The sequence below is a fragment of the Microchirus variegatus genome (genome assembly GCF_963457635.1).
Source record: "Microchirus variegatus genome assembly, chromosome: 22".
NCBI lineage: Eukaryota > Metazoa > Chordata > Actinopteri > Pleuronectiformes > Soleidae > Microchirus > Microchirus variegatus.
In genome coordinates this window covers 9,273,027-9,345,115 of record NC_139823.1, presented here as the reverse complement: position 1 = coordinate 9,345,115, position 72,089 = coordinate 9,273,027, and the positions used below count along the sequence as shown (strand labels likewise).

The 72,089-nt window shown below is 40.5% G+C and overlaps 2 protein-coding genes across 4 annotated transcripts in view; both read right to left on the bottom strand.

Annotated features, from left to right (window-relative positions):
- erbb4b (erb-b2 receptor tyrosine kinase 4b) overlaps positions 1 to 23,403 on the bottom strand; it is a gene marked incomplete at both ends in the record, with an annotated part of 268,165 nt that extends 244,762 nt beyond the window's left edge. For all 3 annotated transcript variants that reach the window (XM_083908815.1, XM_083908817.1, XM_083908816.1), the window contains one exon: positions 23,325 to 23,403. In XM_083908815.1, coding sequence (XP_083764941.1) covers positions 23,325 to 23,403 — 79 coding nt within the window. The remainder of the gene's footprint in view (positions 1 to 23,324) is intronic.
- An 18,605-nt stretch (positions 23,404 to 42,008) lies between these two features.
- On the bottom strand, positions 42,009 to 59,417 carry ikzf2 (IKAROS family zinc finger 2; the record flags this gene model as incomplete). Its single annotated transcript, XM_083908850.1, has 7 exons — positions 42,009 to 42,820; positions 43,670 to 43,801; positions 44,736 to 44,873; positions 48,526 to 48,693; positions 49,249 to 49,440; positions 54,120 to 54,221; positions 59,390 to 59,417. 7 exons carry the CDS (start codon positions 59,415 to 59,417, stop codon positions 42,009 to 42,011), a joined length of 1,572 nt encoding a protein of 523 aa, XP_083764976.1.
- Between the last annotated feature and the right edge of the window lie 12,672 nt (positions 59,418 to 72,089).

Below are 72,089 nucleotides of genomic sequence, written 5' to 3'. Positions count from 1 at the left end.
GAGACGACTGACTAAAAGTCTCGCCAGCCCTCAGTAACCGTCCGCTCCTGCCATCCTTCCCTCTCTCCTTCCTATGATTTCCACTACCTCCTTCCATCCTTCCAGCTCCTCGCACACTGCGAACTGCATCGGCAGAGCGGAGGATGTTGGCAGTGGCAGCAGCAGTGGTATTTAGGAAACAGCTGCTTACCTCCTACTTTCCTCACCCTGCACTTATTACAGTGATTATCAGCACTGTCAGTCAGAGCACCCTCTGCATCCCATAATCCCGCTGTCCCACCCTTCTGTGGCCTGGAGGACTGTGCCGATAAATGGATTCAGCATTCCCACGAGATGGATGGAAATGAAGGAGATGGTGGCTGGAAGAGGAAGCTTTTCAAAAACAGGGAAAGGGGGAAAAAAAAAAAAAAAGCAGCAGGGGAGAAGGCGAGTGGTCGTGTTCTCGATGAGCTGCTGTCTGCTGGTGTTCTTCTACATATGATATGGAGGAAATCACCTGAGAGTGGAAGTGGAGATATCGAGTGTAACCAGCTATAGCAAAAAGTGTATGAAGCCATCAACTAGTCAGACACTGTGAACTAAAAGTTGACATTATTATACATATCAGTGGTCCTTCTCTTGGTGTTTATATGTTTCTTTTGCATGTGGAATTTTGTTTTAAACATTCAGTGTCTCTCAGGAACTATCATTCCACTGCTCTTTAACACTTAGTGCTCACGCGGCACGCATCTGTGCACCCAAAATTGCAATAATAACAACAATGGACATCCTGGGGGGGGATTTTATATCACATTTTCAGGGTTTTGAGACAAAGTTATTTTATATCACATTTTTATTAGTGATAGAACGTAGTAATAATTGTACAGAAGTCACAAATTGGAGTTTTTCTTTTCTTTTTGTTCATAAAAACAAAGCCAAGTGAAAATTCACAAATTCAATCCAATTTTAAACTGTTTGAGTACCTTTTTGCTTATATAGTTGGTGAACATGACATATTCTAGGTTGCCTAGGTTGTGCCGAAAAAAAGGATAGAAGACGCTCTATATTGCACATTCTTATACCCCCTGTATATACTGAACGTTTAAAGGGGAAATAAGTAGTTTATAGTGCCATCTAGAGGAGAGGCTGAAATTTACAACAAAGACCTGTTGCTCTGCTCACCCCCTCCCTTCCCTGAGCGCTACGGTATCCGCAGCTGGTCAAATGTCGTCCTCATCGTCTTTCTCCGTGTCAGCAGATGAGGTTCTTGAGGTGAGAGAGAGGGCGAGCTACCGCGGCCGTAGCAGACGAAGCGGAGAGAGAGGAGGCGGGACTTCCGCTACAAGTAAAGAGACGATTGTTTTGTTCTCTCGCGTTTGTCCTTGCAGGCTCCGGTAGAAACATGGCGTCTCGCTGCTAACAGTGGCTATGCAACCGCGGTCCGCGGTCATGTTATTTAACATGACTTTTTGAAACACTACGAAAATGAAACAAAAACTATTATACAGCGACTAGACAATGCAGGAGCACATAATATGTATAAAAAAGTGGATTTTGGGTTATATAAACCCATAAATACTACATATTGTACCTTTAAACATAGTAATGGAAAAAAGCACACGAAATGCTCAGTGTGCTAAGGGTTAATATGCATATCCCAAATATCCTACATTTTAAATTCTGCTGTTCACACGGGTGTGGATTTTATGAACCAGTTTGAGTTTTCTTGCATCAGAAATGAAGAGGTCAACAGTTGTGCAGAAGTGAAATTAACTCCTTTTTTTGACTGCACAGTGAGAACACTGGCAATAACCAGATAAATACTAATAGGCATAATGTTCGCAAACAAGAAACAATTTAAGAGTTGTTTTGTTTTTCTATGTGGGAAAGACGAGAGTTTTTATTCCCTCTCTAAATTACGGACTAAACATACTATTAGGCCCAATTTGTTGCATGTAATGTCGACAAGATCCCTGCATACGCTACCTTTCAGATTCGAAACTCAAACAGCACAAAAGGACGGGGAAAGTGCTGTCCTTAAAGAGCATGTGCTTGGATACATCATTAACCCATGTCACTGGCCAAAAGAAACAGTCACTGTGGCAGCTGAAATAAGGGCCATGCCAAATCCTTTGATCTGTCCTTCCTGCTTTAGCCAATAATATGGACGTCCTCACGCGGTGGCGGCTTTTTGCCAGGAGTTTGTTGGATGACGCTAATGAGAAAGGTAGTCCTAACAAAATATTTCCAACTCTAATCTATATTGAACTCAAACAGTGTAGAATGAATGGAAAAAAACAATCTGCGGCTGCCTTTGAGGGTGAAGTTGAAGAATACTTATGGGTTTGTGCTTTTCTACAAGCTGGGCTAGCACGCTCCTACTACACTGCAGCAGATCAAAGTTAATTCCCCTTTTAATTAAGCTGAGATTGGATGAGAGCAGGCAGGGACTGGCTTTTGTTTTCCTTTGTGCCTGCAAACATTAAGAGCTGTATATCTGTGTGTGTGTGTGTGTGCGTGTGCACGCTCGCGTGTGTGTTTATACTAGTTTTCTTTCCCTCTTAAGAACCTTTTCTGGTAAAAACACTGACTTTGAAAGGACTAGTAGTCCTCATGGATACCAAAGCTTGGTCCTAATGAGTAACTTCTGAGGAAGTGTTAAATATTACAATTAAGATGTGAAATATGTTGGTTTTAATAGGTTTTGTTTATGCAATGACTTTCATACGTCCAAATGCATGAAAGTCAGTGCATAGTCCTGACAAGAATAGCTGTGCAAACTTGCATCTCCCTCTTTCTCTCCTGACATCCAATCTGCCTGCATGTGGCCCAGCATAAGCACAGCAGCGCTCCGTAATGAGACTCCTTCTGCAGCTCTGTTTTTTTTTTTTTTTTTTTTCACGGACATGTCCATGTGTTGTGATGCTAATGAGCCCTCACTACCACAAACACCCCCCGCCCCCCCCTTTAATTGTCCACTTTGATCTACCCGCTAATTCCGCTAATTAGGAGCCCAACTTTAAAAGTTAAACGTTTCGCTCTCACCTCAGAGTGTGCCCCCCCTGCATGTGTACGTGTACTCGTCCATGCACAAACACAAGGGAAGATTAAAATTTTAAAAATGAAAACAGTTCTTTTACTACGTCCGGCTCTGAAATTAACAGAGGTTAGGTCAACACACAGTACGGTAAATGTCCAAACAGGTGTTTGTATCATGCTCCGAACAGATGTAATAACTGCACAGATTACCAACCCCGGTTTGCGTCACTCTGCGTAAATGCATGTGTACATGCACACACAGATTAACATAATATTACGAACAACTTCAGCACAAAAAAAATGTGCAAACACTCACAAACAAAATCAGAGGGACACGTGTGGCAACGCGTCAATGTGTTTGCGCTGCAAATCAGCATTTACACCACAAGAAATATTAGATAAGTGTGTTGATTCACTAAGCAGCAGAATTTTTTCGGCTTATATTTCCCTCATTTTACTGCAGTAACAGGAGTTGATTTTTGTATCATTAAAGAATTAAGACACCTTGTTCATACCTGCATTCATAAGCAGTATCAGGATATGACGCATAGAATTCATCTCCTCATTGGACCTCATTCATTATGTCTCAAGTTACCACTTCCCTTCATTAAATTGCATGTATAAATGCACATCAGTTGCCTATGCATGGCCCAAATGTTTGTCCAATTATGACAGATGGGTCCAGTGTAAGTCAGGGAAGGAGAGGAGTGTGTACGAATATGTTCAAATGTATGCTCTGTGTTCCATGAAGAACCTCTGTTTGACATTTGTCCATCAAAATCAGCCACCAATGTCTAGTATTCTATTAGATCAAGAGAGCTGGCACTGCTCTAAACATGGCAATACAACACAATGGCTGTTGTGATCATAAAAATGCAACATGTCAAAACGGTGTCAAAATGTCAACATGTGCCTGACCATTCTGCAAAACTGGCAAAACCAACTACAGCAGCAGCCCAAACAGACACACACACACAGTAAGTAGATGTGTGTGTGTGTGTGTGTGTGAATCTTTCCTCTGTGGCCTGTGCCAGTTCTGGTCAGCAGTGTTGCCCCTACTCCCTATGTATGAGAGAAAAGGCACAACTGAGTACAGTTAGTAGGCATGGCAACAGAGCAATCTGCCTCAAAAACAACCAACACGTCGGTATCATGCAATTCCATCAGAAATCCCATCTCGCGCTTTTCATTAGCTCTTATTTTAATGTATGCCGTACTAAAAAATGTGCTGTTATTTACTTGAACAAAAAAAAAGCCACAAAGAGAAAAGTCATTTAGATAAAATGCTTGACTGAGGAAACTGCAGTGGTATTTAAACAACATTTAGCACTGGTCAAATGAAGAGGTTCAGACTTAATTAAGAAAAAAAAAGAGTGAATCTTGAAGAAAACAACTGGCTCTAAAGTGCATTCACAGTCACAAAGAGACTTGGCTTTATCGGCTTCTGTGAGTAATCAATATTAATTGCTGGCAAAAAAAAAAGAAAAGAAAAGCACAACCTTCAGGCCTCTCATCACCGAGCATAAACAACACATGGTCACTTCTCATTATTATCAAACTAAATTGTGATTAGCTATAGGCACCAGTTGTTGTCATTCCACTGAGAGAAATTTGGCTGCACTTCATCAACACATCGATTGCTAGTATCACAAGAGGGAGCGAGGAACGGGAATCAATCTGTCGGTAAGTAAATGAAAGGAAACAAGTCGTGTTTTCTTTGGAGTAGTTACACTTTACAGCATTCAGACCAAACTTGATTTCATTTATTTGCTAAGCTCCTGAATTACCACACACCAAACACATACATGGGGGGTAAAAAAAAAAAAAGCGGTAGTGGTGATGTCGGAGAGGGGAGAAGAGAGCAGAGAAGTCTACAACCCGACACAGCACAGCTCGGGGATCCCATGCCAAACGGAGCATGGCCTTTTTAGCTGAACCTTCTGTCAGATATGCCAGTTTGATGGACGATTCTGGCCCAAGTGACATTTCTCCAGGGTGGGAAAGAGGGGACAAAAGTGAGAGACATTGCAGGATGCTAAAGAAGAGGAGGACTAAAAAAAAAAGAAGCACAAAATAGCACCCATAAGCATAAAGGGTAAGGTGCTATTTCCGAGTCAATTTTGTGTTACTCCGCAAGGTGTGAAGTGCACTGCAAATGTCTTACTCGTGTGAAAGGAGAGCACAATTCACATCGGTGTCTGAAGCGGTTCATTTGCAAATTTTGATTAAGTTGAGATTAGATTTACTTTTAGTCTAGTTTTAGTCGTGTTTTTATTTCAAATCCAATATTGGCAGCTTTCGTTGCTTTGTTTCAGTTTGATCTACATTTTTAATTTATTGACAGCGCTACGTTGTTAGTGAAATTCAAACATAATATGGTTGAATTTCACTAACCACATATTAATATTGATTACTCACCACATATTATGTGGTCTCTTTACTTTCTTCCTAACGCAGAAACTTCTGCCGCTGTCCTCTCGTGTCCTCCTCCCTGTAGAAATCTAGGTAGATCAACCTAACCTCCATACTTGGTCTGATTGGATCTCGTCTTATTAATCTAGTTTTTATTCATTAATAGAAGTGTAGATATTTGTCATATAGACTTGTTTACCCAAGTTAACCTAGTTCCCTAGTGTCCTAATGTCTGTCACATGCCTTGGTCATAAGGATGAAGCATCACAGCAGTTCAATCACCCTGCCAAAACAGCCCTGTTCAGAACGCGCTGTTTGGTAGTATCTTTAAATAAATAAAAAAAAGTAAAATGAAACATGACATGAGCCACAGAGGCTACTGGGAGCTAACAGCAATTAGCATTTGGACAAGTGATCATTTGCAGGCTCTAGCAGGCACATTGCTGTCATGTATAACATGTTTCCACTGGACAGATAAATCCTCTGAGGCTGGAAGTTTGTGGAGAACTCTGTGCTGCACTGTGGAGCCAATAGAACTTTTACATGTTTTCCAGTTTTCAGATTCCGTTGCCCTTGCCTGCACCTTCGTGTGTTTTACGGACAAAGCAGAGTCTTGTGACGTCCCAAGGAGCGTGGAAGTCAACATTGCGTGTTTTATCTCCTGTACTTAGACTGAGGAGGACCACAAAAACATAAGTGAGTCTTCATTTTTCACACTTTGGCGACTGGTAGGGCCCTCCAGAGTCCCAAATATAAGTATTAAAACGATTATATAGTTGATTTTGCATAATATGGTAACTTAAACGTCTCATTTTCGTCAATGAAATGAACACTGGTCTGATCATGTGTAGGAGAAGCACAATGCACAGGTTACATTTACAATGCTGATTGTAGTTTGAGCTGAGGTGTGCTGCCATTAACGTACTTCAGTCAAAACACAATTCACTACGCAGACTACAGACCAATAAAGTCTGCGTCTGTAGTTTTCTGACAATGTGGTGGAATTGACCACGTCTCACGTGCAAAGGGTGTTAAACAAACAAGAGATCAGGGGTGAACGGACAGGAAGGGAGAGCTCGTTTATTGGCTCGGAGCTCATTAGCGCCACAACCCGTTGCTGACCTGCCAACTCTGCTGCCCCTCTCCATCATGCAGTCCTCTGAGACGGTCTGTCCGTCAGCGCAGAGAGGCGGCCAACATGCCCCACAGAACAAACACACCCACTGCCAATTTCTGCTCAGTCTGTATTTATCCATTTGCTGCCTGTCTGTGTCTCAAGTATGAAAAGGACAGGTAAACAAGTGTAAGAGACCTTGCGAGATGTAAAACATAATTCTGGACTGCGGCGTTACAAATAATTTTATAGTCTAACCAACCTGTTCAATTCGTAAAAACTCAATACTGTATTTAAAATGCTGTCGTCTGAATAAATGTTTACTTCTCCATGCACCCTGAGTTTGTACATTCATGTCAATATATATATATATATATATAAAAAAAAACATTTACTGTTAGCTACTGCTTTGTGATTACTTGTATTGACTGGGGTTTCAGTCATGGCCATGTTGTTCAATTTTGGATTTGAAGCAATAATGGTGCTTTTCCATGATTACTACTATACAATTCTAGCACAACTCGCCACAGCACGGCTCAATCCTACTCCGCTGTTTTGCTTTTCCATTAGGGAAGGTACCTGGTACTTTTTTAGTACCTGCTCTAGTGGCGAGGTTCCGAGTGAGCTGAGCCGATACTAAAGTGAGATGGACAGACTTTGAATGTAGTAACGAAAAACCTAAAAGACCTCAGTCTTTTGAATTTGAATGTAGTAACCGTTTTTGGCCACATTCTTACATATGGCGCCTTTAAGGAGTTAAGAAGAAGAAAAAAACATATACCGTTATTGTAAACATACAATTCAAATGAGTTAATTCATAATTTGGTGTTGAAAATGAATGCATAAAGTACAACTACAACTGATTAAAAGTATGGTTGACATTGTGAGGTTTAGGTTTTTGTCCTTTATGTTCTTAACGATGACCCAGCAGCAGGAAATCACTCACGATTAATTTAGCTTTTTATTGTGGACGGCAAACTAGGGCTTCTCACTTCAGCGCCCTTCTCATCTCATTTTTATTCATCAGATCCCCTAAATAAAAGTGCTTGTCAGTTGGACCCTGGCATAACGGCGGTTCCTCTCTTACTCCCTTCAATACATGCGTTGTCCCTCTCTGGAACAGCCCACGTTATGTAAAGCTCATTGTCAATAACGGCCATCTTCAGGGTAAATTTGTTTTCTGCTTTTTTCCCCGCCTTACCGCTCTCGCTCCGATATTTGACCTGTGAACTTTTCACCAATGCCTCGCTTGGCTCTCTTCCACTGATGGCGTGTTTGAATTGGCGTTAACAAGTGTTTTGTCTGGACGCTTGTTTCAATTACAGGCGAGGTACTTAGGGAAATGCTGGGGGCAGATGGTGGATGTGAAGAGGATGGGAAGAGGATGGGAACTGATGTTATTACGTTGTGTGGACCTTCCCCTTCTGGCAACCAACCTGCGGCCGGGAGCCATATTACAGTATGTAAAATGTGTGTGGCTTACATGTAGATGGTATGAAAAGGTGTATGCATAACTCTTATGTGCGATTAACTCCAAACAATGGAACAATAGATAAATAAATATTTCCCACCACGGAGGTTAGATGGAGTGATCGACACACGCACTAATATTCTCCAATATACATTTTGTTAGTTACGCCGGTTGACTTTAATATAAAATGGACATTGTGCACTGCGGTAAACTGTTAACCCTCTGTCATCTCACCTGCTTGACCCACAAGTCACTGTCTAATGTCCATTTCAGCTATAAATGGAGTCATACCCTGGAAGAAAAGTCAGAAATCATGGTTTTACCACATTTTTTTTTACTAAACAGAACTTTTGAACACACATGAAGCTTCAAGGGAGAGAATTTTCAGAGACCAGTAACATCTGCCGACCAGCGATGATGAATGGATTGCGAGCCGTTTCTGACTTCCACGCGTTGCCCTGCCCTGGATCTCTGTGCCACACTGGATCCAGTGTCAGCAGCGCGCAGAAAACAGACTTCTACTGTAGCTCCGGTGATTACCGCGCGTACAAATCCAATCTGACAAACAACCCTCTAACAATGTCTAACCCCCTCGAGCCATTCACTAACGTTGCAGGCGACAGTACCTTCATGAGCTCACCCCCCCCCACCCCTTAAGTTGTGGAGCAGCACCATTGGCCTTCTACATTTACAGCATCTGCCACATTCACACAGTCACTCTGACGCCTTTTTTGACATTAGTCATGAGTCATGACCTCTTCTTCTCTCGTCTCTCTGCATTTGCCATGACTTCGCGGTCACTCCTGACCAATGAATACTAATCCGGGGTGTTTTTCTGACTAGTTATGATCAAGCATGGGGGTTTTACTTGAAGATTGCAATAGCTGCTCTGAATTGCAATGACGTATAAAGGGAATCAGAAATCAGAATATTTATGTGCGTCAGCACCGTCTGTAACTTTTCAAGCCTATATGCACGTTCTCTTTCATCCACATTTTGTCATGTTTGCATCACTAATTTTGGTTCGACTTTCACCAAAACAAGTTAGCCATGTATTGCACCCGTTTTCACCCTCCATGTCAGAGGTTTGGACTTTAGTTGTAGCAGGTGATTTGGTGTCAGGGGCTCCGAGTCATTTTGTCCAATTTAATTATTAATATGGCTCCAACACACACACACAGCAGTAGACTAACAATTCTGATAGAAAACAGCACAATTGTGGTTTCCACAGCAGAAGGTGATGGCAGAGAAATAAAGGAACAAAAGGCACTGCCATGGAAGAGTGAGATCCGTGCTTGGGTTACAAGATAGCAGACATCCTACCTGAATAAGGTGAGAGATATGTTGCATCAATCCAAGCTGGAGAGCAGACATTGACCATGGAGTAGTTTAGAGACTTCAAATCAACTTTTTAGAAGTGTGAGGTCTGTTCACTGTCTGCTGAAACAGGTCAGGCAAATATGAACCACTTGTTTTGCCAAGTACTTGAAAAGTACTAGAAACAAAACACAGAAAAAGACAAATAGTTAACTATTCAGGTGCTTCACAATGGGCATGAACATTAATTTTGGGTGATACTGATGTGGACAGCTCTGTGTGAATGCATCCAAGACATACTGAAATTAACATGTGAGTTACTGCCATTTAGACCATATTTGGAGGACAGGATTCCCCTCCTCCCCTGGTCCAATACAGTTTCATAATTAATTGAAAATATCTTGTATTTCATTTTTTTTTTTGTGTAGATTCTCATTCATCCAAGTTTAAGTTCAAGTAGCTTCTTCAGTTCTGAACTTCAAGAAATCTACAAGTCCAGCTGCTCGTGATTCAATGACATAAGGAGCATTCATTCATTTACTTGTGGCCACAGGCAAAAATACCAGCCGTGGTCAAAACGTACCAATTTTTCATCTTGCCAATGACTCGCACACATACCACGAGGCTAAAAAACAATGTAATGTAAACATAAATGATGTATTTGTATATATATATATATAAGTGTGAAAACATGATGTGGAGACTTCTAATGCCATTCTGCTGGCCAAAGTTAAAGCGTTTTTAAGCCGTCACGACCTTGAGAAAGCCATACATGCGCTAATCAGTTCCAGATTAGACTACTGCAATGCACTGTATATTGGCATTTCCCAGACTTCTCTCAGTCGCCTTCAACTTGTTCAAAACGCTGCTGCCCGTCTTTTAACCAACACTAATAGAAGAGAGCACATCACCCCTGTTCTACACTCTCTCCATTGGCTTCCAGTCTCTTTTAGAAACGATTTTAAACTTTTAATGTTTGCCTTTAAAGCTCTTCATGATCTTGCCCCATCTTATTTATCTGAGCTTTTAACTGTTCATGATCCGGGTAGAGCTCTGAGGTCAAACAACCAAATGTTGCTGGAAGTGCCCAGGTCAAAATATAAACACTGGGGTGATCGAGCCTTTGCTGTTGCTGCTCCCAGGCTCTGGAATAAACTCCCTGTTGAGATGCGTCTTATCTCTGACCTGGGCCTCTTCAAATCAAGGCTAAAAACCTATTTATTTAGGATGGCTTTTAATACCGAGTAGTATGGTGACACTTTTTATCTTTTGTCTTCTTATCTTTTATCTGATTCTATCTTATTTTATTTTGCACTATTTTATTGTTTTTATTGTTTTTAATTACTTTTATGTGTTTCCTCTTTATTTATTTATTTCTTGTAAAGCACTTTGGATCACCGAAAGGATTGTTGTAAAGGGCTGTATAAATAAAGTACATTTACATTTACATTTACATTCTAATGCCAGGGGTGAACTGGTGTACTTTGCACTGTAAATGTAATCACATGATTCATGTCAAATCTTAATGCCAGTTATGAACAGCACCCTCACTTTTACCTGAGCAGTTATTTAAATCGTGCAATTAAAAAGTTTAACTCCTGTGTCGCGCACACTTTGTGCACACCCTGCTTTTAACTTTTGTGTCTCTATTATCAGACTTGTCTTTCGGTAGGAGTGTGTGAGTGTTTTTGTATGTGTGTGTGTGTGTGTGTGTGTGTGTGTGTGTGTGTGTGTGTGTGTGTGTGTGTGTGTGTGTGTGTGTGTGTGTGTGTGTGAGGCAGAAAGTCAGGCTAGCCCCCGAGGGCCCTCTACATTTGAGTCTCCATTAGGCTGATGAGCTTTGGCAGCTGAAGTTGCTGGAGTTAGTGTGGAGCTTCAACCCTCCTCGTGGCTAGGCCTAATTAAACCTGGACCTCAGCCCTAATTTAAAGATAATTAGCTGTAAGGGGTTAGCTACCACTGGCTGATGTGTGTGTGTGTGTGTGTGTGTTGTGTTATGTGTGCTAAATGTTTGTTATTCAGTCACAGATCAGGTGAATGAAATGCACACATCGTACGCTACTGAGAGAATTTCATTACCCGAAGCAGTTTGCAGAAGCACGGGTGCACGGAAGTTTGCTCATGGAAAAGTCCTAATGGAAACTGAATCAAATTAAGCACACTTTAAAATCCTGCTGAGCTACAACACTAAACAAACGTGCAAATCGTACTAATGGAGAATCAATCAATCACGAATATCTGGATACAAATGGGTAAGTCAACAAGTGACCACCAGGTGCAGCAAACGTACTGGAAGATTGTGTTGTTGTTTTTTTTTGTGTGAGACACAAAAGAGTCAAACTGGTGCTCTGCGATAAACTGCCCGACTGCTGGGACCAGCCTCATGTTTGCCCATTAAGCTATACTGACAGTTTGACATTTCCCAGGGTAGAGGGCTCTGATTCAAGGAATGTTTTATTCATCCTATTGACTTCACATCGCAGCCAAGTCGGACAGAGAGCAAAAGCCTCGAGTGTGGTAGTCGGTGGGCGAGCAGGAGGAGAGCGGAAGGTACCTGTTTTTGTTGTTGTTTTTTTTTTTTTTTTTTTTTTTCAGATCGCCCCCCGACACAACTCTGAGACAGTTGGGTGACACGTATACAATATACTCATCACCGTGTAGACGGAGTGATTGGGACATAAAGCCAACACAGAGAGAAGGAGTCAGGCTATTTACTGGGAAGCATCGAGGTGGGCAGATAAGGTACAGGGGGTGGCATTACCTTCCTCATCGACTTTTGCACTTTCTTCAATTCTACCTCAAGAAAGTGAGAGGACATTCGCACTACTTACATTTTTAGAAAGGGATGCGTTAAGCTTTGTGTTTGGTCATCCAAGGTTGGGTGAAATTCAAAGGGCCTGTGAACAACTGTGGGTAAAAGGATAGTCATTCTTGACCGGACCTTGACTGGTCATTCCTTTATCAAACTTTTTTTATTATATTTTATTATTTTTTATTATTATAGCATTTTAAAGTAGGAGTTAAAAAAATACACATGCAATTATAAATAAAAAGGTATTAAAGTCAGCACTGGCGGCACAAGGACATGCACAGATCTGGTTTTGGTTCAACACTAATAAGAAATGCACAATTTTTAATCATTTTTGGGGTTGTTCTTTTTAAAATACTGATGATCTTTGTGTGCGTGTGTGTTTTCACTCTTAATTAACAGGTCAGAGAGTGTAAACATTTGGAACCGCTTCCAAATCGACTTCACCTCGGTCCGACTTGACAAGGCCCCCCGTGCATGTTCAGACCATGTTCAAGAGACAAGCGCTCCCCTCATTTCCAGGCGAGTCACGTGGAGCTTGGGAGCCAGGAGCCACAGCGGGAGCCTCCTCCAGGACAAAGCACTTGGAGCAGAGGCACACAGAAGGCCTTGTTCATCCTTTGCCTGGCTCAATGTCAAGTGAGTGTTTGCTTACTGGGAGGACCAGGACCCCCTGGAGGGGATGCAGCACACAGTCAGTTCTCTACTGAGCTCGGAGACGCGTATTCACTGGACTCACTAAAGGTGCATTTATGATCACACCTCTGTGTATCAAACACTGGTGCAGGGTATATGCAGGAATCATGAAGTTAATTCCAATATGTTTTTAAGACTTTTTTCAGGACCTTCTCAAAATATTTTAAGGGATTTCGGATATTATTTTGCGCCAAGATGCACAACGTCACATGTACACACACGGCCGCGAGACGATCGTTGTTTTAACAAACACGGGGAGGAAAATAAATACATTCATGCATACTATTTGTAGTCATACTCTATGGATAAATGTAATACCTCATGACTTTTTAAATACTTTTTAAGGGCCTTCATTTTCCAAAACTGATACATCCACTTTGAATACTTTTTAAGTTACTTTTTTTTTTGACATTTTAAAGCGGAGTCGTGAAGAAGCTATTTTTAAACATTGTTAAAACAATGTTTTGATAATGAGTAGCAGTGCTTCCACCACTCCAGAGGGGGGAGCTGAGCTTCTGAGAGCTGGTGTGCTGAATATGTCACTTCCGGGCACTGACCAATCACAAGACAGTTGGAAAGCCCTTACGCTGGCTGGCCAATCACAACACAGTCTGTCTTCTGGGTGTGAGAGTTGAGTCTGAAATATCGTGGCTGGGGAACAGCGTCAGCAAAGAAGATTTCTATCGGCTCGTTTACAGCAACTAGGAGGTTTTTGAGCATAAAAACAAGTTAATGTATGTAAGTAAACCTCCATAACTCCTGCGCAACAGGACCACTCTATGTGAGCTTTAAATGGAGAGAAGCAGAAACTGAATGATCAACTTCATGGAAACTAAGAAAACTTCTTCTGTACGTGTGCTAAACCTGTCATCAGAGGAAAATGCACCTGTGTGTGAATGTGCTCTACAAGAAACATGTCTGGCCATAGTGGAATTAGCCGCGGGGTGATGCAAAGGAAAACTACAAACAGGTGCACCGTTTCAGGAGGAGCTTACTCATCCCAGCAAAACCGAGCAAGGTGTGATGGTGAGCAGTATTGATTGGGCACAGCTCTCTTGTCTTTGCCTCTTACTTTGCCCGTCTGCCTCTCCCCAGCATCTGGCTAAATCTCACCAGTGTCCTTGCTATCGCCCTCGGGTGAAGTGGGCCATGTCAAATCTGAATCCATCAATCACTCAGTTGCCAGTCATGTTGAGAGAGTGGAGGGGATAGAAAGGCAGAGGGGAAGAGATGAACGTAGGGAAAGATGGGTGGGACAGCGAGGGTGAAGGATCGCCACCAGGTCCTTCCTATCTCGCCTTATTTACTTTCTCTCGCGGAAATTTAGAGTCAGACGTCAGATCAAAATAGGAACTCTTCACTTGTTAATGATAATACAGAGGTTCACGGAGGAGAGGAGAGGAGAGGGAAAAGACAGTGGCAGCAGAGAAGATGGGGAAAACGGATAAAAAGAAGAGCATGAAACAATACAATGTGTGATCACAGAAGCTAAAAAGAAGAAGCAATGGGTGAGCCTGACAGCAGATCTGAGCGTCCCTGTGTGTGTGTGTGAGAGAGAGAGAGTGTGTGTAGAATGAAGTATCCCTGTCAGAGTCCCAGCTCCCCCTCTGGGCTGCTGCTGATTAATTGTCCGTCCAGCTCCTGTGATAGCAACCACTTTAACCAAGACTCCCAAGACACTCACCCATGTCCTCTCCCCGACGAAAGACACCTCTCCCCCCTGTGCACCAGGCTGCCAGGCTGCCCCTCTCTGGCTAAAATTAGAGATTTTTTTTCTCTTTTTTTTACTCCCCTCCCCATCCTTTTATTTCTTACTCTGGCTGCTGCAAATAATCTTATATCAGCACTCTATTCACCTTGCCATCGGGGATGATGTCTCTCTGTGGGAGGGAGGTTTTCTAACAAAGGCAGGGGGGACTGAAAACAATATGATATGCAGTGTACCCCCAGCCCCCCCCTATGTGTTTACACATGCACTGGTGGCATGCTGAGAAAAAACACTCCTCAGGTCTCAGGTAAACAGTCCAGCACAGCAGGGTGAGAAGGCAGGATTGGCTTTGGACCCTGGTTGCACAGAGTCAGCTTCTTTCACCTTTGATATACACCTTTTTTTGCCCACCCATTCCATCACAAACTCTGTGCCCCTTGTCACTAGTGCCTGCAAAAAACGGGGAAAAAAATCATTTTCCATTCTGATCAGCAGCTTTGGAAATAAGACAGGAAAAAGAGGAATGTCCAGGGCATTTTTTTTTTTTTTTTTAGTACAGTTCAATCTTAACTTTTATGCATAAATTTAAAAAAAAACTGCTTTTCGACACTGAACAGTAACTGCCACACTCAGCACTGCCCCCCTTCTTCCCCTCCCCTCCCCTCCCCTCCTTGCCACGCTGCAGAACCGTAGCATCCATCCGGATGGCTATATAGCCAGCCCCCCCCCAAAAGCAGCCAAGGTCAATTGCCTTTCCTGCTCTTCTCATCTCGTGCTTTATGTACCTTCACATTCGGGGAACGAGAGCTGCGCTATTTCTGCTCTGCTGCAAGGTGACTGCTGCCTCACACCAGCGACAGCCACACTAATGCAGGATAGGAAAGCAAATTATTCCGAAAGGAAAAAAAAACATGCTGAAATGTAGTTAATTGAAATTTACTATATCATCTGTCATAACTACCATCTACTACTAATCCTGTAGAGTTTTATTGAACCACAGAAAAAAATGATGAAATCTGTAGCTGAAGTTTGAATATACCTTTGGCTTGTGTTGAAGGAGTATAAATGACCATAATGTGGGCTTTGAAAGAGCTGTTGATCAATACTAATGACTCAATTACTCCACCAGGCTCTGAGATCCCTATATTTCAGAGGCTTTCTCTCTCTCTTTCTCCATCTCTCTGAACAAATACCGACCAAAAAGGGATCTTTCAGTGTAAACACCATGACCACTGCCATCGTTTTTGGAAAGGACAGGATGTCAAACTATTTAAACCAAAACAAGAGGACTGCCATCATCAATAAACACATAAAAGATCTCATTATAATTGCGAGAATAATTGTTGTGTTTGTTCTTCATGTTTGTCTCGGAATCGATGTCAGTCTAATCTAATGAAAAGTAGGAAATCAAAAGTGATCGCTCATTTTTTCTCTCTCTCTCTCTCGCTCTCTTTTTCCATTGTTTCAGCACCGAGTTGCATTGATAAATGGACGTCTGGTTCTTTCATCAATGCAGCCACTGTTTATCTGCGCCCATGATGAATAACAACTATTTGACGAATATTCAGACGGAGACTTACTCGTGCACCTCAGCCATAGTTTATACTGTGCTTGTTGTGCAATATATTTCACATTCCTCTCTCATGGTGTCCAGTGGTTAGATCATAGTGATTTGATATTAATATTGATGGTATTGCAGTAAGATTTTTTACGGTATAACTTTCATTTTTTTTCCACAGAAGTGATAGCAAGCTCGCCGCAGCCATTTTTCAACCGCGCATAGATAAACTGTTTCAGTAAAGCCTGAATATCTCCCCCTCTCTCTCTCTCTCTCTCTCTCTCTTACTCCCAGATGTCTCCTTACAGCTGCCATGACTGACTGCAAACTCATTTATTACAGGTCACAAACGCCAAGTGCTTCATTTAAAAGGACGCCATCCTCCCCACCCCACCCTCTCCTCTAACACAAGTGAAAAATCGACCTGCAAGAATAGCAATACAGGGCAATGCTGCTCCATTACCGCTAAACAGAGGCCAACTGCACCCAAAAGACGGGAATGCGGTGTGAGCAGCGAGGGCAAAAACAGAAAAGAGAGAGAGAGGGGATGTTTCGTGGCATCTTTCATTCATACGGTGCAACGAGAGAGCGAGAGCTCATCACAGTCAGAGCGAGGGCGGCAATAAGGCCTCTTTCATTCTTCGAAACGACAAGACCGAACTCTTGACCGGCTGATCAAGTCCTTTTCTGTTCTTTCACTTACTCTCACCTTTACGCCACGTATCGCGCGCCCTGAGGCCGTTTCATATTTATTCAGGCATTTATTCTGCCGGCCATATCCGATACCACTCAAAGCCTGTCTGTAATTACATTGTAAATGCAGATTAGCTATGAATATTTTAGAAGGGGATTACTAAAAGAGGAAAGAGACAGAGCGGGAGGGAGTCGGGAGAAATCAGCCCTTTAACACACACACACACACACACACACACACACACACACACACCCCCACATGCAGAACTGCATGAAAAGCTCATTTGAAGGTAGAGCTAGTCTTTCATGCGCAAGTTGTCAGGCTATTATCATCCTTTCATATATTCACCACCATTATTAACTGTGAACGGGGAATAGAAAAATATCACAAAAAAAAAACCGGGGGGGGGGGAGGGGGGGATAAAACACATCACTCCAATATGTCAGGCTGTCACGTCAGGGAGGAAAAAAAGGCAGGCCAAACCAACTCTTATCATTGGACTCTTATTCTTGAACTAGGCAGTAATGAGTGTGTCTTAACAAAGAATAGCCATAATTTCCATTGTCATTTGAATGCTCCCACATTATGTGGAGGCTTACAAAGCCACAGATGAAGACAGAGGGTGGGCGGAGGAAGAGGAACAAGCAGACACTGAAGCAGAAAGAGTCTCCCGAAACATGGTTAGTCTGTCAGTCACCCTCTATCCCCCCCCCCCCACCACACGCACAGATATACACATACACTGTGTATGCACGTGTTTGCCAGACTCTTTGTCACCACATTTTAAAAAACCTTAAAATGCGGTTGTCAGAAGGGTTTGAGTCTGACAGCTTCCTGCATCCCTGCAAGAGGATGCGGAGGACAGACGGGCTTATTGTGAAAAGAGCAGCGGCGGCGGCGGCGGCAACAAAAGGGATCAGAACTCTTCCAAACTGACAGACAGACAGACATGATGCCTTCAGACCGCCGACTTCCACGTTGTTTAGTGAGCAAAGAAAAGCCGAGGCTTACAAGAGAGTCTGGATCTCATACATTTGCTTTTTTTACTCGGAGTGATGGCCCAGGGTGAAGGCAGTAGGAGAGCGTGGGCGTGTGTGTAAAGCGTGTGGGAGTGAGTCTCGGAGTATGTGTGAGGCTCGCTCGCACCGCTCTGCAGTGGTGGAGAACAGTATGTGAATCCCATTGGGGACAAAAAAAACAAAGTGAAACTTTTTTTTTTGCAGAATATTGCGCACAGACGTCACACGGAAATTGTGTACAGTGGAAAAAAAAAAAATGTTAATGCAACCGTTTTCAATTTTCTGTGACATGTTATTATGATTTCTGTTGACACACTGTGATTTAAAAATATATATAAACTATATTGTAAAGGGAGAAAGGAGGTAGGAGTCAGCTATTTTCTTTCTCAAATTACATTAATAGCAGGGAAGAGGGCTTTACTTTTTTGAACAGCTAAAGCCCAATTTTTACTCCTGCGTAGTGTGCTCTACGTAGGTTACACAGAGCCCTCTGTGTCGTCTCCGACTGCACAAAATATTTTTTATGTGTCCGTGACTCCGTCAAGGGACAACGGAGACGGCAAGGGCTGCGATTGGTCCTCGGGACAGGCCGAGGTAACGCTGCTCTGTGCCGGCCACTGTGCACACAGGGGGTCCACAGAGGACGGAGCTGATCACCGCCGATCAACGTTGCTGCCAAACTATAAATACGTCATATCTTAATACACAAACCACTCTAAATGGCCAATTTCTCGCCTCAAATTATCTTAAAACTGCGTTCCGTGCAACAACAACAACAACAACAACAGTCTTTCTCTCTCGGACGCCATTGCTCACTGTAGCCAAAAGCACAACAACCAACGACGTTAACCGACCAACTCGTTCACCATTAGTGGACTTAAACCTTTAAATAGGCACTGTGTAAATAGGCATTTCATTGACAGTTGCCCGCTGTGCATTTCACTTCATCTTAAGTGTTGTTTGTGTCAATTCTATTACAGCGCACAGATTGCTTCTCTAAAATGCTATGTTTTTATTGTTGTTTGTGGTGCAAGTTCCCCTCTGTGGCCCCCAAACTGCAAGTGGACTCATTTCTGTTGAAATCTTAATCTCCAATCTGTCTAAACTTGTCAAGGATATCAAGGAAGGACCTCGCTTCTTGTTAATGAAGGACTTAGGTTGCTGCGCATTCAGCGCCCAGGGCCTGCGTTGCACAGAGGCTATCAGCATTTCTATTTCCATGTCTCTCTCCCTTGCTCCCTCCTTCTCTTTTATTCCCATTCACAAAGCTCGCTCAATTCTCCAAAAGCAAAAAGGAGAAAACATAAAAGCATAGAAGAACAGCAAACAAGTATTCCACTTTGAAGAAACCTAATCAACACCACCAGTAATCCAATAAGCCTCGCTTCAAACATGTTTGCATTTTGAATACATGTGTAATAAACAGCTGGCCACATTAGGCACGAGCAAACACCGGTGGTGGCACTCCAATCCAATTATGACATCCTTCACAAAAAGGACACAGAGCGGCCCCGAGTTGACGATGATGCACGGTAAAATGCAAGTGCATGTGTGGTGCATTTATAAATGCAGGTGATAAATGGGGTTGAGGCGACTTGTAAAGGTCGCGTAGGATATGATCCAATCATTTCTGCAGGCTGCAGACAGTCCGACAATAGTTATGAGCCCATCAACACGTCAAAAGTGGAAAACAGTGTCTGCAGTTGTGTCCTCAGAACATAACGGTTGTTTTAATGTCGTCATGTCACCCATGACAAAGAAATCTGTAGTAATCGAATACATTTTTTTTTTTTTTAAATATGAGGGTGGTTTAAAAGGTCCCTATGGTAGTAATTAAGTGATATTAAAGTAATATTACAGCGGATTAAAAACAAAAAAACACCATTAGGGACAAGAAGGTCATAGACTGCTGCTCATACACCTTCAGTCCCTGCTGGAATATTAGAGTGATTTTTCAACAGGGAATCGTGGGTAGCATTATGGGTGCTACCACATGCATTATTGATGCCAACGGTCCAAAAGCAGTTTGTTGAGAAGAGGGGAGATTTATAAGAAAGTTAATGGTTTTCACTTGTCTGCAATAAAACCAGAGAGTGGATTACACAAACAGAAGGTGTGTTATTTTTTTTTTTATCTGACTGCAGGCTGAAATCCAGAGAAAACAATTGAAATGGTTAGAATTCCTTTTTCTGCAGTTAATGTCTCTTGGCTTTTTTTTTCTCTCTCTCGCTCTCTCTCTCTGTTTTTGGATATCAGCATAGAATGGAGAGCATTATTATGTGTTTATCACAGTGGGGAGGAAGGAAGATCAATAATCTAAAGTTAAAAATACAAATGTGCTCATTTGTTTTTATATAATTTCAGCTGAATGGGGGATTTTGGTGTAATACATTTTGCCATATGGGTGTGTGGCCTTTCACAGATGGAGACGGAGTAACCGAAAACAAAGACATTCCTTTTTCTGACAAATGGAAGTGGATCACCTCCTAATCAAAGACGGCCATTCTTCCAATAAAACGCCCGGTGACAGTGGAGGAGCAAAAGCTCCTTTAACCGGGCGACAGAAGGCAGAGATAGGACTATAAGAAGGCTTTGTGGTGAAGCGGAGCTGTGTGGGCCGCCAAATGAGACACCATTCTTCCCCATTGCTACAGAAATGAAGAGGAAAAAAGTACAACGATGAATAGTGTACATGAAATGTCAGTCGTGAGACTGCAAAAGAGAGAGGACAAGGAAAGAAATAATACATCCCACTGGTTCCTTTTTCGGAGCCAAGTCTCTCCGTGTGCCTCATTTGACCCCTTGTAAATATTTGGATGTACTGTGAACTCACATATCAGCCACACACTATAGTGCACTGTCACCTCAAAAGAGAAAAAAAAAAAGATGAGCTATCATAGGGAATAAAACCACCAACCTTCCTTCCATTATCATTTTAATTTCTCCACAGTTCAACCCTTGGGGTCAGAATGAATCGCTTAAAGCTGTAAAAACGGGGCCGTTTAAGGACCATAAGCTCTATTGCAGCGTTAATCTTATACTAATTGAAAAAACACACACACACACACACACACACATCTGCATTCAGAGGAGGTGATATGAAATTACCCCCGTGTACAAAACAAATGAATATTCATAAATATCGCTGGAGTTTTTCGGAATGCGGCCATATGGTTCAGACCTGGCAGCTGTACGCGTTTATCACTTCTGTCCTCCAGATCCAGCAGAAAGCTGCAGTCACACCAAGAGCAGCGTGCGTGGGGGACACTGTGGCACACTCAGCGTGGGAGAATGTTGCACACAACATGCTTGAAGGTAGAGGTTCTCTCTCTTTCACACACACACACACACACACACTTATAAAGCAAGTGCCTGACCAGAACCCTTAAGGTAATTCAAACCCTACCCCTGAAACACAATCTTCATTTTGGAAAAAGCCTTTTTTTTTTTAAGGTCTGACAACATGAGTGAGGCAAAATGTCCTTGTGTGTGCATCCTCAAAAAAGATGCATGGGACAAACACACACACACACACCATCAGTTTGCCTTTCTATGCCAGTCTCCTCTCAGTGGCAGAGCTTAATCCACACACACACAGATTCACACACTGATATTCATAAGCTGCTCGTCTTCTTCGCGTGAGACTTTGTTTTTTTCCGCCAAACTTCCAAAGACATTTTATTAGACGTGGAGCTTTACTTTGTGTGAGAGAGAATTATCTCTGTCATTCACGCTGCATTCCCTCATCAGATTTTGAAAGGTTATTGAAACACACACAGTCCCATATAAGGAGAACGGTGCCTTTTCCATTAGATTTATTCTGTCACAATTAAGTGTTATTCCAACTGAAGAAAACACAGCTTGCTTTAGCTCCAAAAAACTGAATCTAAAAGTAAAAGTTAAGTCAATACCTGCTGAACTGTGTGCCATGTGTTTTTCTCAATTGTCTAAATGACCCTGCCATCCAAAACCAAAATGTTCTCTAATATGCCATAAATGAGGGTCATACTGAGATGAACCAATGTGATTCCAACTGTCCTTTAAAAGGTGAAACGACCGTTGGGAATAATTAATTTGACTGCGTCCTGTTATAGGGCATTGCAATAAGCTTTAAACGACTGAAGGACATCCTCCTCTACTCTCCATCTCTTAAATGATATCACCCTGCTGTTCTTTGTGAGGCTGCACTCCTGTTAAACACAGGTTACAGACGTCGACCTGTGTTATCCTGCATGGGCGCAAAAGACATGCAGTGCAAACATGTCAAGTGTTTATTTTCCTCCAAACAATCTGTCTTGAGAAAGCAGGAGACACCAACAAAGCACAGTTAAGATGCTGCGAGACAACAAAAAAACACATAACTGGACCGATATTTTCAACACTGGTCGTTGTTATGTTGGTTCTCTATGTTTGGTTAAATATTCCCAAATCACAAACATTAATATTTACTCTAAATCTGTAGTAAAAGCAGTTTCACAGTGCCATCGTTGAAAACACTCTCCCTCTCTCTCTCACACACACACACACGATCACTTGCTGAGCGCAGCTGTAAGTTCCTGCGTGTGCGTAAAAGGAGCGCCGCTGCGCTCTGCAAACGGCACTGTGCGCACCACCAGCGCTGCTTGTCAAAACTGTGGACCACATGATCCCCCTTCCCTCAAGGGGGAGCCTCACTATATAATGAGGAATAATGTAATTTCACGGTAATCCGCTTTGCCTTTATCCCGAATACTGAACGCATATGGATTAAAGTTCACCAGCGGGTAATCACCCTTTGCACAGGTGGTGCTGCTGCTGCTGCGCTGAGACACAACAATGACACACGGTTTCCAAACGGGTGATTCCGACCTTTAAAGTTATCTGTGCAAATGTGCGTCACTGAAAAGACAACGCGTCCAAACTGTAGTGCAGTTAAATACAATCAGCGATGCGGGGATTTCAGTCTATTTTGGTCATGATGTCTCTTTTTTCCGGAGATAAATTATTCTGCAGGAGGAGGGGGAAAATGTAAGATGGGAACTTTTGAGAAGAGAAAATAAAATGAGGTTGTCACTTGTGTGTTTTATCCACATCGAGGTCTAAAGGGACACGTGTGTTGGACATTAAATCATTTCTCTCCAAATTCAACAGTGCCGCTCTGTGCATGAAAAAGACAGAGCAGCTCGTTCGCTTGGATCCATTCAGTGCAAACACACAGTACGCACAGCTACAACCAGCAGTCAGTCCAGACTGTGTCACCTGTGTGTGTGCGTGTGTGTGTGTTCTCGCTCCATAACGCCATCCTCCCTGTCTGTGCGCACTTGTTCAAGGCGTTTCGTCAACACTGTGATTCATTGTTGACAGTGAAAAATCACGGCAGCCTGTCGCCTTGTCACGCGCTTGAAAAGAACATCCACGGGAAAGTGTGTGCTCAATGGATGGAGGTGCCACTGCGCTCCGTGCGCACTGAGCAGCTCCACACAGAGAGAGAGAGGGGGGGGGAGAAAAAAGCTGACGGCTTTCACTCACCTGACTGAGATGAGCTCGCCCCATACAAGACGGAAGTCAGGAGAAAGCCGAAGCAACACAGGACAGTCGTTGGTTTCATTGTTGTGCTTGGCATTTTTTTTTTTATCTCCTTTAAATTCACATGTCCAGCGGCGTATCCTTCCTTGGAACAGTCACAGCGGGTGAACTGTTTGCGTGTGGCGCCTCCTCACTCTGTGAGTTTGAGGACTTCAGTGGCTAAGTTTTGCAGTTTGTCCGACTCTTCTCCACCTCGCCACTCAAGTGCGCGAGTGACCCTGCAAGCAGAAGCAGTCGAGACACGGGTTTCCAATGCGCGCAACTGTAAACGTTGTCTGAAAACACTGTAAAGCACTACTCATACTATTACTCCCGGAGTTGGATACAATTGTGTGCAGCTGAAGAGTCGCGTTCTGCAGACACACCTCCGATCCCCCTCAACTCCTCCTACAGTCACTGTGATTGGCACAGGTGCCCGACGATCACTCCAAAGCCCACCAGCAAACGCTCCGTGCGCGCCACCGTTGGCTCACAGAAGACGCCAAAAAAAAAAAAAAAAAAAAAAAACTGAATGTGTGTGACGGCTCCGTTGCACCTGCCATGCTCAACACGGTGAAGAAGAGAAGAAGAAAAAAACACTGCGAGGAAAAGATAGAGGTGGAATTGGCGAAAGTGGATGTGGCCTCATTTAACTTGTCTGATGATTTTACCCAGATTTTGGATGTGCGCACTCAACCAAACCTAATCCTGCACATAAATTGCGCACATTGCATTGTATCTAAGTATTAAAGTTATACTTTCTTTTAATGTATCTTATTTATTTTTTTTGTTCATACATCTGAATAAGAAAATTATTTCAAAAATACAACCCAGTTTTTTATGCTCACTCAAAAGAGCACACTATTGTTGCAGGCAACATCCCTCCATATCCAGGGTAATTGTTGCCCCAGGGTTGGTCTGGTGTAAATGACATAAATAAAAGTCAAATAAAAGTATTTATTGAAGTTATTATGCACACTGAGCTTTTAGTAATAGTTTGAAAGCAGTCACCTTCCAGTAACACACACACACACACACACACACACACACACACACACACACACACACACACACACACGAACTATGTTAACGGCAGCATAGGAAACAATGTGACAAAAGGTTATTACTTTATGAAGCAGCTGCTCCCTACTTGGGTAAAACATGGGAGAAGAAGGTTGAAGACCTCCTGGAGTTACAATATGCTCACACATCTGGGCAGAAATCACACACACACACACACATTCTTGTACTTGCTCTATACTGAGGACCAGGTAAAAGTGCTGACAAAGTGAGGACCAGCACTTCCACTTTCTAAATCAACACATTTACAAATATCTACCTCATGAATGACATAAAAAAAAATAACTACTGGGTGAAGTACCATAAATTGTCTGCAGGCGGAGCCCCAGAGCAAAATGTGTATGAAACACCAGGGCTGGAAAACAGTTTTTTTGTACCAAATTGAGAACCTCTCTTAAAAACGGAGTAAAGCATGTTTACAACCTAAGCAAACGAAAACAAAGTGAGGAGCGGCCAAAATGTCCCCACTTTGTAAAAATGACCTCACTTTGTTGGTTAAAACCCCTCACTGGTCCTCAGTAAGCTGCAAGTACAAGAACTCACAACCACACATTGTTGAGCTTGTGATGGACTAAAGGAATGAAGAACACATTCAGAGAACAACTGTATTTACCTGAGTATAAGACAGTTAAATAAAACACATTTTGACCCCTATAATGCACCAGACAGTGCTTTCAGTCACTACCAGGTCGTTTTTAGGGACGATATTTATGCTTTTCTGAAAGCAGGTGTTTATAATGACTGCGCGAGGACATTACATCACAGCGGACACCAAAGCAATCATGTACTCCAGGCCACAAACATCCTTCTTCTTTAAGCTGGTCACTCATCCCCAAAGATCATTCAAGGCTTTTGTATTCTTCTAATAAGGAGGCGTTCCACTCTCTCTCCCACACACACACACACACACACACACACTCAGAGAAGCCTGCTTTCTGTGATCCTGTGGAAGAGTGAGCTGCACTTCCCTGTGCCACGCATACCTAACACTTCCACACACTTTTCACTTTGAAGAAAGTCAGACACATTTTTTTTTTTTTTTTTTTGCTTGGTGGCAGAATGAATAGTGCACTGAACTGTGAGGGACACTTTTTGAACCTCCGCTGCAGTATTGACCCTTCACCAGTGGGGGGCAGTCCATTCCCCCCACCTTATAGGTCACACCAGCACACTGGCACAGTAGGAAAGGGAAAGTTGGGGGGGATGGGGAGGGGTTTGCAAGCCAAGCTGCCACCAGCTAGTTTCCTGACTCTCTGTGTGACATTGGCTTCGAGTCACACAGCAGCACTATTAAATATTTCTCAGCTTAAATGAGCTTTTAATATCACTGACACCAAGAATTTATTAAGAAATATTGAAAAATGAGATCTGGCAGCACGCGACGGCGCGAAGCCTCGCTCTAAATACGCCTCAAATGGTTGCTGTTTATCATTTTTAATACCAAAAAAAAAAAAAAAAGAAATTTAGCAACATTGTGCGTTTTCATTACACATTAGGCTTTAAGAGGCACCTTCTGACAGAAACGTCCTATAACGCAGTCAATTAGGTCATTTATTCCAGGGGATTACGAGAGAGGGACGAGACAAGCTTTCATGTGTTCTCCTCGGCCTTCCCCCGGTGTCTGCCGTGCAGCTAATCTAATACATAACCCCCTGATTTGTTTAATGGATGAGACTTTGCTGCTGCAAGAGGCATGCCAATAAAAACCGGGGGCCCTCCAGAGGCGATTGTGCCTCATAATGATGCCAGACACACAATGTGAGAGTTATGAAGCAATTTTTTATCATGCGGCACATTGTTTTGCTCTGTTGGTGCCGTGCAAGTAAAGGCAATCTCTCCCTGCAGCACAGCACTTCTCCCCCACACTTAGATAAACCTTCAGTATGATAAACTGTCCCGGCCACATGTTGCAAAGATGAAGGAAGTTTAGGATTGAAATATGGGTCCTGAACTCGCTTAGTAAGTCACAGTCAACACATAGTTTTGGTCAAATCTTTCTTTGTTGGCGCTGCTATTAAAGTGGACCTAGACCGGAAGTTCCAATCAACGCTGTTTTTTAGTGTGTATCTGCGTAACTGCCTTGTTTACGAAGCCCTGAAGGTTCAAAACAAACAGTTCAGCCATTGTTGAGAACGCTGTGTTTTATTGTAATTTCGGGCTCAGCAAGATCTCTGAAAAAACCCGGTCCGGTTACGTAAACACCGGTTCTCCTGAACAGCAGATCGTCCTGCTCCGGGCACTAGTCCGGGCACATCCGGTTGCGTACATTGAACCGCAGAAGAAGAATAACGTCCGTTGTGGAGGTGTTTCACGAGCGACAGTGTCTTCTGACTCTGGGTCTGACTCCGGGTCAAAGTCATAAAAGGCACTGCGGCGGAGAGTCGTGAAGAAGCTATTTTTAAACACTGTTAAAACAATGTTTTGGTAATAAGTAGTAGTGCATCCACCGTTCCAGAAGGGGGAGCTGCGCTTCTGAGAGCGGGTGTGCTGAATATGTCACTTCCGGGTACTGGCCAATGACAAGACAGTTGGGAAGCCTCTAAGCTGGCTGGCCAATCACAACACAGTCTGTCTTCTGGAGGTGAGATTTATGTCTGAAATATCGCGGCTGTGGAACAGCGTCAGAAAAGATTGTCTCGTTTACAGCAACTAGGAGGTTTTTGACCATAAAAACAAGTTAATGTATGTAAGTGGACTTCCATAACTAACATATATGTGCAACAGGACCACTCTATGTGAGCTTTAATAGTCTTGATTATGACCAAGAGATAATTGAACCATGTTTGAAACATGCAGTCGTTTCTCAAACACCAGATCCAAAACCAGCAAAAAGGAGACATTCTTTTTGCAAAAGCTAAACACACTTACTTCTGTCTACACTTGCAGGTGATGCCATGACCATCAACCTGTACTGGGAAAAAACTGGGAACTCCAATAGATAAAATGAAGCCTTGACAGGAAAATACTTTACAATCAGCACTTACAACAGTTAAGTCAAAAGTCCTTCTGATTACAAACAGCAGCATACATTGTCCTTCATGCCTCTGTGAGCCCCTATCTTCCCAAACTGAGGAAAAAGTAGATTTTTTTTCCCCCACCCTTTTTTTAAAATTGCATTTCCATTTTTGTTCGATGCTATAGCTGCAAACACTTACAGGCATTTGTTACTGTCAAAACAAAATGGTTTGTTGAATCGATAATACTGAAGTTGTCTGAGGAAAGCAATAAAAGGGCTAAAAGACTATCACAACACCTCAGAGTATTTCAGTCTTTTTTTTTTTTTTTTTTTACAAAGCGACGGGAAAACTAAATCAATATCTGTATGATCACCTGCTCTAATTGCTGTGAACGATGGCAACACGTTCCATATGTACTCGTAACGCACGAAACAGCCTTTATGCTACTCTATTTAAAAATGTGCAAATATTATTCATATGTTTTCATATTTGATCAGATCTGAGGCTGGGACAGATTCTCGTTTTCACGATGACAAGTACAAACATCAGCGGTGACAATTTCCAGCCATTGATTGTATCTGTGTCAGTTGACATCTCAGGCTACAGGCTGTTAATACACAACAGTGGGTAGATAAAAATGAGATGACACGTAATTTGACATGTTGACGGAAGAAAATCCTTTCTAGAAAAAGGAAATAAGGCAAAACTGGCCACAGCTACGAGTACCACCGAGGTAGATTGAGACAAACTGAGTGGAGGAGCCTCAGGTGTGCAGCCAGGCCTCCACGGTCGACCTGTTACTCACACACATGCACACGACAGGGGAGGGGGGGGAAACACAGAAGCCTGAGGAGGAGGTCAGGTCTGATAGTATTGCTTGGTCAAAACCCCGGTTTTCAGATGAAGGACGCGGCACACAAATAATGTCACATGGTTTCTGTTCACAAAGAGCAAACAGAGGCAGAACAACAACAACAACAAGAGGAATCACCAAAGGTTGCACACTGCAGCAATAAATGTCCAAACAAAAATCCTTATGTTTAATGTTGTTTTTGATTTTTGTGCAGATGCTGACAACCATTATGAGAGCGCTATAATCAAGCAAACTTTTTTTTTTTTTACACCCAAAAATATGATTTTGGCCGTACATATAGTGATGGTGTTACAATAATTGTTCCATTTGAGATTAAAATGCTTTGGGGCTGTTTTGTTTTGCTCTCATACTCGTGAGTGTTGTTGTTTTTTCTCCTTTTTTGTTTTTGTTGGCGTTGACTAGTAAATGCATATTCCTCATAGTCCATAATAGTGAGTCACCTATTGTCATTAAAGCAGTACACCTGACATGCATGTTATTATACTTTGAATATTATTGTATTTTATGTAGTCTATAACCAGCAGTGCTGCATGTAATGTATGTACGGACATTTTGCAGGTGTGCAGTACATTAACAAAAACGATAGTGTATTTTAATGCACATGGTAAAATACTAGGATTGATAAAAGTGTATATTATACTATTAAAGCTTGAAGTGTTTTTTTTTTATTTGGGTTCAAGCACGAATGTGCAAGATTGGGGAATGTACGTCGAAAAATTTTTTTTAAAAAATTAGATATGGGAGGGGCAAATAAACGTGCCGCCCCCCCTGTCCAAATTCACCCTGAACGCCGCAATTATCATAGATGCGCGAAAATCGGTACACGTGTAGAAGGTCAGGAAGAAGAAAAAATTACATTATGACCATGATCCAAACGCAACATTTTGGCGAATTTGCACCAATCCTACAAAATCTAGTTATTATTATTATTATTATTATTATTATTATTATCATTATAAGAATATGAATGTGTTGTTTCATCCTTTCTTTTTCAATAAAATACTAAGAAACTATAGTCCATAATGCTTGTATTATACTTGTATTAAAGAAAACCAAGTAATATTTAACAACTTAATCCGGCTGAACATATTTCACCCATAATCAGAGGAACTGACCACTTCTAATTAAGTGACTATTATTAAAAAGTGTATTTTTGGACCTTGCCACTGGCTTGATTCTGAGCTTATACGTCTCTTTAAAAAAATCCCCACAGTTGCTTACTAGTTGCATCACCTTCGAATGCATCACTAACATGATATATGCGAGATCGGTCCTCAGACCACGAAACTTTCTGTTACGGGGAACTAAATGAGAATATTTGTACAACAAACCAGTCTGAAGACACATTTAGATTAAAGAAACAAAAGAAAATCAAAAAAAACAGACGCTTTATCCACTGCAGAATAAATGATCTCAGATTGTAACTGCTGACGACACTGCCACAAGCCACGCTGATGTGATTAACTGCTGTCCTGCAGGATTGCGTTGCATTCGACCTGTTGCATAAGTTCAGACGGGAAAATCTAATGAAGTAACAATAAAACGACTTTATGATTTTCTTTTAAAGGGTTAGGGTTCCGCTCAGAGTATTCCTCCAACTGTCACTGCTATGCTTTATTTCAACACTGATTTTATTCATCAGGGGAAAGAAAAATGCATTTCCAAGCTGTTTGGCAAAAGCTCAAGGATGACACTATTCAATTGTATTAATAAGCGAAATCAAAATGGTGAGACTTGCACTTTGACTTGACAAAAACAATACGCTGAATGACTGAGTTAATGGCTTATTTGAGTGCGATTCCTGCTTAAAAAGACAACCAAACTAGTCTTTGGAAGCAAAGTCTGATTCTGTCACTAAAGTCGCCGAACAACAACCTGCACGGAAGATAAACGTGAAAGGTTTTCATCAGTGCTCTCGTCCAGCTGGGCATGAATCATAAAACGGGCCTATTTCCTTGGACTCATTTATTCAGCCAGTCACCCCTCTGAGAGAGTGGAAGCAACGGGAATCAGTTGGCTTTGTGGGAGACGTGTTTGTGCCGACACATACTTAAAGAAAAACCTAGAAGTGTGCAAGTTGTCCATCTATAGTTCCCCTGACTCACACAGTGGCTGGAGAGTGTAGTGAAACTCTGAACGGCTCTGCACAAGTCTGACTCAGTGAGCAATAAGCAGATTTAGCACATTACACACACATGATTATGTGGCCATTTTCTCAGTGAATGAGTCTCATCAGAAGTCAGTGAAGAAGCCACTGAGTGTGTAATTGTTTCCCATTAGGAGGGTGGTGGTGGTCGGAGAGAGGGGAGGGGAGGGGGGAGCATCGACTGCCATCAAGTTGCATCTCACTGAGTGAGTTGTGCTGACGAATGCTCACTGTCTCACTGAGTGCATCAGGGCGAATGCTGCGGCGGGTTGTGATGGAATTGCTCAAAAGCCCAAAACGGCCCGATCATTTTTAGGGTGAGGTTGATGCATGATCTGTGTTTCTCTCTTCTCCATTTTTTTCCCTCTTTCCTTGCAAGAACGCGATATCGGGGGGGCAAGAGTTCAGACAGCGGTTGATTCACGGTGACACCGAACTGTAAATGTTGTCATCGGTCACATGAATGTCGAGGACGCTAATGTCTGTGATGATCTTTACAAAGCTGTGTGGGGATTTATTAGCCATGCGTTTTATGTTTACGTTATGGTACTGCTGAATAAAAGTTTGTGTATGTTCATTTGTGGGACTTTAATCAATCAAAGATATCTGTGTGTGTCTCTCTTGCAAACACACACACACTGGTTTTCATGACTTCAGAGGACATTGCATTGACTTACATTCATTTCCTAGACTTAGAGACTTTCTCTAACCGTAACCATTATTACTACTGACCTAATCCTAACCCTGACCACCATAACAAACATTTCTTTACCTTAAAATGTAGTCATTTACGTTATTTACAGACCTGATTTTTGTCCCCAAGTCTTCATAATGTGACTGTGGGAACAGATTTAGGTCCCCACAACATAAGGAACACCACACGTACACACACATATATTCTTGTATAACATTCTAAGTGAGGACACGCAACTAAATGCCGAAACCCTAGCCTTTCCTAGGAATCCTGATTTTAACCTTGACACTAAAACCAAGTCTTAACCCTGGAAAAGGCCTTTTAAAGTTGTGAGGAACGATTTCCTCAACTTCACCTCACAACTTTAACTTTGTGCTCAAACTTTTAATCTTAGAACACTGCGTTGAATTCCATGGTTCCATCCAATTGGACAGCCTAAATAAAGCGCAGAGGTGGATAGAGAACTGAAATATTCTACTCAAGTAAAAAAATTCACTACATTTTTACTTAAGTACAAGTAAAAGTACTGGCCTGAAATGTACTCAAGTTAAAGTAACTTAAAATATAACAACGTACAGTACTTCCAAAGAAAACATACTTAAGTAAAGGTAAAATAAAAATTAGTTTTTTCCTAAAAAGTACACAAAAAAACTACAACAATCGCAGTAACACAAGTAAATGTAATGAATTACTTTCCACCACTTTCCATCAGCTTTATCCCAAACCACAATTCAAATCTTAAGTCTTATAACTAGTCCTTTTAATTAGTCTAATTTAACCAGTTCCTCATAAATAAAGTTCTGCCACCTGACAAGGTCAATGTTTATGCCAGAAAAAAAAAGTCCTAAAGAAGTAACAAATACGCTATTACATTAAAGTGCTGAATAATCATCGCCCTTGTGAAGGTGATGTAAATGTAAAAAAAAAAAGCTTACCGTTGCAAATGAAAGTTCAAATGAGTTCAAAGGTGAAGGCACAGAGAGCACACGTTTTCTTTACATCATCCTGCTGCAGAAGCTCAGGCTGATGAGAATAACCCTGAGAGTGAGAACTTACCTCTGTTTTGCTTTACTCTGCTGCCATCTACAGGACAGATGGGAGAATGTCCTCATCACTGACACTGCACATGTGGGAGGGTTTTTTTTGCTGCTGCTGTTTTGGACCCTATAAAAAACAAAATGTAGAATAATGAAAGTAAACTACTACTACTTCTAATATTAATAATAACAATAATAATAATAATAATAATAATAATAATAATACACATATTACAATGAGCATTAGGTAATAAATAACAGGACAAGACATTGCACAAGATGCATAAATGTGCTGCTGTACAGGGAAAAAGTTAATGTATGTTTCACATAAGTACATGTAAATGATTTATAATAGAAACTCTCTCACGCACACACGTACACTAGCTCCTTCAGTTTGCCTCCACTACATTTGATGGCCACATGTCACCACTTGATGGCAGTAAAAGATTATCTGAGGGTTTATAGTGATGCTATAGTTTCTGTAAAAAGAAAAAAAACGGATCTTTTGTGGAAAGGTCTTTCCACAATCTCTCTCTGTCTCTAACCCAAATAATTAATAAATGTGTCTTCGCATTGTACAGCTGAGGATACTCAATGGTACTCTAATGCCATGTGTCTGCATGTTGGTGAAAACACGTCTTTTCCATTGAAGAGGGCTTTAATGTGCTTAAACACTTAATAGGACTTCCTTTTCCTGTCTCTGTGGTTAATAAAAAAATAGCTGCATTGCTGTACATGAACTCACTGATACGCGGTTTGTGAAATAGTTTCAGAAATACATGGACTTTAAAGGCTTCCGAAGTTCTTTTCAAAAACCATTAGGCATGTAAAACAGTAACGCCCCACGCTGTCTTCTGATGAACGATGAATAGAAAGCGTTTTCTGACATCGACAGCGATGTTAAGGAAACAGAAAATCACAACAGATTATCATCACAAATAGAAGGACACATTCCAGTCGACCCCCCACCACCACCACCCCCACAACCCCACCCCCCTCCACGGTGCTTTATACGAGGAGATTCTACACATGACTGTGAGGTGACACATGTCAAGGTGATAACTGTAAATCAAGCTCAGTTCAAACATGAGAACAGGATTCATTCACAGAACTCCAGTGTGTCACAGTGTGGATCAGGGCTGAGTCACACATTAACATATATGCTGAAATGACTACATATATATCCTGATTCAAGGATGACTGTAATATTCTGGATGTGATTCTCACACACATATAATGAGCATATGCAGTAAATGATTTCGTCCTTTTGATTTGTTTTATTTACAGTCGCGTTCGACCCCTGTTAAACAAGGAGACGACGTTTTCCCCATTAACGACGCCAAGAAAATTAATAAAGCAATTAATGAGAGGAAGCTTTCAAAGTGAGTCTCGGGAGATTGTTAAATATTCTTTCTTCTCATACGTCTCGACTCTGTGCCGACTCTCAAAGTTGTTGGAGGAGGCCCAGTCGCAGGCCTCAGCAGGGGTTAGAGTCGTGTTTCCACTCCTCACCTGACCCAAGAGCTCGCAACCACGAGAAAGACGGACGGATGGAGACGGAGTTGCACAGTTGTTTTTTGTTTAATTATTCACTGTCTGTATATCATCGAGCAGTTCACTAAGTGAATGGCAATTCATTAACAGCAAGAACTAATTACTATTATAACTCCTGAGTAATTAAATTAATGAAGCTATTTTTGAGAAGTTTAGACCTTTATCAAGTGGGAAAAAAACACTTTTCTTTTGTCATATCATATTAGCTCTGATTAAAAGTTGTGCGTTGTGTTTTATTTTTTTGTTTTTTTTTTAGACCTAATCTTTAATTTGGCAGCAGCGGCAACTTTTCACTTTGAGTAACACTTTTGTCCCAGCTTCTTCTGAGAAGTACACAAGTGATTGAAGTGACGACTCGTCAGCATCGCGTTGCACAGAAACACGTGTGACTTTGACCCGCCGCAGCTCTTTTCGCACGGTTCAACGACACGTGTGTCAACTCTGATCTGATTCACTGGATGTATGGGGAAAATCTAAGCTTCCTTTCTTAATTTTGATCATGCAAACACACACACAGTCAGTATAATACTATATAATACTTTTAAAATACACATAAACATGTTCATCCTGCTGAAATTGATACTAAATCAAACAGAGTTGAAGAAATGCATCATGGATACTCGAGCTGCACAAGGTGCTCCAGTGTTTGTCACCACCCGGCTTTGACCTGGAAGCAATAGATGAAGCTGTTACACAGACACAAACATGGCAAAATCCAGCGAAGACTCTTAGAAGAAGACAGAATATTTGAGCGTAAAAGAAGAATTAAGGATTTTTAAGTGCACGGATGGTAAAAAAAAAGGCACAAAATGGAGCTGCTGACAACAAGCCAACCGTTTAAAGCTGTTGTCGTAAAAAGGTCAACCCTGAAATGCAGTTGGTATGGAGATAAAAGTCGGCCTCGCTACGCAATACAGGGCGAACCAGTGAGTGAAATGATCTTTCTGTTTTTTAGTGGACAGAGTAATGTAATGCGCTATGAAGACGACTGTTATGAGAGCAGAGAAATACGGGGAGGGGCCGACACGTCGAACAGCAGCGTATTCGATGCAAATGGAATAAGTTGAAGGGCTGACATTTACTTTGACACTTTGGTTTTACAGTATGTGCTGGTGCCCTTTATATCACTTGTGTTCATTTTGAACATGGCTTCTTTGACCTCCCCCCCTCCCCTCCCCCTCAGGTAACACCCCCGAAAAACTCTGTAGTAGACGAATTGAAGCTTTGACGCCTTTTGCTGAAAATGACGATACGTTCAGATCCCTCTCCCTCTATTTGTCAGCGTGAGACACGTTCACGTTTGTTTCCTGTTTTCACTTCTGTTCACTGCAGCTGTGCGTCCATTTCTGTCAAACCACCAGTGTCTGTATCCCTGTGTCCTCCTGCAGTGAACCTTCACGACAGCCACTCAAACTTGGACTCACTTCCTAGTACATTTCCACAGCTCAAGCCGATCAGCAGGTGTGTGTGTGTGTGTGTGTATCTATACAAAACCCCACTCTTCCTTCTCCCTCGCCTTTTTTCTCTCAGATTCTCTTCCCCACTTTCTAACGTTACGTGTTCTGATGTGCATTCTTACTCTCACTGTGTTTGCTCTTCTTCTGACTTTCCCACTGCCTTTTTTTTCTCTTTTGTCTATGGTTTGATGCAGCTGTAAAGCTCTGTTTCAGGGCTCAGGGGCCCCCTTTTTCTCTTTCACCGTTTCTCTCCGTCTCTTCTCTGGCTGTTTGTGTCTGTGCATGTTGTTAAACCCAGCAAGCTCCTCTCCAGCACACATGACTGCAGAAAGAGGGTAATCAAAGGAAGGAAAGTGGAAGTTCCCCCACAGTCCTACTTCCTCCCCACATGAAGATCGCGACCTCGCTCGCGCTCTGACCACAAACCAGCTCATTACCCAGAGGCCTTTGCAATGAGTCTTCCTCGTCAAAAAAAAAAAAAAGCCTGGCCGCAGAAATCTAAACTAGCACCTTCATTTCCAGATAACTGCAAACATACTTCTCATTTGCTCAGCAACTTTGAGGCAGTTCATTTGCATAAGCTTAGACTTAAAAATGTGGAAGTTGCCGATATAAAAGTGGGGCCCCCGTGCACTGCTGAACATGTTGCATCATCCATGGTGTTTTGAAAGAACAGAAAGAGCCACAGATAGCATTAGCCACCAGTGCCATGGCACCAATGTTCCCCCACTGACACACACTTCCACTGCCTCACCTCAGTCAATCCCTGATTGCATTATTTCCCCCAAATTCTAACCTTACAATCGAACACAAGGAGCACAAAATATGAAGGAAAACACCTATGACTGTGCTGCGTGATCTGCCTCATTTCTACGGTACTCCGACTGGCCTCGCTACTTTCAAAGATATGGGTGTGTGTAACAGAAACAATCTTGTGTGAACTTTTAAGGGCCAAGCCAAACATCCACTACTACCTGGCAGGAAAAACAGGAACGGGACGCGTCACCAGGTGATTGCACAACCGCGGTCGAGGATTCACACTCGGCTGAAAAAGATCTGCTGGAAGTTCTCCCCACTCTGTAACCTGAAACCCCTGAGGATGAGCAACTCCACTCAAAAAGCAACGCAGATTCTAACACGTTCATAGATTAAAGTGACAATTGATCTTTTGTCTTTAAAAAAAACACAAAAGAAAACAGTTTTTGCATTTGTGTTACGTGTGTATTCATCAGTATCAGTTTTGTAAGAGAGGAAACATGATATCCACTGCTGTTAAAATTAGATTCATGGGAATAGGACAACAAAACACTCCTGTAAACTGCGCTATTGGACTGACTGCATGTGTTATGCTGGTGTGTTTTGTTGAACAATGTGTAAAAGAGTGTGGACAGTAGGGCAGTAGTTTCCAGTGCTTTTCACACCAACAGGATCTGCCAAAGAAGCGGCACTGGCAGTGGAAGTGAACAGAGGAAGTCTAACGTGGCAAGTTACAAAGCTGCCTCAGACAGAAAAATATTATTATATTTAAAAATTAAAAAAATTAAAAAAGCATTTAGTGCACTTAGGCTGAATTCTGGGTTGCTTGTGCTGAATTCTCAGAAAACTACTCAACAATTTTGTGATGATGTGGAAAATATAAACAGCGTGGTGCATTAATTAGTGAATCCACCAAAAAAAAAAAGCTTAACTGATAACTTTACACCCCCCAGTATTGAGAACTTTGATATATTTAAAAAAATGGTATGTAAAAACATACTTTATTTCACACTAAAAGGTAAATTGCTGTTCATTTCTAAGAGATTTGATAGTGAGGTGTTACATATGCAGAGTGGCTCATTATTTCATAACTTTTATCTTTTGTTTTATTTAGCTCTACTCGACATAGATTGTCTATAGCATTAAATCTTTGAATCTGAACCACAACCAGCAGTTTGCATACATTTGTTCTTAATTAAGCAGCGATAAAGAAGTCAGCAAGTAACCTACAGCCTTCACGGTAAGACAGGTTACAGTGAAGGCTGCATGTACTGTAAACTGTTAGAAATGGCTCAAAATGAATGCAATTCTTTGTTGGCGTTCTTCTTCTGCAACAAAGGTTTTGTACCAGAAGAACACACCACAAAGTAGCAGCAGGTGTATCGCTCCTGCGCTGCGAGTCAAAACGGAGATACGATCTTCGATGGGAACAAACAATCAACTGTCAGCCAGGTAAATAGAAAAGAATCTGAAGATGAAAAGATACGAGGCTGGGGTCTGTGTTCCAGGCTTTACACATCTCAGTTTTGCTTTGCCGCCCTCAGGCAGCTTTGATTTTGTGTGCGTTGTTGTATGATGATGTGCGTGTGCGTCTGTGTGTGTGTGTGTGTGTGCAATACACAGATTAAAGGAGAAAAAGAGGGAGACTGCTCTGACATTCAGAAGCACGTTTCTGCAGCCCACCTGCTCATAGACTGGTGAGGAACAAACTGTAGTAAGAATCAGTCACTCTGACTTAAATTAGCTTTTTTTTAAATTTAATTTGTATTAATTAATTTTCAGCAAGTGAAGTTTTATTGCCTCCTTTAAACGTGTGTACAGTTTGACTGATTTGAACACTAAACCCTTCCTTCCTTTCCTTCTTTACTTAGTTTCTTTTTTTAAGGGTTTTTATATCTATTTTTATTTAATGCGATTTAATTAAACTAAACTCAAGAAGTTCACAGTCACAGACACACAAAGAAACCGTACAGAGGTTCAAATGTTGCTTCTCTTAAAACATACAGCAGAGACACGGGCTGTGATGGAGAAATGATGCTACATAATATAAGACAACTCAAATGTATAATAACCTGCAGTGATAAAGACGCATTTTATGATGGGTTACTGAAAGCGTTTCATTTCAATAAAACACACAAACTCTTCACTTACACCACTTCATCTTTATCGACGATCTCCTGTGCAACCCCAGATAAAGTTTTTAAAAAGAATTAATGATTAAAGAAAGATGGAGAAGTTGCAGGATACACATTATTGGTCAAGTCATTACTTCCAAACAGGGGTCGAACTTTCTTTTTTTTTTACGTTTGCTTTAATAAAAATGTCCTGATGTGCTTTCTATCCCTGCATGTCATTCACAAGATATAAGCACTGCGTTTTTCTTCGTTCAATAAATTCGTTTAATTAAGATACCATTTAAATGAAGGAAACTATATAACAATATACCTCACGTACTGTTCAAATTTCACAAAAGAAGAGGGGAAGTAAAATCATTATCAGTATTTAATTAAGAGAAACCAATGCCTCCAAAATATACACTGTATTCTTCACTGCACTGTGTCTTCATGTATTCACTGATGTCACTGATGTTGGAATAAAACATAAAAGAATAAAACAAACAAACAAAAAAAGGGGCTGAACATTTCCATTTTCCTTCACCTTCATGAAAGAATGAACTAATTTGCCTTTTGAGCTAAATAAATTACACATTGTAGGACGTTAAACATACACAACCTATGTAAATACCTGAGAGCCCTCACATCAGAGAATTGTCATCAACATCAGAGATGATCGATCGGCACGCATTTTCTTTTTTTTCTTTTTTTTAAAAAGTCAATATTCAGTGCCAAAATATACACAATCATATATTATCTCTTAAAAAATACATTGTACCTGAACCCTGTTTTATACATTTTTTGTAAACATTTTTTTTTCCAACTTAATAAAAAACACACACACACACACACAAAAGGTTCACAAAACTAGTTGCATTAACATCTCAGCAGAAAATAGACATTTAGCAATTTACAAAACCGTCCCAATCTGCAACATTACCACTCGTTTTGGTTTTCAAGTAAACTCCTCACTCAAAAGAAAAGCTGACAGGAGAGGGTTTTTTACCACACTTCCTTGTTTGTTCAGGGTGACTACTACTACTATTATTATTATAATGATTATTTTATTATTGAAGGAGCACCAAAATATTATACATTAACACCCAAATAAGGTAAATGAGTATTTAAATTCACTGATTACTTGATGAGAAATTATAAGGCCCGAACAGTGAGATCATAATCTATATTTGAATTGAATGCCATGCTGTCCTGTCCTAGTCTTATTCCCCACATAATAACATTTAGCATCGCATGATTAAAAGGATGTGTTGTCAAATAGACGGGGGGCTTTCACATGATGAATATATACATGGAGTCAATATCGGTGTAAACGATTTTCAGTGCCAATACTTTCCAGACAGTATGTTTCTATGATAGAAGAAGCATTATGTAAACTGATTTTTTTTTTTTTTTAAAAGCTGCCTTTTGATCATAGGTAGGATCATAGAGGATAATCACGTGTGTATTATTATGTGACGAAACCGACCAGTGTGAACGCAGGATGCCAAACTCTGACGGGTTCGAACAAAGGAATGACCTGTTTTCTTGTCAGAGATTGAGTAGTTTTTTTTTTTTTTTTTTTGACTCTACCTACACTTTAATGCAACAGCGAACACATCATAAGCAGGGTATGGACATAAAGTGCATGGCAAACTGTACAAAGCACAGTCCTTTCACTGGTAGATAGTAACTATGGATCAGCTACACCTGGCTTCACCAATCAGAACTTAATCCTTCAACAAAAATGCAGATGATGGGATAATAGATATAAGAGATATGGAAAGTGCCTTCAAAGTAGAGCAATGTTTTAAAACAAGCTTTTCCTCGCTTTCCTCTCCTGTTGACACTGCGACATGACACTGCCCTGCTTCTTGATTTCCTCTCTAAAAGGTCATACATGTACATTGCTAGTGTCGCACTAAAGCAAAGAGCAAGGAGGAAAAAAGTGGCGAGGAGTAAGAGACGTAGAGTGTGTGTGTTTGAGCGGTCGGATTTGTACAAAATCAGGTTATATTACTGCACTAAGGAACTCATAAGACACACATCAAAGTCTTCTCCCCAAATCCCTATAATACATTTTAGGCATTCAAGCTGTGCTTAGCAAAAAAAATGTTAAGGTGCCATGGACAAAGCACCTCTGTGATCTTGCACTGTACTTGTACTTGTAATCATGTACAAAAGGATGGAAATTTGCATTTGAAGCAGACATATTTATGTGGGTATGTGACGTGCCAGAGAATAGCACCAATAACGCAGACCCCGGCTGAACCCTGGGGGAAAAAAAACCCAGGGTCAACACTTTAACACACAAAGCCGTCCAAGCATAAAAACATAAACACACACCGAAAAAAGCTTAATGTGAGGTACATCAGTGGTATCCATACATCCAACCACAAGTTTAACTGCTTGATTTTGAGTTTCTTTACCACCCTGTGACATTTACGGCCGACAGCGTCAAACAAACCGTGATTATAGATTTGTGATAACACTGCAAGCAGCACAACCTACAAGTCGTGATCTAATAATTGAATAGAATTGTTTTGGGCCTGACTAACATCTACACCTTGGGAACTTTTCCTTCTACTGCTATTTTTGCTTCATCGGCATCTTTTAAGTGCAAACTCAAACAAAAGAGGCTGATTGCTATGGAGAGAAATAAGTGGTAATAATAGCACCACATTCTGTTTCGTGATATAAAAATCTAACGATTTACAAATGCATTTATATTTTAAATGTCAGGTATTGTACAATAAAATGCCAAATTCATTATACTTTCAGTAAAAGAAAGCCAATTAAAGGGAATGTAACCTAAAACATTAGTTTGTGTATAAGAATTTCAAAATGTGACCTCGTTTGCATTTATTCAGAAATGTACAGATCTGCACATTGATTTTGATCACATTCTATACAAGATAAAAATCCATATGCATATAAGTGACATTTCTGTGTGTTACAGATCAAATAATTTCAATATAAATAGAAGGTTTGGAGGTTTTCTTTTTCTGTGCTTGTAGTAGACATGAATACTTACTACGGCAGACAAGCATTTGTGGTAAAAGTAGCAGGAAATCAAAACTATCATAATAGAAAAATATGTCAGTTAATGTGTGAGCGAAGCCTTTCACATTATCTGTTGCTAGGAGGTAGTCGTGGCTCTGTTGACTCTCACTAAAATGTCACAATTTTCATAGGAAAAAATATTCACTAATAATGATTCTTTTTTTCTTTTTTTTTAAATCACAAAAAAATCTGATTACCATAATTATATATACTGCATATCTGTAGAAACTAGATTGTTGTCTGCTTTTACTGACACGTCTCTTCATAGATTAAAAGTATCAAAAAGTCATTCAATTGCACAGCGCCACAAATCCATACCATTAGACTGATTTTGTAAGAAATTAAATCGTTGCTGATCACGGCGATGTCGTAGACGAGAAATGAGAAAGGAAATGCACAGATCCTGAATACGATGCTACATGCAATAAGCTCTGTGTGGGGTGTGTTTTTAGTGAGCGCCTTTAATGGATCTCACTGCATTTAATATCCTTTCCAGTCCTATAAACGTGTATTTTAGCACACTGAGCCCCACAAGGTGGTGAAGGAACAATGAGGAAATGAGGCTTCTTCAAGTAAGAATAACAAAGAAGAATGGAATAAGAACAAATACTCATAGTCATCTGATAACTGCTCTATACAAAATACACTGATAATTCAGGAGAAACAGTTTAACTCCTTTCCTTCCTCTATTTTGAATTATTAATTAAATACATAGAAAATGTGTCTTTGGCCCATACCTTCATATGATTGTTAAACTGTTCTTTTTCACAACAAGTAGCTTAAAAAGAAGTCTTTGATTGTGCTACACTTGTATAGTGCTATTCAACGATGCAGTCTTAGAGGTCTGGGAATGAGAATGGTAACAGGCTATTGCTCCTTTCCCCTTCTTCGTCTCCTCTTAATGCCCCTCCCTATCCACTTAATGGAAGGTGTGCTCACCACGGACTATGTGAGAGGAGAACTCGTAGCGATCCTTGCTGCGGTGACCGCAGATGTTGCACTCCAGTGGCTCCCTGTATCCGTGGCAACCCATGTGGATGGTATACATAACGTGGTCTAGGAAGAGCACCCGACAGTGCTCGCACTGGAAGGCCCGCACCTCCTGGCCACTTCTTCCAAACACTCGCACCCCTTCTTGGCTCAGGGGCCTCTCTGGGGTCACTCGCATTAGCCCAGCTCCCATTCCTGGCCCGACTCTTGCAATAGCTCCCGTCACCTGCTCCCCTGAGCAGATCACCGCCGAACTTGCTTGAGACCTGAGGCCAGGAGGGGCGTTACTTCCGTGGTAGGCCTGCCTCTCCTGGGGGCTGCTGCGTGCCGAGTCAGCAGAGTCCACTCCACTGTTGCTGGGAGATTCCTCGTGTCCTGACTGGTGTGGCTTGCCCTGCCTGGTTAAAGCAGAGGGGCCATTTGAGGTGGGATGGCTGGGGAAGTCATGGGGCAGCGGTGGATGTGGTGGCAGCGAATCACAGTTTCCTGGATGCTCCGGTCGCTGGCTTAGGGGCATGACATGGTGGTAGATGGGGTTGACAATGGGCACCACGTCAGCCATAGAAAGAGGCGGACCTGGATGGTGGAGCATGGGCCGAAGGGTGTCTGATCCCAGGTATGTAACAGCATTGCTGATGGTCTGATCCATCAGGTGGGCTGGCATCAGTTCAGCCTGCTTTTCATACTTAATGCCCATCTCATAGCCTAAGTCGGGGTAGCTGTAGCGAACAATCTTCTCACCTAAATAAAAAGGATGAATTGACTGATTGAAAAGTGTCATAGTTCAAGTACAAAAAAAAGAGATACTTACTACAGCTACAGAAAATGAGTTGAATAATGGCTTGAGGTCACAAATGTCTACATTTCTGATATTTCAGTGCTTGTTTTTCACATTTTGTGCTTGTTGTTCTTAATGCACAAGTCAAAGAGGGTGGAAAGCCCCATCCATCTAGTTCTGCACTCTTTAACCCCTCTAGGACAGGGATGCGGTGAGCTGTTTTCTTTCAATAAGAGCAATGGCAAAGTAACAGGTGTAACCACAGAGTGAAAAAAACCAAAAACATTTCCTTGCCTCAGTCACGTGCATGCTCTACTTGCTCAAGCTATTTTTCTAATACTGTGGCAAATAAAACACAATTTAGGATAAATATCTGCAAGTAAAAGCACGGCGGCTGCGTAATACTTCACGAAGCTGTGTAACGGAACCCTACTACAGTACGGAAGGCTTGAAACTATGTCAGTGCAGAAGAAAATTAAAAACTAGAACAAAACATGTTTTTGTTCCATTACCGAAACAGTCAGTTAGTTAAATGTTCAAAATGTCACTAAAATGTTATTACTAATGTTTAATCTAATTAAGTATGGAGACACATGAGTACATTTATTCCATCCTGATAACATCACTTGAAATTATAATATTATATTCATCATACAACTTGACTTGTAAGCATAACACATGAATATGTTAAACTAAATTGTTTTTTTTTGAATACCGGCCTACGTTGTATGAAGCTGCTTCTCATAGGGTCAACCTCCCACGGTAAAGTAGCTGAAGCCACAAACTGTTCAGTCTCTATTTGAAATACCCACCCACAAACTTCTGAGGTGTGGTGCTCTTCCTCTTGCCCACGTTGCTGTGCAGCCTCTCGATAACGGGCGGCCGGTCAAAGGTAACCATGTTGTTTGCCTCCGCCATGGGCCGGGGCTCTTTAGGAAGTTCACCTTGACAAATATGAGCATGGAAGAAAATGAGAAAGGGCACAGTTAATAATAATTTGATTATATTAATATTTCGTTTTTGGGGGCCTTTGAATTTTATTATCATATGAACGTCAGACTTTCCTAATGCCAGAGGAAATACACATTTCTGTTATTTAAATGATTTACAAAGAACAATACATACAAGGGTCCTAGAGACCGTGTGGTGTATGACCTAGTTTTCTCTAACCCACTCACAAAGCAGCGGTGTCTTCTGATGTTGTTTCTACAGTGCTGTGGTAAGTTGTTGAACGTCTGTCTTTTAACGTAGCGTTACTGCATCTAGGAAAACGTAATCGAGTGCTGCTTGGTAATTGAACGTAACTCAGTCAGCTGTTCAATGAGCATTTGACTGCTGCTGGGTGAGCATGCATTTTCAATATAAAATGATCACACAGCTTAAAAAATGGTTATCATGATGGTGATACTCCTACTGATCTTCCAGTGTTTTCAGCCATAGTGCAGCTGTACGAAGCGGTTTATCTTTATTTGCACTGTGTGCGTCTTTGGCCTCGCCTGCTCAGTCATGACATAAAAGTGCATCACTGTGTGCGCAGCGTGGGAAAATTCGCTCAAAAAAAAACAAAACAAAAACAATAACAGCTAAATTGAGAAACACAGAAATAATTGTGGGGAGGCTGACAGGCTCAACCAGCATTGTGTGAACTAATTTGGCAAATGGCTTGAATGTAAAATTGCATTTGTTGATGTTCAAAACAGAGTGAGCAAATATATAGACATAAAAGTCATTTGACAAACATTAATACACACAACTGCCATGATATAATTAAATTGATATAAACATACAACCTTATAAACTGATATTCTCCTCTAAAATGAAACTGACAAATGCTCTTCATTCATTACACTTGGTTTCAGATATAGTCAAATGGATTACCTGTGTAAGGGCCAGTGTGGGCAGTTGGATCTAAGCCAATACCTTGCAGGTAGCTATGGCATCGCTCTTTATGTTCCTCCAGAGATGTGCGCTGTTTGTAGCTCCGCCCACAGTAGTTGCACTTGTGTGGTTTGCCAACTAAAAGTGAAGACATTCAACGGAAAGCATATCATTCTCATTCACAGTGCGTAGTAGTACAGTCAGTAGTACAAACAAACCAGAAGTGAGCCTCTGAGATCATGGGTATTCCACTATTAGTGTGAGGATTCCACACAACTTTTGCCAGACAGAGATGACAAGTGGGCGACCGAGAGTTGCACCAAGAAGATGAGTGAACTGCATGTTTCGCATGAGTGAAAGCAGAGTTTATCGCCCCATGGTGGCGGTAGGAAAATTACTCCAGTGTTTAACTGCTATGGAGGTGGAGTGTGATTCATTGTGCCATTTCTATTTCATTCAAACCCTTCCTATAGGCAAGTGGAAAGATGAAGACATAATCTTTACATCTAACTCAGCCCTTTCAGCCCATCTATCCTTCCATCCGACTTGCCTCATCGTTTTACCGAACGAGCCTTTCATGAGATGACTTCATTCGACAATAACAAAAAAAAAGAGCGACGGAAATTTAAACACATTAAACATGTTATCTGAACAGTACTTCCAACTAATACAGCTTCCACTCAAACAAGATCGCTGTGGTTGAAAGATGTTATACAAAGCCACGCTGCTGTGAATTGCCCAGTGGTTCAGAGAAACTTGGCTTATGTACAGCCCAGTTACTGTCATGTAAAGGTCATCAGTGTTACCACCTTTACACAGTGAAACAACACGTGCCATTTCCTATTCAGGTAAAAGTTGAATTCAAAATGTGTAAAAAAGACAGGACAAAAAAAAAAAACACACACAGACACTACACTCTTAGAAATAAAAGTGCTAAGTAGAACCATATAAGGTTCTTCGGCTTGTCCTCATAGGAGAACCATTTTGGGCTCCAGGTAGAACCTTTATTAAAAGGACCCTTTTGGAGGGTTTCACCAAGAACACTTTTAAACCCTTTATTCAGGAAAGGGTTTTTAAACGGTTCTTACTGGAACCGTCTCTTCGGGAAAGGGTTTTTCAGAAGAAAATGGTTCCAGGTAGAACCTCAGCCCTTGTAGGACCCTTTTAGAACCCTTATTTCTAAGAGTGTATATCCTAAGTCTGGAGTGAGTGACCTGGAAGCCCTGAGAGTGTACCAATGAGCCCTATGTGACCCAGACCCAGACTCACAGACAGAGTTGTACTGAAACAGTGCTGTCAACACTGTGAGAACAGAGAAACCACACTTGAGAGGCATGAAGTATTTCACACACACAAACCAAGCACACACACTTACTCATCTTAGGACACTCCACTCACTTCCATTCTTTTGGACAACCTAAACAAAGCATTGTCCCCGACCTTAACCATAACCATAACCTAGCTTAGGTCTCCCATGAGGTCTGCTGGTCCTGACAAGGTAGTGTTAATGCTAGAAAAGGTCCTACAGATAAAAGCAGACACACACACACGTTCTTTGCTTAGAAGAGGACATCCTAACACTCACACACACACAAGGAAGGTAATAGTTCACACACTGATATAAGGTTCTCACACAAAGAGGATGTTGTGTGCTTCGAATAACATGTTTCAAAAGAGCACAACTTATTCACAGCTATCGAAGTTTAATTCAGATATAAATGTGACATTTTCTTTCCTGGACTATGTCTTAATGATTTGTGAGATATAAAAACAGAGAAATTTGTTACATCACCAGGCTTTGTTTTTTGTTTTTAATATATTTTTTGTCAAACATGTTATTCGGTAATCATGTGGTCTATAAACGCCATTGTATCTGCGGAACTTGAAGCTATTTTTATTTATTTATTTATTTTTTCAAGGGTTCCAGTATTATTAGCAACATGCGTATCTGCAAGGTCACTGTACGAATAATCGTTCTGGGCAGAGTAACTTATACAACATCATAATGGTAATTTGCTGTTTTCCTGCAGCGAAGCTCAAGAGTAGGACCGGATTTATTCAAGTGTCACTCCCTTGTTCTCAGTGGTTCACATTGTCACACTCTTTGGAGTATAGACATAACACATTCCCCAGCCCCTTGTCCTAACCTTAACCATCACAACTAAGTGCCTAACCCTAACCTAATTCTAATCTCAACCCAAAAAGCCCTTTAAAGATGTGCGAACCAGCCAAAATGTCCTCACTGTCCCAAAATGTCCTCACTCCAATGTGGTTTGTATGGTTGTTGGTCATCACAAAGCAACAAATACAAAAACACTCACACACACAGGGCATCTTTCTTTTTCATATATATGTGGCCACACACACGTCTTTGTGCAGATGTTGGATGGGCCTGAAGAATCCACCTTTCAACTTCTATTCTTATTCATGCAAATTGCCCACACTGTGTACTCAATCTCACTTGACTGATTGTATTTGGCTAATAAATGGGAACTGACTTGAATTTCGATCTTTCGTTTTTTTTTTGGGTTTTTTTCAAAAATGGAAACTCATTCGCCTGTCACGTTATGCTTGTCCCGCATTGTCTAAAGTGCCTCAGAGTAAAATCACCTTGGCCAAATGGAAGACACATGTGTTGTTGTACTAGTTCTATCTCTCGTCTTACATTTTCTTCTCCCACGGCCTCGTGTTTTTCTTTATTTTTCTCTCTCTTGTTGGCTACACCTGTTTTTCGGTGGCAGGGAACCAGGTCAAAGCTGCCATGTTTGCAGCACCCACAGACTAATGAGTCGTCAGTCCCTGCATGTATAAGAGAGTCAGGGTGGCACAACTTTGGCGCCATATTCTTCACGTTTGTCACTCGTTGACAAGGGTGGAATTTGCCACTCGTGGTCTTACACGGGCAAAAAACATTATTTGGGATGATTGGACAAACAAATCAATCCGTACAATAACAGAAGTGAAAATGAAAAAGTGCTCGCACATGACGAAACAGATGTACTGTAGAGGTGTACTGTATATCAGTGATAGCTTAATCACAGAATGATTCATCCAGAAAATGAACCCATGCATGCCCAAACGCACACATTTCCTCTAACTAAAAAAAGAATTGTGTATGAGTAAACCCCATGGGGGCATCAAATGTAGAACTGACTTTATTGTCTGACCTTAATTTCAAAAGGACCACAAAGGGGAGAGGAGGGAGGTGGGTTACAGTTGACTGAGACAGAACTTGCGTTTCCCATCAGAGAGATAGTTTCCTCTTCAGCGAATCAAGCAACTAAGCAACAGAATGTCCTTGGAACCTAACTGCAAAACACTCACTTACACACTATTGCACCTATCTATCAACAAAACAGGACAGCGAGTAGCCAACCACAATCAAGCAGACAACTTTCTTTTTCAGGAGAAATTATTTTCTGAGGGGTACTTACAAAGCCTATATGGTTATGTTTTCCATATTTATGAAAATGGAAAAAAAATCTATCTATCAGGCTTATAATAAGAGCTTTGTTTGTCCTGACGTAACATGGGTTGTATTTATGTGACTATATTTTAGTCCTGACATCATTCAGTTCCAATGGCGTATGTATAGCAATTGAAGAATGTGGAACGCAACAACAAAGGCACAATTAAGGATAGTAAGGACAAGGGTCTGACTCATGAATTCACCAAACAATAAGTCAGTCTCAAGCATTACAGGCATTATGGGCAGATCACTGGAGTCTCATTTGGGTAAGAGAATTGGATGAGCAAAAGCAGAAGGTAAGAGGGTGAGGAGGAGTCTTACCGGCATGAGTGCGCAAATGTCCAGTTAGAGCGTCGCGCCTCCGACAGGCGTAGCTACAGAAAGGGCATTTGAAGGGTTTTTCGCCCGTGTGCAGCTTGATGTGTCGCAGTAGATTTCCCTTCTGGGTGAACGAGACGCCACACTGGGGGCAGTGGAATGGCCTTTCACCTAGTAGAGGAAGGCATTACCAAGTCAATACCACCCACCTGGTGAAGATGATTTAACTTTATTTTTTTGAGACGGGCACTTGGCCCTTTTTCTTGTTTTTGCGACTCACTAAGTGAAATATAACGCCTATCACATATGACTTTTTTGTTTAATTTTTATCGTGGAACGATGTAGCTCAGTGCGCTTCTGCTTTATATACAGTTACTGTTGTAACGCAATAGCAAATCATTTGATCTGCAGGCAGATGGAAAGGAGAAATGTGATCCTGACGCTGCGACAACCGCAGCAGTCATGGCGTCGGTTGGAACAGGTTGCGGGGGATTCCTAGGATATTTTTTTTCCTGATAATAATTCCATGTCTATACTATTGTCTTTCAACAAAAAAACAAAACAAAACAAAAACAGAAAGCGGTCCACGCCCATTGTTGAGGACAGCGAAATGGTTTATGAGTTACTCAGAGGGGAATACCACCGAGTCTTTAATTGTTAATGGCAACAATTATATCAAACAGCTTCTACACTTTCAATGGCAGTTTGAAAAATACAGATAGGTACCACTTGGTTGTCGGCTTCCTGCATCAGCTGTCACATTTGGTCCAGATAACCCATCCTGTATGTTGCTTGGGCTGCCAGTCATGGATTCCTCCATTACTCCTCCTTCCTCCGCTGTTTGCCGCATTTCTTCTGGTGCCGGGCTTCTTTTGTCACCTACATCTGCCGTTTCTTCCTCTTGTTTAATTTTCAGTTCTGTAAAAAAAAAAAAAAGTAACACAGAGTCACTTAGTTTACACAGTGTGTCAAATGCAGAAGTTGGAACAGCTTTTACCTTCATACTGCCAAGGTTGCGCTAAGGTTGCATGATGGAGTTGAACTAGGTTGGAGCATGACTTCCCTCTGTATAATTGAGTGGAGCAGCAAAGGCCCAACATGAACTGTGCTAGTCTCAGTATAAGACTGACTGGAGGAAGACAGGTTTGAACCGCAATGGACAGGGATTGTGGAGAATATCTCGCTAATGGACATGTGGGAGGGGGGCATTCGAGCAATTTTAGCTACTCACCTCTTAGAGAGATGGATTTATGGATGGATGGAAATGGTGAAGAGAGAGAGAGAAAGAGAAACAGGCTAGTCTGGTTCCTGGCCGTCCCCGAGTAGAAAGGGAGTGTCAGAGGCCCTGTAGCTTAGTCTATCCGACTAGCAGTGGGAGACTGGCTGGATGACAAGGACAAAAGGATTCTATAATTTTGTGCATGAGCATGTGTGTATGAGGGTGTGGGGGAAGGGTTGGCGGGAAAACTGGAGTTTCTAGTTATCAGTCAGTAGTACTCGTAAAATACATTAAAATAATAGTCCAGCAAAAAGGTATGTAAACATAACACAGATACACCTAGTTTCATTCACCCTCAGTCTTTTCCCAACAATCGCCCTGGTTGTAGTAGTGAATACTTTTTCAGTCAAGCAGCAAAATGATTTATAGAAGTTCTTTCAGTGAATGATCGTGTAATTTGACAATTCTGGATCAATCACGAGATACAATTTTAATATTGATTATAGCAGAATGTAAGACCTTTACAACAATAAATAATTTTCTACAAAAAAAACAAAAAACTACAGTATGTCTTGAAGGTCTTTCTACAAATGATGTAGCATAATGAATGTTGCGATCCTATAGACTTTGATCCGCAGCAGCAGCAACAACTGAAAAAAATGTTCATGAATCAAAAGAAGAAGAAAAAAAGGCTGAGCTGACGCAGAACGTAGTGACAGGTAAGTGATCAATTTAAGCTCAAAGACAATGATCATTGTTCGGAGCTGTGAGATGGAGAGGAGCGGGAAGGAGAAGGAGAACAAGTGCAGAGGTGTGTGAGCCGATGAGAGCTTTGTGATATTTCAACGATCTTATTCAGATTATTCATTGCCAGAATAAGAAATTATTTGGGAAATGCTTATTATTTATGTTGAATTGAAGTTGCCTTCTTTTGTCGAGCCACCACTGCTCAGGTCACTAATTGGGGGAATGCGTTTCCAAATCCAGACCAAGACGCCGCCTCATCCAAACCCATACTTATTATCATAAATCACTGCCACAACTGCCACATTTTGACAGAATATTCGTGTTTTAACTGGTGCAGCTTTTCTAGACTTTACGGCACTAGAGGTTCAGGAAATGCAGACCAATTACATGTGTTTTAAATTACCAAGTGACAAAACTCATACTTGTAAATTGGGGCCACACTGGATGCATGAGCAGAATGTCTGCTCTGCTTAAATTTTTTCTTTTTCTTTTTGGGAGAGCCACACAGCCGACCTGAGATATGCTTTTGGGGTGCATGTCAGTCAAGTGAGCTGCGCTGCTTTTGTTCTTGAGAATAGAACTCATGTCTATTTTTACCATGAGCGTGACCACGACACAGACACCACACTTTCAATGTCTCCATCTATTGCATACGCTACAAAGACCACACATCCTGTTTCAAAATAAAAGCAGTTTCAGCTCCCTCGATCGATTAATTTTATCAACAGGCTTTTATTGTGAAATATTTGCAGGGCGGACAGAATGCGCAACTTCATACCAGAGCAGTACCCGACACTGAGTTGACTGCAGAGCAGTATTTCAAAGTATATTACGGCATTATCAAAATCAAACCCTGTGTTTTCACACAGTGTAATAGACTCACACTCTCTGTGTGAACAACAGTGAGTGAGACACACATCCAGGGATAGATAAGGAATCAGGAAATAAAGACAGAAAACTTCACATGCACATGGTGTGATCTGAGGAGAGAAAAGTAGACGGCACGGTTTCAATCAAAAGAAGACTTTTCAAAAAGAGTTTTTAGTAAAAACAAAGAGGGTTGACCTCATTTAAGGTAATTGTTTTACATTAATATTTCAGTTCCTAGCATTTTTTTTTTCCCACAAGGGTGCTTTTGTTTATCTTTTGTAAGCTTCTTTTATTTTTCAGCTTACATGAGAAAACATTTTTTAGTGTATTTTATTTTCTTTTATCATATTCAATGTTCGGTAACGCTTTCTTTTACAGTCCCCTAATTACCAGGTATTTACCTGGTAAATTCATGGTAACACCAAAGTGTTACTAGGTAATTACCAATGGTAATAAGAAAGTAAATACAGTGAAACTGTTGCCAAAACACTGGGCATTTACCTGGTAACTATATAGTTAATTATAGCGTGTTATTACTGCTGTTAATAAGAAGGTATGTACAGCTAAACTATGGCAAAACTATGGTAAATGTAAGTGTATTATTGGGTTATAAACTGGTAAAAAGCAGGTACCTACAGTCCCCTAATTACTAGCTATTTACCCAAGGGGTAATCTAACAAACCTAACCCTAAAAATGTGTGTAATTACATGGAAACAAGCTTGGCTTTCTTTTACAGTACAGTTTTACTTTACTTACCGAGTACATTACCGTGCATTACCCAGTATTTTGGCAACGGTTTCACTGTATTTACTTATCTTATTACCCTTGGTAATTACCTAGCAACACTTTAGTGTTACCATGAATTTACCAGCTAAATACCAGGTAATTAGGGGACTGTAAAAGAAAGCGTTACCCAATGTTCAAATTAACAACAGTCAAAATAGTATTTCTTCATACTCGAGTCAGTCGTTGACTACACAGACACTGATGCAGTATATACTCCATCTATAGAATATTTAACCACTTAACCAACAATACTGATGTGATCGACCTTTTCTTAAAAAAACTGTGTCCATCTGGACCTCCACCTTGTTTTTCATCATGCTGAACACTGAGATTTGGCTGCTTTATGTGTCTGACATGGTTACTTTGTTCCCCAAAACATAAATAATGTTTTTTTTTTTTTTCAGAATGTCTAACACCAAAAAGGTATGTTGTAGTTCTGTTATTGGTTGTTAAGGTGCACAAGGAAGGTTATCTAGTGCACAGTGCAAAACGTCTGGGCACTATGCGAGCAAAACTTACTGAACCTGATGGACTTGTTTTGGGATTTACAGGGACAATAATCACATGGAGTGCATATGTGATTGTTTTACTAAAACCTCCAATCTGATTACATCCATCAACTGTCCCCTCAGGCACTGGAGCCGCCGCATCCGTTTAACACTCAGAAGCCAGGGAAAAGAAGCAGAAATTCAGGCGACATATTGTTTTCTTTTTCTTTCTTTTTTTACAGACCAAACAGAGAAATCTCCACAAAGCAACTGCATTCTTCAAATGTATGCTGTATGTTTCCAATGCCACAGTTTGTGCACAACACTTAGACCAATACTCATATCTTCAACAGCTGTATCCTGGCAACGCAGAGCAGACCTGAATGTCCTTGCAATTCAGCATTGCATCTTTACATCCATCTCTCCAGTGAAGCATAGTTGGAAGCATAGAGTGGTCAGAAGAGGATACACTTCAAAGGGATTGAAAAGCAGCATTTGGTTTTTATCTCTACCACTCTTTAAAATAAAGCGTTTTTTTTTATTTAGCTGGGTTTTTCATAATCAATAAGAAATACCTGAAAGAGCTCAGATTAAAAGCTTTTTGGAGTTGTAAGCGATCATTCTTTATAAAGAAAACATTATATCATTATTTTACCACCCAAGACATTAACCTGGTCTAAAGTGTGCAAGTCTCCCACTCTTCTATCTTTATTACCAGAGTTCAAAATATCAGGACAACTGATGTACAGTTTATGTTTTAACATATAACAAAACGCGTAATTTGAAATTTGACAGCGCTCCATGCTCACTGTGAACAGATGATATGATGCAGCCCTTCTTTTGTAACCAAACCTCAAAATGGCAAATCATGTTAAGCAACATTCAGAATGACAACAGGTCTTATCGGTGAAGAGTATCTCCCTGTGAAACTGTCACCCTTGTCTGCCTCCCTGTGTCTCTTAACTTGTGGGAAACAAGCTTCCCTATTTCTCTCTCATTGCCGTTGTCTCGCTGAGTTTCCCCTTTTCTTGCATTGCTACTTCATAGTGACACAGCTAAAGCTAATCTATGGCACGACAGTAATAGATTATAAAAACTGATACGGGCACCAAGTAAGCCACTGATCAAACCGTACGAATAACTGATTAATTAAAAACTGGGGAAATACAATAATCGTTTTGCAGTGAACAAGGAGAAAGAAGAGCATGGTACAATGAGTTGAGTGTCTCGGATACATTCATTTACATAGGTTTTCTATTTTATTAACCGGTTCAAATAAATAAAATCCACTCTTTGGGCATTCTACACCCCCCACCCCCACCATCTCAAGGACTGTAGGCAACGCTTTTTGCCACAGTTATGACAGCTTCCATGGCAGATTTAGTGGTTACCAATTCTGAATTCATCAATGACCAAAGTGACCCTCTGAGCTCCAAACAAAAATACAATGATCACATTAACATGTTTATATTTACTGCCCACTCACCATCTAGGGAATTAGGACCCTGAAGAACCGTCTGACCATTCTGTGTTGACATATCCACAAAACTTCTTGAGTTCTCCTTTCCGGGAGAGCACTGGCCATTACCTGGTAGACAAACAGAAACACAGGCTTCAAAGTTGTACATAATAATACTGTAGCGTAGTACAAAACATAAAATATAATGCTTTGTGGGAAAAAAAAAACTCAAGGACTATGGCTCATTAAATGGCTTTCGATGAAATATCTTCAACATTGATTAACAGTTGTGTAAAGCAAAGCTAACCATGAATGATATAAATAAACCTTGTTACTGGCTTTTCTCAATGGTCTCCATAGAGTTCAGAGACAGCATACAGTGTGTGCTACGTAAACAGTCTCTTCATTCACCTATGGGATGCTAATGTCCAGCAAATGTGGATCAGATTGCATCCTCTCAGCAGTCTGTACAGAGCCCAGGCTATGGATAGCCCCGTGTCCACTCAGAGGGAGAGCAAATCAATCCCTTATCCCCTTACACTCCGGCCCGGTCAGGGTCACTAGAACAATACAGCAGCAACAGGCTAACACCCCTGCTGACCCAGGTGTCGCATCCCTAAGGAACCACAGTAAGCCATCTTTCGCCAAGAACAGAGACAAGTATGAAAGACTGTGAAGGAGGGAATGAGATAACTCTGTGTTTTTTTTTTAAGTCAAAATTAAAAGGCTTCAGTAAACTGTCAGTGCTAAATATGTCTGCTATGATCCCTCATACATGAAAAAAAAAACATATCTGTTAGATCTCCTGTTGTTGTGACAGCTTCTTTAAACTTGACAACCTCATGTGTGGTATTGTTCCATTGTGGTGGCAGAGCTACTCAGTATGGTATACTGGGAGATGCTGTCCATGACACAATCCCTGGGCCTGGGCTCAGGTTGCACAAGTCGGGGTTGGAGGAAATCTCAGGTGACCGACACTGGCTATCCCTTGGCAATGCTGTCCTGGAGACAGGAGTGGCCCAGATTTGTCATGAAGGATTTTCCATTACTGTAGCAGACGCTGACAGCTGCCTAGCAGCACCATAGCTGGACTGACTCAAACATACACTAAAACATTTCTTTGGAGGGGGGAGGTAATTTTACAAGTGTCACTTGTAAGATTCAGGGTAATTTCCTTCAGCCGTTATAATATGGCTCAAATATGATCACAAATGAAGAGTATTTGTTAACACATTATAACATTTTGATGTTAAAAAAACATGACTGATGCATTGGCTGACCTGAAATTTTGCATCAGTGTCCTGCATTTGCTGAGTCTTGTATCTTGTATGAACGTTAATTTCAGGATATTAAGCAGTCAAGATTTTCTGGTGGAACGGTACTTTGAACAACATTATCACATTGGGATCATTTAGTGTGCTGACAAATGGAAAGGAACAAATGTGCACACATGAAACTTAGTAGGTAGGTAGAAATAAATGCTGACTTCATTGTTGGCGCCAAATGAATGTACTCCTTCTGAGGTACAGTCATCTTCTCAGAAATCTAGTAAGCGTCTGTAGTTACAACTTATTCCAAAAACAGCACTAGTATCTAGGTAGAGGAAAAAACAAGCTACCAGACTCTCAAATAACCGAATTAAATTAAGGTCAAGAGCCGTCTGGCTTGCTTGTGATGGTAGAAGCAAATTATTGACCGAAAAACACCGACAGCACTTATGTCACACTGTTTGAGGAACTGGATTATTTTCCGGAGTGACAAGGTTTCCTCCTTTCTGGGTTGCTGGATACGCACCGTGTGGGAGCTGGTTTTTCCTGTCAAACCCTGAACCTTCCTTAAGACACAGATCGAGAACACACAAACATGCGCGCATACACGAGCAAACAGAAAACAAGAGTTGGACAAATGACAGCATACCATTCACCTAATGATGACTACATGCACTACACTAGAAATAAGGGTTCCAAAAGGGTCCTTCTACGAGGGCTGAGGTTCTAGCTGGAACCATTTGCTTCTGAAAAACCCTTTCCCAAGGAAACCATATAAGGGAACCTTATATGGTTCTACGTAGCACTTTTATTTCTAAGAGTGTACATGGACCTTCAGAAGAAAAAAAAAAACAGAACAGAAGCACCTGCTGCCAAGCCAAAGAGTGCCCTACAGAATGATGTGTTCCATTTGTGGTAATCTATCGTGAGGCTGACCTAGAGAAGACCAAACTTGGTACAGTCCACCTACGTAGATAACTCATTATGTCTGGAAAGTGGATTTCAAGAATTAGGTGAAAACTGTAAAAAAAAAAAATGCAGTGGTGAACTTACATTAATGCTGCAGCAGTTTAGTACACAAATAATACTCTTAGACACACAATCTCAGTCATACACCACAATCCTAAAATAAGCTAAAATAACAATTGTTACCAGCAAGTTTTAGAAACTGTCTCTTATTACGATGGATGCCGGTAAATGTAAATACTCATGTGGATGTTGTTTACTCTTGCCTGCAAGTGTATTATCCCTTTAAAGTACTACTCAACCATTTGGTCGACCACACTTTAAGTCACTATATCTCACTAAAACTTAATGTCACTTGCTCTGAATGTTGTACTTTATGAATTATGCAAACCTTGTTTATTATGAACAGACGTCTCAACCGTTTGGTTGAGGCCTGTATCTGTATACTGTAGGGTCTAATTAAAAAAAAAAAAAAACATATATATATATTGATTGTCATTATTGTTATCAAGTAAATTTAAAAAAAAATGGAAAGAAATAATTTTGCTTTTTTCTTGGTGCGTACCTTAAAGGGATATTCATTGTTTTGGACAAAACATGATTTGAAATAAACCACCTTCTAGGACCGGAATTTGGTTGAATACAGTAGTTTATAAAATGAGTCTGAACAGACGTCTCAACCGTTTGGTTGAGGCCTGTATCTGTATACAGTAGGGTCTAATTAAAAAAAAAAAAAAAAACATATATATATATATTGATTGTCATTATTGTTATCAAGTAAATTAAAAAAAAAATGGAAAGAAATAATTTTGCTTTTTTCTTGGTGCGTACCTTAAAGGGATATTCATTGTTTTGGACAAAACATGATTTGAAATAAACCACCTTCTAGGACCGGAATTTGGTTGAATACAGTAGTTTATAAAATGAGTCTGTAAACGCCTATTTTTAAGACATTAAAAGACTGTTCGGTTCTAGAATGATATGTTTTTTTCTAATGCAGGAGCTCTGGAAACATGATGATTTATGGATCTCACTGCTGAGTTTACCTCAACTCAACAGAAATGAAGCCCGGTTGAAAAAGCTCAGTTGTGAGGTACAGGTAATGAGGTATTTTTAATTTGCTTTTACACAGGATACGTTTGCACCTGTCCTGTACGACAATGCAAATGGTAAATGATCTGTATTTATATAGCGCTTTTCCAGACTTGATGGCGACTCAAGGATGACACTACAGTTTTGTCATTCACCCATTCACGCAAATCCACTCAGCACATCTACGTACAGACTACGTACAGTGCTTTTTTTTCCAATTAAATTTCTTTCATACCCATTCCCACGCTGCTGTTAAAAGAGGATTGGCTCTATCCACCATCATGTTACCACCAACAAATTAGAGCAAGACACATAATAAGACATTTGAGTAGACTTTTCACATTCCTTTTTTAAAAGAGAAACTATGTATTTTGTAAGAGTATAACCTTTATTAAATTGTCTGAGCGCAGACGAGCTATTTAGCTGAGGATCAATGACTAAGTGATTAACAGATGGTTGAAATTTACTTTTAACGCAAATCAAACCTTCAGGTTTGTGGCTATGATGCACTGCATGTTGTATGGGAAACACGTCTGGGGAAATTGGTCATGCATGTGAGAGTGGTACAATCTACATGAGAAAATAAATGTATCAGCTCATACAGATGAAGAGAAATGTGTTGTGTTTGACTTTGTAATGATAGCCCGGGCAGGAGAGAACGATTGACAAAGACAGAGCTGATTTGGAGTGTTTATTTTAAATGGAAGGTTGGTTGGGTGAACGGATACACAACATTAGTACTTGATTTCCCATTTCCAAACAGCCTTCAGATAAATAAAGCTGGTACCTGCTGCTGCTGTCAGCACCATTAACCAAGTTTACCAAGAGTCTCCTGAAGTTGAAATATCATTGCCGTCTCTTTTACAGACAATTGACTGTGTACACTTTTTTTTTTGTGAACTTCTACACCAGATTTGGTGCAAAACCCAAAATCTGACAATATTGACACAAAGATTTACATTAAGTTTATATTTACTGTTTAAATTTAACACATCACTGCTATGTCCAACACATATGACCCCATTTCCTTTCATACACAATAATAAGGATAAATAGCTAGTATAAAACCTATGTATGAGAAACTATTACTATAGAATTTATGCTAATCGTCATATTTGAGGGCTATATTATAGTGAGTAGAGCAACATGTTTTCATATTCAAGGCGAATGTAGGTGTTGAGAGAAGTACTGTGCATTTACTAGTGTTTGTACAAGGCGATACAAAGGGGTGCAATGTTTAACCTGACTTTATTCGCATAAGCAAAAAAAAATGAAAAACTATTCTCACAAAGATGTGTGTTTTCCAGTATCACGCTAACGCAACACACTATTACTAGTTCCAAAACTGTCATGTCAGAAGCGACCCACAGATGGACAAGAAAAGGAAAAGCTTCCACTCCTTCCTCCGCCACCTCCCCAAACCCGCCTGCCTACAAGTGTTCCTACAAGAACAAACCCCCAATGGAGACCTAAAAGTCCCCATTGGTGTCATAAACAACACACTGCCTGTTTTTTTCATGAATACTCGAGCAAATACAAAGTACATGGGGGGCAGGGAAGTTCTTCAAGAGACCTGCCCAAAGGAAGCCAGCAAAGGGCAATGGAGCACCACAAACTGCATATCCAGTATCTGCTGCATTCAACAGGATGTTGTTAATGCATCGTTTTCTCTCTCTTTAAGAGTTAAACAGGAAAAGGTCTACACCAGGGGAAAATCCCTTGAAATGTTTATTTTGCTGTGATTGCAATTTCTTCGTCTTTTGTATCAACATTATATCAATAAGGCAAAAACTCTGCTTATGTCGAAAAAAGAGTTGCAATCAGCGAAGCCACAAAAGCATCATGATCTGCAGAGGCAGTCATTACAGTCATCATCATCATCATCATCATCATCTTTACAACAAAAACAACAAAGATGATGATGTGAAAACTCCATGCTCAATGATCGTAATGTGAGAGATGAGGACTTACTAGCACAGTGGCCATCAGGAGCCTCCATTTCAACTGCGACGGGAGCACTGTATTAAACAAAAAAAAGAAACGACATCGTCAATTTTCAAAGAGTAAAGGTTTCATGTAGATTAAGCATTCACAATCATTTCATCTGAAAAATACCAACTACTTTAAAATCACTGCTGATCTGATCACTGCTTTAGACGCATTCACTGGCATTCATTTAAACAGAAACATTGATCTGTGCAACGTCTTACTGCATGGTATGATTTATAAGATGGATGATTTTAAATGTGTGAATAACTACGTTCTCCACATAACTTTACAATTATAGGTTTGAGTGAGACAATACGTGATAATTACACAATATTTAACTGTCTCTTTCTACTTTAAAGCACACTTTGCATATTTTCTGAACATTTTGTGTTATACGTCTCCTGGCACCTGTGAAGTTAAATATACGCTGTACGTGTTACTTTAATGAATTACACTCATGAAATTCTGACATATCTTTATAAGCCAATTATTTTGGCTTGAGAGACATCTAAAAAAATCTCAGGAAAGATGTTTGGTTTATTAACCGTCGAATATGATCACACAACAAATCATACTATAGCACAGATGCTGGTTTCCTTGAAGAACATAAGACTTAACCATTTCTTCAGTGGAAGAAAATGAGCACATATCATAATACTGTACATATGCTTCAGGTTTCACTGTTTCTAATGTTGTGTCATCAAGATGATGCATTCTTTATTAAGAAAACTGCATCTGGCCTCAGATCATGAATGCGTCTCCTTCAGCAACCGCATGGAGAAAACTTCTCACTACTTTTAACAGAAGTTTTAACAGAAGTCTGTCGTTGTGCAGGTAGGTAAATCAAAATCAATGTGACTTGAAATACATGTCAATGAAAAAATGTGGATTCAAGTAATTACCTTCAAGAGTCTCCCCTGCGCAAATGACTTGGTACTTTCAGTCAAGGACGAAGGGAGGGGGGGTAGTAAGCTGTCTCCACCTCCCTTGAGAGAAATGAAAAAGTCAAAATTACCTATTTGGTTTAGTGATCTCGTTCTACGAAAGAAAAAAAATATTCTAGGGTGGGCAAGGTTTAACAACAGTCCACTAAAAAAAAAAAGAAACATGAAAACCAAATGGATAAGTTCAGAGAGGCTAAGCAAGGTTTAGGAAGAGCGCATCAACTGTGTCCTACAGGTGGCTGTCGCTGCGTCAAAGGCTCCTCTGCGCGCTTCCCGTTCAGTTTCCACTTCAAAATCGGCACCGTCCCATCGAGCCGCGCACTCACTTTCCTCAAACTTTTGACATTTTCATTACAAAGTAGAATAGCTGTCATGCCGAGCCGCATCCAGTGCGCAGTGAACTTTTAGCGTAGGAACACTGAGGAGGAGGAAGGGGGAGGAGGGGGGGCAGACTCAACAAGTTGGTAAGGGAAAGAAAGAATGAAAGAAAGAAAGAAAGAGAGGGATGGATCAAACTGGATCCACCGGTTCCAAGGAATTAGCCATAGCGACAGGGAGCAGCCAAGCTATTTTCAACAGTCAAGGGAACTGGAAAGCCGAGGGCAGACGTTGTTTAAAAAAAAAAAAAAAAAAAAAAAAAGGCTGTGGTTTCGGCACAGCTTTTACGCGCAGGTTGTGGAACGAAAATGTACGTGTGATGACACATGAATGGGTAAACTGCAGCATGGATGACCACCCATTAGACATTAAAGGAAGACCTAATAAACAGCCACGTTTGACACAACTTACTATTATGTCTATATCCATATTTTATAATCCAATGTCAGCTGCATAAAAAAGGAGGGAGAAGTCTGTTGCAGATGCACAGGCAAATGGAACAGGGAGAGAGCACAGGGAGCGTTTTTTACCTGAGCCTCTGTGGATTTAACCATTAGCTGCACAGGAGAATAAATCGACTTTTTTTTTTTGGTTATTATTGTGTGCACCGGCACGCTGTGTTTCTTGTGTTTAAAGTGCTCTCTCTCTCTCCTCCTCGCCCCGCGTTGCCTCTGCGCGGCTTGACGCTGAACTGACAGCTGCAATTCAACAGGTTATCCGATCACCGCAGTCTGTACAGCAGAGCCCGTCTGGTTTTCATTCATCACCAGACAGACGCTCCTCGTCTGCCTCTGCTGCTGCTGCTGCAGACATGCGCCTCGAGCCAGTCTGAAGCGTCTGTAGCATATTATTCGCACTCGAATGCTGCTGAATATCCGTGTTAAAAAAAAAAAAAAAAAAAAAAACAGCGATAGAATGATTAGTCAACGCAGGAAACAGATTCATGCACCCGTGCGTCTTCCGCTCTCTTTTATTATTTACCTTAAACACGCCGGAGTTAAGATGTTCCCATGAACTTGCACACTGATCCAGACTGAATGTCTCGGCTTGAAAGAGACTTCATTCTAGCTCGACATGCGCCACCTCAGCGCCGACTGAAAGCTAGTTTGGTTCCGCAGCAGCAGCAGCAGCGAAAGCAACAGTTGTTAAATCCACCTCTGACTTCCTCCTCCATCTCTCCTCTCTAGAGCAGCAGTGGCTATTCTATTCTCGGTAGCTGGTCTGACACACGCAGTCGTGTATCACAGTGAGTGTGGACCCAGTCTGTCTCTCTGCTTCTCAATCGATTAGGTTACATGAGGCCTCTTATTTCTGAGGCTGCAGCCAGGTTACATGCGGTGACAGAAACACAAGCGGCACTCACTGCAAGTATTTCTGCAGGGAGTGAGCAGACAGTGTGAATGTGTGTTTTTTTTCCAATAGTCTATTATGCGACAATGTCTTTACATTTCAACGCTTATTGTCAATTATGTCAACTATAGTGTGACTATTAGCAGTGGCGTGCATGTGCATTTTAGGGCCAAGGGGCTCAAGTGGAAAAAGGGCACCCCCTTGTAAGTACTAATTGGGGTAAAAAAAATGATTGCATGTAAGTTTGGCATTATTGCACACTTCTACTTGAGTATCGATGCTATGGGCCATATGAAAGTAAAATAAAAAATAAAGTAATAGACAAATAAGGAACCCTAACTTAACTTTCAGAGGGCATCGGAGCAGGTGCTGGGGGTCTATCTGTCCATAACTATTATTATGAGAATGATACATATCAAGAATAAAAATAATTCAAATACTCAGTATCATTCCCTCATTATTATGCATTTAGTAATTGAAACCTCTAAATTAATTAGGGATTAATTAGGGATGCACAATATAGGACTTTTTGCCGACATTCGATATGCCGATATATTGATACTACTGATACTGTTTATATATGTATACATATATATATGTATACATATATACAGACATATATATGTACATATATACACACACACATATATATATACATATACATATATACACACACATATATATATACATATATACATACATATACACATATACATACATATATACATATTTCATATTCCAATCATTAAATAAGTAAGGGCATTTGTTTTATTGTTGTGGTTAGCACCCTTTCCTTTGCAGCAAGAAGACACGGCTTTGAGCCCTGGTTGGAACAAGGATCTTTCTGCATGTGCGTGGGTTTTCTCCAGGTTCTCCAGCTTCCTCCCATAGTCCAAAAACATGCAATATTGGGATTAGGTAAAATTGGTCACTCTTAATTGACCGTAGGTGTGAATGTGGGAGTGAATGGATGTTTGTCTCTATGTGGCCCTGTGATGGACTGCCGAACTGTCCAGGGTGTACCCCGCCTATCACCCTATGACACTTGTTTTATTTATCTATCCATAATAAGGTTTCATTCAATTCAAGGTAGAAGATGACCAGCGCCACTGCTGTCCTGGTTTCAGTGGGGAGCTCATTCCACAAGGGAGTCAGGACAGAAAGTGGCCTTCACCAAGATATTTAGCTGAATTTAGCAGCTTAAAATGTGAACAATCTATTTGGAACAGGACTAGAGAGTCCTTGGTCAGAGGACTTGAACAGGAAACAAAAGTGTACTGTCCCCATCTTTGTTCCTGTCTTTTTGTAATAGAGTCGGTTTAGGTTTGGAAGAAATAATCAACATATTTTAAGTAGACCAACAGCTAACAGAATTAAGTGGCCCGTGTGGTGGTGTAATTGGTCCCTTCATTGTTACATGAGTGTTGATGTGACAGGCCCTGCATCTGTGTTGTTTTGGAGTTGTTTTGTCACTCTAATACTAGCTTCAAATATTTGATCACATTGGGAGACAAATGTACCAATTTCCTCAAACCACATTTATTCTTGATTAAGGTCGACCAAAAAATAAACTTTAGTTCTTATTTTTGCAAAATATCATACTTACAAATGTAGTCATCCCTGCTGTCTCCTACGGTTGAAATCTCAAAGAACTCAACTCGATGTACCCCCAAAACAGTCAAAATTAAAAGTGAAAATTAAAAAATCCTCATACCCACTCAGATTTATCCTTCAAGGGCGGAGTATAGTTACTGTATACACCATTCTAACACAGTGCTGAATTTGATATAACTATTAATTAAAATCAGTTGTATTCTTAGTTATATCTACTTGCACTATACAAACTGTTTATCGGTTGCATGACACATATTATAGTGCAGTACTGACGGTGGGGTTCATTGAAGTGAAAGTGTAAAAAGCAATACAAGTGAAAAAATATAAACAGCAAATGTCAGAAGCAGTAGAGGCAACATACACGTGCATTTATACTATGGTTTTTGGAGGGTCAGTTCACCTGAAGTGTAACATCCCTCTCATCAGTTCCTCCTATTGTTTAGTTTTCCAGTGTTGTATGATGTCATGCTCTACATTGCTGGAGATCATCTCTTTCATTTTCGCTGCAGCTCCCCCATGTGGTCAATAAGGTGATGTAACTCAACCAACAGGTTAAAGAGAGGTGAACAGAGCTGACAGTATTTGACAGTATTCTGCATCACTTTAATGTGACGCAGACTTTAACGTGTCAGTGTTCGTAATGTTCTGATAAAATCACATGTTCTGTTTCATCACATTGGTAATGTTAAACCCATTTAAATGTGTAAGTTTACAATCACCTATGACCAACGCCGTGTTATACTGAGACTAACACAAAGCAACCGACACTTTTAAATTACATTTTAATGTGAGACTCCTTATTTTAATGTTCTGTGGAACATCAACCAAATAAGATTAATCACTGTACATGTCTGTAAATGGCTGAATGGTTCCCTCTGGTGTCCGTTTGCTGTCAAAGTATTCAACGAACAGCATACTACATGGTAAAAAGACCTTCTCCAAGGTTTAGATAGTTACAAAAGGCCATTGTGAGACCATATTAAAGAGGTGGGAGTTCGTAAACACACAAACAAAAAATTCTCTTTCTCTATTTTTCTCATACCCACTCATCCACCCACAACGAGAAGCACCATAGCATTTGGCACATTTGCTCTAAAGCATTTGATAATAGCCATAGAAAACATTACTGTGCGGTCACTTAGCAACATTATACAAAATAACATATTATTTACTGACTTTACATGAAAATCTAAAATACAGTATTTGCAGCTGTGTAGTCAAATCCTAAAAGGATTTTTTTTTCTTCTTCCACTTCCTAAAATGACTTCTCTAAAATAATAGAGCGAACCATTTTGGATTTCTCTCATTATTGGGTACACCGGGAACGTAATATAGTGACTGCATGGTTACACAGTGTGATCCTCTGCTGCTGTGCACCAATGTATGCAATTATCTTTTGCATACATTGGTTGTAAAGAGTGGTTATTTATTTATGTAACTTTTTTCCTTTCTCTCATTTCAAACCAGTAAGACCGTTGTCCACTGACCTTCTCTATGCCACCAACAAGGTATTTTCTTCCAGAGAACTGCCACTCACTGGATACATTTCTTTTTTTCTTTTTGGGGAAATTCTCCATAAACCCTAGCTAAAGTATTGCATGAAAAAGCAGCAGTTTAAATCAGCAGTTTTTTAAATTGTCAGCCTGACAACCATGTCACGTTTAAAGTCACCGAAAAATCACTTTCATTTTCACTCTTGCTCACATCCTGTTTTTAAATGTAATATCAGCACTGCCCATGCAAAATACAACCTTTTTCATGTTGTTTGAATATTAAAGTTAACATTAATTGGTACCTTTTATTTAAATAAATACAATACAATTTTACCTGTAATATAAACCTGACCGAGTCAAAAGTGTCTACGCCATGCTCGGCAGTAGAGTAGAAAAAGAATCACACAGTCTGAGACACAGTGCTTGTTCCTTTTCCACAATCAATTTTCAGTTTCACACACAAGACCAAACACTAATAGCAGCCTCAAGACCTTTTCACCTCAAAATGAGCCTGTCGCCAGCGCACCCACAGGTTTACTTATTGCACAAATCTGTAGTAATCGCTCATACTCGCACACCTACATGTTCAATTTTAACCCCTGAAAGACATCTCTCATTTGTTGTCTTACTGTACACGTTCCTGCAATTGTTTCACTGATTTTGTGTGTGAAGGGCATTTAAAATTTAGAGGATGGATTGGATCCATTTACATTATGCATTCAGGAATAACAGAATTATTAAAAGCTACCACATCTACAGTATTAAACACAATGTGCAAATGCCTTTTTCTATTCTGATATCAAATATCAAATATTATTTCCAGCAACCCGACAATATTAGAATAACTGATGTTAGGACGTTTCTGAAGTGTTTCGCTTTCAGCAGAAGAGACGGCAAATCTGCAATGAACCCGAGAGTGAAATGCAAAGACCTTTAAGGGTCAAATAGCATCACTGATGGAATATCAAGGAAAACACACAGAGGAGGAAAACATGTAATGTGTGAAATGCTGGCTGAGGCTGACAGATGGCACTGGTGTTCTATCAAATGCTCTATAAAAAAAAAAGGACGACCATTTAACTGTGCATAACTTACAAAGGCTGTAACACCCCCACAAGCATATTTAAAATCTTGCAGTGCAAAGCATTTAAGAAATAGTACAAACACATTAAGGCTCCTGGGTTTGCAATTGTAACTGTGGGATACTGAACACTAATATAAGATGCCTTTGTTTAGGCCTGCAGTGTCCGAGGAGGACGTTTTAAAGGAGGTTTGTATACGGAGTCCTGACTGTTTTTAGAAGTATAGGCAACAAAAAAACTTTTTTTTTTTTTTAAAAAAGGAGGACACTATATATATATATATATATATATATATATATATATATATATATATATATATATATATATATATATATATATCACCACGGTCCATATGTAGCAACTAAGGAGTGAGAGTGAACTATGCAAATCAGATGAATAAAAAATAACCAACACTGAGGAATTCAAACAGATGCTTTAACTTATAAGACTGTTCACAGGGTTGAGACTTTAGAGTAAATTGTACTAAATTGTGTTTTTTAAACAACAATTGCTTGGTATTTGAGGATCAAAAATCCTCAGCAGTAATCCCGATTCATCAGATCAGGCTACATCTTTCCAGTCTTCAACTGTCAAGTGTTGGCGAATGCCCAGCGCAGCCCTCGGAGTCCTGTTCTTGACAGGAGCACTGTTACATCCCATCCGCCTCATGTTTGCACTTGTTTTTCATGAGATGCCTCTCTTCTCAGATCTTAAGGGTGGTTATCAGAGTTGGAGCATCTCTGTCAGCTCCAACTCTGACATCTCTCTTTAACAAGGTGTTTTCCTTTTGTGGAGCTCCTGCTGCTGCTCGCAGGATATTTTTAGTTTCTGGCTTCTTTTATTTGTGGAAAAAAATCCAAGGATATCAGCAGTTTCCATGTCACTGAGATCACGTTTCTATATTGAAATATTAACTGGAGCTCTTGATTTATAGCTACATGATTTTATGCAGAATTGCTGGTGCGTGAATTAGCAGGTGCACCTCACAAGGCCAGTTCTTGGTTTGTAAAATGCTTTTTAGAAATACTAAAACTACTGTATATTTATATATATATATATATATGGTTTTGTACATGTGTATCTGTGTCAGCTACCTCCAGGCTCAAAATATGTAAGTAAAAACTTGAGCTTTTCGCTTTCAGGATATAGTCAAGCTAGAAGTTCAGAGATGCTGAACTAGTAACCATAAGGATTTAACATTGTGTACTCAAGGTACAGAGATGACGAAACATCCGAGCATCACTTTATTCCACTGCATTATCTCTAAAACTATAAGGTTGAAATTTGGAAAAAAGTACAAGAGCCAAGGATTTCTTTTAATACCTAAATTGCTCTTCCACTGTTGAATGAACTTGACATTTGGAGCAGACATTCATCTCCCCCTAAGGTCAAGTCCATCCAACGGTGCACGAGCAATTTGTCTATTTAAAAAAAAAAAAAAAAAAAATCCTTGAGTCATATACATTTTTAAATTTTGCCTCATATGTTTAGAGATATTACAGCAGTGAAGTAAAGGACTGACAAAAAAGTGTGTATAATTGTACATTCCACAAAGATAACTGAAATAAGACAGGTCCAAGTCCAAGTAGCAACACCTGTATGTGTGGCAGTCGGCAACACATCGACTGAGTCCCAACACCAGATTTTGCTCCATATTTGGCCATTCAGACAATCGTGGGTGCCATCCTTTTTTAGGCTGGTTTGAACAGATTATCTAGCCAAATTATCCTGTAGTGTGAGGGATTTTTAAAATCACTGGATGCATCAGAGTCTTCCCAAATTCAAATTATACGTATTAAACGTTCAATATTTACAACTGAACAGTGATCGGGGCGTGAACAGAACACCAATGAGAGCGAGTTTACTGGGAAGCCAAGTTGATTCTGTCTTCTCAGCCATGACATCATCCACATTTTTTTTTGTTGCGTTTATCAACACAAAACATCCCAAATCCCTGGAATCTCCTATCTGAAATCGTTTGATTAAATGCCAAGTGTGTGGTCCTGCGTCTTGACTGGATTGTCTAAATCTGTGCTTTCTCGGGATTAAAGCATTGAAGATCAGTCTCCCACATCATAAAATCAAGTCAGATTAGAGAATCCTCTGGAGTCGGGCAGGCTTAAGTCTATTAAACAAAAACTAACGACATTGTGAACTACAATTTAGTGTCCATGTACTGTGGTAGGGAGGGGCGGTTAATAACATGCTATTCTCCTAGCCTTTCTTTATGATTTAAAAGCAGATATTTTCACGAGCTTACTGTGCTTTTGTTCATAAATCATCACAAAAGTATTTAACATCAGCCAGTGCAGATGTCCAAGAGCAGCTCACTTGGACTGCTATACGTTGGCAGACTGTCTCTCATTCGCCAATCATTCTGTTCCGTTTCCCATTCCTAGGCCTGCTCTTGTAATGTTATGTTGAACAGTAACAACCACATTTTACCATTTACTATAAATTGCTTTATCATGCTGTTTACCAATATACAACAGCTGCTGTAAGTGGAAGCCATGAACATGCATTAAGAGGGGAAGGTGTTTATTATCAGTAATATGTAGAACTCAATTTATAACCAAAAATCGTTGCATCAAGAATCTGTCCTTTGACCAAAAAAAAAAACAATCGGTGCTCTTTTCCTTTAGTGTGATTCGTTGCATAGTTGGGTGCAGACAAAATAAGCTCAATGGGCTGTTTAATTTATTTTCACCATGTAGACACTGAGCTGTGAAATTGCAGAACAGCAACCGAGGCAATACAGAGACTAAGAGAACATTCGCAGCACAGAGGGTACATCTGCCCTCAGAGCATACCTGCACCGCTCTTTTCCCTTCCATTTATACTGTTTGTTGTGGTGTGTGTGTAAGTTTGTGTGTGTGTGCAAACAAAAGCGTTTAAATGTGTGACTTGTGAGCGGGCCACTAAATTTTAACTACACTCACACGTACAGACATAAGTCAGTGTTCCTTGACCTTGCTTTACAGATTAGAGAAGGGAATTCAGAAAACATTGCACATTACCTGTGCAACATCTGAAACCAATCGCACACGGTCTCACAGTGCAATAATTAATTGGATTTCCTTTGCTGATTTGATGATCACATGTACCGTGAATTTACGATCGTGAATTCAATGCCCAACAAAGGCTCAGCACATCGAGCCAGAGGCTTCGACGGCAAACAAACTGAATTGCCATGCAGAGGCAGATACCAGGCAGTTAATCACGGCCAAGGTCAGAGCAGCTCTTCCAATTTTTAAAAACATGAATCGCCTACCCACATATGTCATGACCATTTTCTCTTTGTTTGTTGGCAGTCCTTGGATTCCAGCCACGGCAGAGGATCTCACCTCACCTCTCCGTCATACATCTCTGGCAGTGTTCATTACTCTGTCCCAGATTCATGCGAGCTCCCCGTTGACAGTACACCCATTTCATTTCCAATGATCACTGCTTTTCACCTCAAAGAGCATGGGCTGTAATGGCCCTCCAGCAGCACAGCAGAGCGGTGCACTAATATGATTCAGGAGTTTAAAGACATATTTATGCGACTGCATTTCCACCGTCACAAGGTGAAGATGACAGCTTGTGACCAATTAACCTCCGAAGAAGGAGATTTTGGCACATGAAAGAAAACATGCATTATATATGGAGCTTTAATTGCACAACAATTATATACAAACAGTATGCCTTTAAAAAAGATCAAGGGGACCATTAAGGGTCGGACGAAAAATGACTTTCATAATGATATCAGATTTGGGACACAGTGGAGGGAAAATATATTTCAAAAGGTTTGAAGAAAATCTCATTTGGCATGCTCAAGTCAGTGGCAGTATCGCTCAAGGGCATAGGATGAACGATGTCATTACACCAGCATAGTGAATTTGATTGGTCACAGCTCATAGCAAAACGACCTCAGAGTACTTCCCTGGTTTGTGGTGGGGCTGAAATAGATCAATGAATTATTTAAATGAGAACATTACCAAGGGGATAACACACTATAGTAACGTAAGAAAAAAAAATGTATATATAGTATAATGCAATTATAGTGCATGTAAGATATGAATGAATGTAGAATAAAGAAAATCAGTTGTACTTTCATGCTACAATTAGTGTGCCAACATGCTGATAGTACACTATTTATGTTGAGTGTAAGAAAACTAACATTACACTGGGTTACAAAAAAAAAATTGTAAGTTGTCTATGTCTTTTCAAATGAATTCGGACCATTTTGCACCGCTGAATCCAAAAATGACATCAAATGTTTCTCAATCAGGTCAAGTTTTTATGCTAATCTTCTAGTTGAAGCAATTTCATTCACTTGTAATATATATAAAAAAAACAATAAGTCATAAGTTGGCAAATGCAATATCTTCAGAATTTGTTTATTGCAAGAAATACGAAAAATGTATAGAAAAATGTTGCATCATATGACATGAAAATACCTGTACATGTAAACAAAAACATTAAAAATATGCAGCTTTGCTCAGAAAGTTGACCTGATTGAGCAAAACCAATGTGATTTTTGGATTCAGCACATCAAAATTATACCAAATCAGCTAAAAAAAAAAACCTTAAACAATCAATTTGGCGTTGACCAGTGTTAGCTTATACATTAATGTACTGTACTGTACTGTGCAACTGTCTCAGGTTATCACCAGCTTTGTTGATTTTATGTCAAATTCTGTAATCATTGGTATTTGGATTATAATTATATGACTGTAAATTGATTGATGAATTGAACTCAGTTATGTTTGTGTTATTTTTAAACTGCATACATGTTTCCATGTTTTCTGGATGTGTTCCAATAAAGGAATTGATAAATAATTGTAATGTATAGTCATTGGTTGGTGGCCTAATCTTTCCATACTGTAGCTGCAGATGATACAGACACTGCACTGAATTACTTTTGATTTAGAGTTACAAATGACAGTTTTATAAAACTATACAATTTTCATAATTGCAAATGCTACAGTTGTGCAGTCACACCTTTCTGCATACAGTATGAGTATTAACACGGGCTGGTTTCAGGGTGAAAAGTTGATAACGTATTTGCATGTCTGTGTTTAGAGAATTCACACTTAGACTTGTGCATGCAATAACCACTGAAACCCGATTGGAAATTCTGTCAAGTGGGGGTGTTTACTATCTGTGGACCACCATTTCCCACACAGGAAATGACAACTTTCCCTGCTACACAACTGGCACATATACTGTGTGTGATCACAAGTGAAACTCTCCTTGCAGCATCTGCAGCGTGTGTGTGTCTGTGAAAGTGTGAGAGTGTGCATGGCAAACAACTAACACCTGACACATGCTGAGATACCAGAACGTTCTAAACAACTGTCTGTTTCCTTAGTAAAAGCAAATCATTTCACACACTTAATAAAATATAGTTAAAACCACCCTTTTAGAATGAACGAATATCTCAAATTAATCACACATACGTATGTATTTTAATTATTTAATAAATTAGCCACTCAACAAAGGTTTCAGCTTTGTCACACTACAGGTGTGGTAGGCTTTATTGTTGGTGGACAGTTTTGTGCCGTGCCGCATTTGGACGTGCTGAAGATTAGCAGGGGAAACTGGTGATTTGTATGTCGCGGATAATCTCATAAATGGTTTAGAGATCCAGGTGCCCGGATAATCTGTTCATCAAATTACACTAATCTTAATCCTGCTGCGGGAATTCCTCAACTGCAGCATGCTTAATCGGATCACTGTCACATTTATATTTTTGAAATAAAGATTATTTTTAATGCAGAGAATGAGAATAGTTGCTGTCATTAAAAGGTACAGTATCAATGGTTTCCATGGTGAAATT